The sequence below is a fragment of the Gossypium hirsutum genome, chromosome D01, assembly GCF_007990345.1.
Source record: "Gossypium hirsutum isolate 1008001.06 chromosome D01, Gossypium_hirsutum_v2.1, whole genome shotgun sequence".
Classification (NCBI taxonomy): Eukaryota; Viridiplantae; Streptophyta; class Magnoliopsida; order Malvales; family Malvaceae; genus Gossypium; species Gossypium hirsutum.
Genome location: NC_053437.1, coordinates 59,093,815 through 59,165,433, shown reverse-complemented (window position 1 = coordinate 59,165,433; position 71,619 = coordinate 59,093,815). Strand labels below are relative to the sequence as shown.

Here is a 71,619-nt window from a genome sequence, read left to right as displayed (position 1 = left end):
TTCACATATACTTCACAATATAATTCTCTTCACTTTAATGAATCTAATCTTACTAATTCAAGTTTCAATTCTTTTATTTTTACTCAATTATTTTCTAGTTTAATACACTTAATTCAATAAAATTTTTAAATATTACATTTAAACACTTATATAATTAATTTGCTCATTTCCACTCCTATATTTTTTTTCAAATTTAATAAACAACCCCTGTTTTTCAATATTACAGATTTTACAAAATAGTCCCTAAAATTCTATTTTTTTAATTTTATAATTTAGTCCCTAAAGTCCCAAATTTACACTATTTTGCAATTCAGTCCTTAGAAATCATATTTTCTTTTATTTTTTTATTTTCAATTTAGTCTTAAATCCTAGTTTGCACAATTTTGCGAAACAATCTCTCTCTCTCTCATGTTTTGAAATCTTTACTATTTAATCCCTATAGTTTCAAACTTTACTATTTTATGCTCAACTTTCCAATTTTTATATTTCATAATCATATAATTTAGTACTACGTAAAATTTTTAAACTTCACTACTCAACCTTTAGAATTCAGAATTTTACAAATTTTACAATTCGGTCCTTACTTCAATTTTATCCAATTAATCATTTAATAAATTATTTTTCAATTTACTCATCAAATAGTATTAAAAATAAATATTTACCACATTCAACATGGTAAATACACCATTCCATCATTCAAAATATTAATTTCAAATTGAAATATGCTTAGTAAAAACACCCTTACTTTCTTACTTTCAATTATTCACTTCAAATAATTCACCAAATTATTCATAAAAATCATTCGCCATTCACTTCAAACATAAATTTAATGCAACACCCCCTACCTATATTCGCTACCGGAATAGGGTACGAGGCATTACCGGAGTTTACCGAATTAATTTTCCATTATTACGAGTTAATTACTATTCATTTACCTAAATATATCATGACGTCTTTTAGAGGGGTCTCCAAAGCCCAAAACATACTTCGGGACCAAACCGAGATTAAATTGAAACCATAGGGAATTTTTCGTGAAATCCCAAATTTTTTTATGAACTCAATATAATCCCTTTATAAATATCCAACCTTTACTGAAATTTTAAGACCGAGACCAATCTAAACCAACCAATCCAATTCAATCAATTTGATACCAAATCATACTTCTATTATAATTATACCATTTAGCATATTCATCACTCTTTACATTAATACGTATTCATTAAACAAGTTTTGGCATTTATATAATCATCAAACCATATACATGCCATATAAATCAAAAAGGAAATTTACAAAAGCTATCGGAGATAATCTGGATAGTGTGATCCTCAATGTTGATCCGATCCTCCGTATATTTTCACGTCAATCTACAAGAGACATTGAATACACTCAAGTAAGCTTATAGAAACTTAGTTAGTTCATAGGCATAAAACATAAATCTTACCAAACATTCATACACTTATACATTATAAATCATTACTAAGTGTAACTGTCAACCACAATCATTGGTGAGGCCCCTGGTATAAACTCACTACCACTTATCCATTTACTATAATTCTTTTGGGTCCATTTGTCACCTATTATCCTTAATCAAATTAGGGAACAGTTACCGAAAAATTGAGTACTTCACTTCCACTTTGCCACAGTATAACTATAGTCTTGCGTATGATCACTTATCACTTTCCGAAGCCATAGCCCTTCCACGGTCTTACACGGATCACATTTATTACTTGTCACTTGTCACTGATCAGATAAGTGTAGCTAAAGTTACCACTTATCACTTGTTACTGATCAGAAGTACTCAAATCCGACGTTCCGCTTAATTTGATCATTTATTCGATTTTCGCATTGTTATTTTATTCTCAATTCATCAAAAATATATCTCATCATACATTATATAATTCATGAAATTAAAATTTAATCATTAAATTTCATCCATATGAACTTACCTGGGTCGATTTGCAGAATTTGAGAAAGTTCAGGGACTAATCAGCTACTTTTTGTTTTCCTTGACTTGCTTCGGGTTCTCGATCTATCATTGTAAAATCATTCACTTATCAGTATTGACTTCACCTTCACTCTATTTCACATCCTTAATGTTTATAACCCGCTTATAAGTAACATTATCTATTATTAATTTCACTATTTACTTATGTATATTCAATGCTGTCCATTCGTGTCATAGTCACTCAATTATTTTTCTCTTGAGTTACAGAACTCTAAATTAGGATCCGCTAATTTTCCCTAAAACTAGGCTCATATATCTTTTTATCATAAAATTTTCAGAATTTTTGATTTAGCCAATAAGTACAGTTTATTCTTTAAAATCACCTTTGTTCTGTTGTCTGACAGTTTCAACCCTTCTTCACTAAAAATTAATTATCTCATCGTACGGGATTCAGATGATGTTCTCGTTTGTTTATTTTGAAAATAAACTCATTAAGGATTTTAAATATAAAAATTTAAGCCCCTAATTATTTTTCTTCAATTTTTGATGATTTTTCAAAGCCAGAACAGGGGAACCCGAAATTATTCTGACCTTATCTTACAAAATTTATTATATCTCATGATTTACAATTCTATTGCTTACACCGTTTCTTCTATGAGAAACTAGACTAAATAAGCTTTAATTTCATATTTTATTCATTCTCTAATTCGATTCTCACAATTTTTGGTGATTTATCAAAGTTAGACTACTGCTGCTGTCCAAAACTATTTTAGTGCAAAATGTTGATTTCCATTTTGCCCCAAATTTCACAGTTCATACAATTCAGTCCTTGCTCAATTAACCCCTCAATTAAGCTAATTTTTCTCAATTAGTACTTTACCTAGACATTATAAGTTATTTCACAACTATTGAAATTCAGAATTTCCACATAAAACCCTAACTTCAAACTCTTTTACTATTAGGTCCCAAACATTCACTTTCTATTCAATTCTTTCAATAAAATCGAAATATAAACAATTTAAAGCTCTAATTCCATGCTAAATCATCATATAATTCTAGCACATATTCATAGAAACTTTCAATTTCTTTCATAGAATCAAAAACTAATGAATTCAACAAGTGGACCTAGTTGTAAAAGTCACAAAAATTTCAAGAAATAATCAAGAATTGAACTTACTTGAAATAAAAATATGAAAAAAAATCTTAAGGAAACCCTTCTATGGTGTTTTTGCTAATGAGAATGCGGAAAAATAAAGAGAAAACTAGATAATTCCACTTTAATCCTAGCTTTATTAAGTAAATTTTGCAATATTCCAATTTTTCCCTTAATTCTCCTTATTTTCTTGCTAATTTCATGCCTTTGCCGTCCAGCCCAAATAGACTTTGGGTCTATTTTCCTTTTTAAGCCCTCTTTCTTTTATCATTTAAGTTATTTAATCATTTCTCATAATTTTGCATTTGTTACAATTTAGTCCTTTTTGTTCAATTAACTATCGGAACTTTAAAATTTATTGACAAAATTTTAATACTAATTTTTTAACACTCTAAAAATATTTATGGCTCGGTTTAAAATCTTTGAGGTCTCGATACCTCATTTTTTATTCTAATTATTTTAATATTTATTTCTAGTACACTATTCACTATTTCAAAAATTTTCCTAACTTCACATTTAACTTATACTCACTAAATTATTAATATTTTCTACTCACTTGTCGGATTTAGTGATCTCGAATCACTGTTTCGACACCACTAAAAATTCAGGCCATTACATTTAATACTTCCATCACTTTGAACATAAAAAGATACTTATATACCCTTAATTTTTACAATTTCACATCAAATTATACAATCAAATAAATATAACATAATAATTTAAACAACTTACCTTAATTTCTCCACCTACACATACTCTCTTCCACTTCAAACATCCATCTTCAAGCTTATTTTTTCCTCTTCAAATATGAACTCTAACTAGCTTCACAAGAAACTTATCTTGCCATGGAGTTATTCTCTTGTTTTAACTAAAAATCTATGGAAGAATTTTTGAAGTTTTAGCTTGAAAGGGTTGAAAAATGGTAGAAAATGACCTAAATGAAAGAAAACGAAAGTTGCTAAAAATGGTTTATAAGAAACGTGGGAGAGAGGACGAAATGAAGATAGGTGATTTTTTTTTTGTCTTTTTTACATCTTTCTACACAAATTTCTTCTTAATTTTGTATTTTAAATTAATGATAATATTTAACTAAAATAATCAAATCATCATGCCAAACATGTAAACCACATTGTATTTCAATTTCATCCACATGCTCATGTACTCTCTCGGTCAAATTGCTCTTCAAGTCCTTTCTCTTTTTCCAATATATCTAAACCAATCATTTCTTGTTTTTAATTTTTACACTTTTTCCCAACACTTCTCACATGTTTACAATTTCGTCAAACATTAATTTAATTTCTCTAAATCCAAAAGCCCTTTTAATTTATAATAATCTCGAACTACCTTCTCCACTAATATTAAAAATTATATTTTATCTAATTAAAAAATTCTAACACGTGTAAGATCCGTACTGACACTGTTCTCATCTCGGGGGTGTTAGAGATGTTACATTTAAACTATTCTACTTTATTTAATTTAGTCCATACCATTATTTTCCAATTCCACTTATCAATATTTTTTTTTTCATGTCAAGTTCAGAAAGAAAAATTATTTATTTGTGACTCCACCTTTTCTTCTTAAGGTCTATTTTCACTTTTAGTCCTCTAACTTTCACCAAATTTCAAAATATTTTATTTTACTTACTTCTTTTCCAAACAAAATTTCAATACACTCAATCTATCTTTTTGATAAATTTACCATGTATGTTATTGGAACAATACCATTTGATGTACCGAAATTTTTGGGGTATTACAAATAACCTTGTGAATGATAAATGTAAAGTAGAAATTCAATTACATAGGTTATTGTAAGCCCAAATTATATATGTTCATTCTATCCTTCCAATAGCTCAATATATAACTTTTGAGGTTGAATTTAACATGAACACTTGCATGAAATCGTAAATGATTGAACAAAAAGAAATAGATCACTAGATTTTCTCATTGGAATAATAGGTGTTTATTCAGTTTAATCATTAATTTGATCAATTTTAATTTAATGGAGCTGCATTAAGAGATCATGTTACATAATTATTTGGAATGTAATAAAATAAAATTATACATACGTTTTAATACAATAAAGTTATCATCGCTTGGCAAAAAAAAAGCGTAATAATTTTAATAGCATTAAAATAGGGCTTCTATTAATTATTTAATTACGTAATTAATCCCTAAAATTTTCAGTAACTCAAGTAATTTATAGGAGAGATATAGTTATGTGACTTAAGTGTCCAAAAAAGCATTAGGCGATTGGTCATTATTCAATATCAGACTCTTTATTTTATTTATACAAATTGATTAAACCTTTAGTTGTCTTTTTTATAAATATGTATTGTTGGTTAAACAAAGAGAATTGATGAAACTAGAAAAATCTTCGATTACAAGTTGTTATGGGCTGAAAAATAGAAGTAAATAAAATTATGTGTATCGGTTGTAAGTAAAACGAAGTGTTTTGGTTTTTAATAAAACTACACATTTTGACCTTCGGTAGTAACGATCAATTGGTTATCGGGCTAGCTGTTAATTTGTTTGTTTTATTTTCCTTTATATTATTTCATTGTAAAGAATGAAGTTATGCAGTAGCATACACAAGATTTCTTCCTCTTCGATTTTTCCTCACTATTTTTTTCTCTTTTATTCCTTTCTCTTAACTCTGTAATTTCAATTTTTTGGGTTAGTTCTTATCAGGGTATCAGAGTTACCGATCTCAATGGTAGGGGATAGAGTCACTAAACGTGTTCAAAAAGAGGTCAATGTTCTGCAATAAGAGATGGTGAAGGTTCAAAGGGAGCTCTCGCACCTTGAGACAAGGCTTGATGCTAAACTTGAGGCTCTCTTACTGGGGTTCAATGAAGAGTTTAAGGGAGAGTTCAAAATTGAACTCCTGAATTTGTTCTAATAGTATTTTGGACAACATGGGTCCTAAAAAATGATGCTACTCAAGATAAGAAAAAAAAAGTTATTGGGAGGGCCACCCCCTAGTTTTCCTCCTAAAGAACCAGTAAGAGTTCCTCAATAAGTGTCCCAACCACTTTATGGTAAGAGATCCACCTCATTTTTATTCGAAAGTGCTTCAGGGTCGAACTTATAGACTGGTTTGTCCTTTTTTTAAAGGATCAAATTTCAGGGACTGGTGGTCAAAACTTGAGCAGTATTTTGAAGCTGAAGTGGTGTCTAACTGTGACAAAGTTAGAACAGTGATGCTACATTTGGATGGAAGAGATTTAAATTGGCACTATTTTATTGCTCAAAAGCATAGTGGGATGCAGATGTTAAACTAGATAAACTATGCCCTTAGCTTGAGAGAGAGGTTTGGTTCCAACATGTTCAATGATCCAATGTCAGAGCTAGTTTCTTTAAAGCAGTAAGAGTCAGTTGAAAACTACCACGATTTGTTTGTAAGTCTCCTAAATCAGCTACATTTGCTTGAACTTTATGCTTTAAGCATTTTTGTTAGTAACTTAAGGCATGAGATTAGTCAGTATTTGCAGTTATTTAGACCCCAGAGCTTGGTTGAAGACTTATATCTAGCTAGGCAGGTAGATACTATTTTGAATGGCTCCCCAAAGAACAGTTTCCTTGCTAGTTCTAGTCTTGTAGCTCGATTTGGGTCACCAATGACACAACCTGCTAGGTCAGCTCAATCAGTCATTTCCCCTTAAACTAGAACACATGCTTTTTCAATTTGAGGTTCTTCCAGTGGCTCTAATACATCCAGGGCACCTTCCAAAGGGATTAGTCCAGCATTAATAGATGAAAGGAAGCAAAAAAGGCCTTTTTTTGTGTGGAACCAAATACCATGTAGGCCATAAGTGTGTCAAGGGCCAACTCTACCAAATGCTGATTGATTCTCAATCTGATGGAGAGGGTGATGAGTTCCAAGAATGCTTAGAGCAGTTAAAAGATCCTTCAAATTAAGGGGAGCAACTTCAAGAGCCTTTTTTTGTCCTTACATGCCATGAAAGAGTCTCAGGGCCCTTACATTATGATAATTACAAAAATTGTAGGTACCACTAGAGCCATTGTGTTAATTGACTCAGGTAGCACCCATAATTTCATGGATGCCAAGATGGTAAGTAGTTTGTCCTTGCCTATACATCAATAAGAACAACTTAAGGTTGCAGTAGCTGATGGCATAAATTTAATTACCGAAAGTACTTGCAAAAAGGTTTAGTGGGAAACTCATGGATTTAATTTTGTAACAAATTTCATGTTGCTATTTGTGATGGGCTGTGGCATGGTCCTTGGTGTATAGTGGTTTCTTTCTTTAAGGCCAATAACTTGGAATTTTGAGTCTTTGACTATGAAGTTCCTTGTTGGAAGGAAGAATGTACTTTGAAAGGAATATTACCTGAGAGTATTCAAGTTATGTCTGTAGGGAAGTCCTCCAAGTGTCTTGCTCAGAATGATCAAATTTTAAGTCCCTACACTATGGTCATGACTTTTACTGTTCAATTTTGTTTGCTTACAGCCCCTCCAGTGGCACACCTTGGTCTGCATTACTCATTGAAGAATTTACTGACATTTTCAACACTCTAGCAAGCATGCTACTACAAAAACCACATGATGATAAGATCCCTTCAAAAGATAAGAATGTAGTGGTCAAAATTTGACCTTATAGGTATCCAACTGTCTAGAAAACTGAGATGGAGAAAATTATTCAGGACATGTTAGCTACTGGGATCATAAGGGACAACACTAGTTCTTTTGCTTCCCCTATAATGATGGTTAAAAAGAAATATGACAGCTAAAGGCTTTGTATGGACTACAGGTAACTCAATCAGCTGACCATCAAAGATAGGTTTCCTATTCCCATCATTGAAGAGTTATTGGATGAACTGAGCCATGCTAGGGTCTTTTCCAAGTTAGACCTCAAGTTAGGGTATCACCAAATCAAAATGGATGAGGCTGACATCCATAAGGCAACTTTCAATACTCATGAGGGGCACTATGAATTCTTAGTGATGCCCTTTGGGCTCACTAATGCCCCATTAACTTTCCAAGCTCTCATAAATGTCATCTTCAAACCCTTATTAAGGAAGACAATCCTGGTTTTCCTATGAAATCTTGGTGTTCTCAGTAACTTGGGAAGAACACTTGGCACACCTCAGGTAGCTTTTCAGATTTTGAGACAGCATACGCCCTTTGTTAACTAGAGTAAATGTTATTTTGGTATTAAACAAGTAGAATATTTAGGGCATGTCATATCAAAAGAGACTATGGCCATGGACTAATGCAACATTGATTGTATGGTGAATTGGCCTATGCCAACTTGCATTGAAGATCTAAGAGGTTTTTTGGGATTGATTGGTTACTAGGTACATTTCATAAGGAATTATGGTTTGTTGACTTGACCTCTCACCAACCTTTTAAAGAAAAATGCTTGGAAATGGGATGATCAAGCTGTCATAGCATTTCAACAACCTAAAGAGGCCCTTTATTCATCACCTATACTCACCATTCCTGATTTTTAGTTGGAATTTTGTGTAGATACAAATGCATCAGGTTTTGGTATAGGGCTTGAACAAAAAGATAAGCTAGTGGCATTTATTTTAACAAAGGTCTTTATGCTAGACATCAAACATTGTTAATTTATGAAAAAGATATGCTTGCAGTGTTGTTAGTAGTAAGGAAATGGCATGCTTATTTGGTTGGGAGGCATTTCAAGATTAGAATAGACTATAAAAGTTTGAGGTTCGTGTCAGACCAATTAGCCACTACTCCATTTCAGCAAGAATAGGTGGCCAAAATGTTGGGATACGATTATGAAGTTGTCTACAAAAAGGTCTCAAGCAATGCAACAACTGATTCTCTCTCAAGGAACAAGTCCCTCTTATTTGGTCAGGTATGGAAAATGACTAATTCTATAGTGGTGTCTAATTTGTTGAGTAGGATTCAAGAACTCTATTTCTCTGATGGCAAGCTTTAGAAATCGTGTGAAGAAGTCTAATAATAGGCTTCTCGACACTATAAGTATGCATGGGATGAAAGATTTTTGAGAAGGAAAGGAAAAATTATGGTAGGCAAAGATGTAGAGCTCAGGAGGGAACTATTCGAGCATTTTTATGCCGATGTCACAGGAGGACATTCAGGTGTTCATGCTTCAAGGAACAAAATGACTTCTCTCCTATTTTAAAAGGGATGACTAAGGACATAAAGACTTGTATTAGAGAGTGTTTTATATGTCAAAAATGTAAAAATGAAATAGTGGAAAAACTTGGTCTGTTACAACTATTGCCTATACCAAATAGAATATGGTGTTCTGTTAGCATAAAATTTGTTGAAGGCCTCCCAAAGTCTAAGGGCAAATCTATGATATTGGTGGTGGTGGATCAACTTACCAAGGTGGGTGTCCGTTTTCTCGTTTATAGAATAAATTTAACAAAAAAAAAGAATTAAGAATGGCGGTGTCTGCAAGTACACGAGTCAAATTGTAATATAGTAGTACAACGAAATACTGAAATTATTCCGAAGATTGTACCCAATGGAGGATGGAATAAATAGTGAAAATACTTTTACAATAACAAGCCTAAGTGGTTGTAATTATTTTTCTATATTATGATTAACCATAAAATAGATTATAAGGAATAATGAGAAATAAAAAATAAAAAGAAATAAATAATGAGAAATAAACAAATAAACTAAATCAATAATCCAATCAGGAAGATTAACTCGCTTCAGGGTTTCTAACTAACTTTAGATTAGGGTTTTGAGATGGATTAGTAATCAATCAACTAATTATTACCTCCCAACCTTTAATTAACTAATCGATTGGTTGATACTCGCTTATCTCTCAAACTCACTTTCTCAACAAGGATAATTTACGATTTACTCCGTTCGACTTATCTTCCGACCTCGTCTAGCTTATAATAACTTATTAAGGTTGTCAAGCCTAACAGTTTAATAATACATAATTTATACCAACTAATCCTTATCGGAAAACCCCAAATCCTCCGTTAATCACATCCCCATCCACTCATTAATCTCCCCTAAGGGATTTATCCACTCATGTTAGTCATAATTTCAACTTCGATTAAATAAACCATGTGAGAAACACGATTGATTAGGAGAAGTAAAAAGATTTGAATAATTGTGGATTGGGTGTCGAATGGGGAACAGAGTAGTGAATCTCTTGATTGGAATAAAGAAGTAAAAAAAATGCAAAGGAAAATATAAACTAAATACTTTAACTAAATAAACAAGTTCTTTAATCAAAACTGATTCAAGAAGAAAAACAAGAAAGTTATGAAAATCCAAAAAGAAAATAAACTAAAACTAATTCTAAATTACGAGGGTTTTTGAAGGTGTCTAGGACGACTTAATTACATTCAACCCCTAATGTCTTATTTATAGAAGTGTTGGTAGCCCAAATTGGGTATTCGGAATGTCTTAGGTCTTCGAATAAGTTTGATTGCACGGATAAAAATATCCCTGAAATACTTGGGCAGCACGTCGACCTTATGTCGTGCCACACTACTTGCGTGGCATAACATGAGACCGAATTCTTGCCTTGTGTCGTTCGTTTTGTGCCTGGATGTCTTAGGAAGCTTCTACATCACTCGACATTTGCTTCCACGTCAATTGGGCCTTTATATCTTCATCTTACACACTCAATTAAACCAATTAGCACAACCTTAGGCCCATGTCGGCCTATTAGGTCACAACACCTACAAAATGTGTTTAAAACACTTATTTTTATTACCTTTCTATCCTAACAATTAATTATTGAAAATGTAAATTAAAATCCTAAATTGCCTAGAAAATAAGTTCTTTAAGTACGGAGTTAACCCGAATTAACAACTACATTTGACGGTAGGTCAGTGGGACATTTTTTGGCCTTGTCTCATCCTTATACAGCTTCAACTGTGACTCAAAAATACATGGCTCACATATTTAAGTTACATGGACTGACTGATTTAATAATTTCTAACAAGGACAAAGTTTTGTCAATAATTTTTGGCAATATTTTCCAACGAGTTGGTACAAAGGTGCATTTTTCTATTTTTTATCATTCTGAGTCTGATGGCTAGACTGAGTTATTGAATAGGTGCCTTGAGGGGTACTTCAGATGTATGGCAGGTGAATGCCTTAGTGAGTGGTTGCAATGTCTTCCTATGCTAAAATAGTGGTATAATTCCACTCACCATTCTTCCATTATCACCACACCTTATGAGGCATTATATAGCTAACCTCCTCCCCATTACATACCTTACTTAGCAGGTGCCTCTCTAGTGTTCAATGTTGATAAAAGTCTGTAATAGAGACAAGCTACTAGGAAGATGCTATAATTTCATTTGAAATGAGCTTAGGAACAAATAAAGTAGCATGTAGACAAACATAGGAGTGAGAGGGATTTTAAAGAAGGTGATTTGGCCTACTTGAGGCTACAACCATATGGGCAACATTCAATTAGGAAGTTGTTAAATCATAAGCTATCTCCCATATATTTTGGGTCATTTTTTGTAGAATCTCGAGTAGGGAAGGTAGCCTATAGGTTGCAAATGCCCTTTGGATCCTGAGTGCACCCCACATTTCATGTTTCTCAACTTAAGAAACATGTGGGATCAACTCCAGCCCAGACAACTTTACTTGTGATTGATGCTAATGGTGTCTGGACCAAAGACTTAACTCGTGTGCTGGATCGAAGAATGGTTAAAAAAAGGAATAGTGCAATCACTGAAGTTTTGGTGGAGTGGGCAAATTCGTTTCCTAAAGATGCCACTTGAGAGTCCTTAGAGCAGATTAAGAGCAAGTTTCCTCAATTTGATCCTTGATGCCAAGGATTTTTCAGGGAGTAGTAGTTGTTATGGAATGAAAAATAGAAGTAAATAAAATGGTGTGTAACTATTGTAAGTAAAACGAAGTGTTTTGGTTTTTAATGAAACGACACATTTTGACCTTGGGCAGTAACAGTCAATTGGTTATTGTGTTGACTGTTAATTTGTTTGTTTTATTTTCCTTTATATTGTTTTGTTGTAAGGAAGGAAGTTATGCGATACAATACACAAGATTTCTTCCTCTCATTCTTTTTTGTGAAAAATTGAATGTCGATAATGACAAAGAATCGTAAAGAAAGAGAGAAAATAGAACACACAGAATTTTACGTGGAAACCCTTTCAGAAAAAAAAACCATGGGTAGAGGAGAAGAAAATTCATTATGTCGAATTTGAATGATACAAGAGGAGAGACGACTACGTCTATTTATAGGTTTAAAAACCTTATTCTAAACAAAGTCTAATAGAAGCAATGTAGTAAGGTTGAAACACCTTATTTAAAGCAATATCAAATAGAAAAAGTGTACTTCTATACATATTCCACTTGTGCAGCTTGTACCATACCGCGGGGGCCATTCCCTGTCAATATTTTGCTTATTGGGGATCTACGATGGGTGTAGCCTTCGCCCTCGTAGATTTCCCTATCTTGCCACTTGTATTTTATTTTAATAGGAATTTGGGTCACACAATTCTAACACTTTTTTTCTCTTATTGCTTTCTCTCAACTTTGTAATTTCAATTTTCTAAGTTAGTTCTTATGAGAGGTTTTGTCTAATATATGGAATCTTTTCATCAAATCCAAACTTTGTTCAAGGTAAAAAAAAAAAACTAGAACCAACTTCCAAGTTTAGATCTCTTTTACCGACTTTAGTAAGATAAAATTAAAATAAATTAATTAAAAATCATAATTAATTATTTAATTAAATTAATCTAGACATGAAATATTAAATAAATAAAAATTTCTTGCAAATTTTTGCATTTTGCGGTCTAAGACCTTCGATGAAAAATCATGAAAGGGGGATATTATCTATGATACAAACGAACTATTACTTGTCTTGATATCGTATTATAAGGTGTCTCTATATAGCAAGAAATATTTTCTTATTTTTATAACTCCAATAATTTAAATAACATATTAGTATAAATATTATTTTGCCCCTTATCAATTTTAAAAATGAGTAAATTAGTTTCTCTCAATAATAAAAGTTACAAAAAATTTAAAATATTTATAAAAATTTCAAAATTTATATTTTAAAAAAATTAAAAAAAAATTCTAAAGAAACTATATAAAGAAAGTTAAAATTTTAAAAATTTTCTAAAATAATAATTTATATTTTTTATTTAGTTTTGAAATTTTTTTAAAAATATATATGATTCAAATTTATGTGCTCAAATATGAAATTAATTATACTGTAACAAAATTTTAATTTAACATGTTTAATTTTTAAATTTAATTAGAACAATTTCACGCAATCTAACTTAACTTGAATTTCATTTCACTCGACTCGAGTTAGAAAAAATTAAAATAAAGATAGAATGATAAAATAAAAGTGGTTAAGTAGAAATTTTTTATTTAATTTAACTAAATTCAATTCAACACTTACGTGCACTAATTTTGTTAAGATAATACATTATCATGATTACACTAGTCGTATACCTCGGATTTTATCTCACTGATGACTCTATATAGAAACAACATTTTATCAACATTTATTATTAGCCTCAATTAAACTTAGGTTTGCGTAGTCATTGTCGGATAATCATTTTAATTGTTGAAAGCCAAGTTAAGGCTATATTTTATTTCATTTAAATGATATATATATATATAATATGTGGAAGGGGGAAAACCCTGGAGAAACTCCCTTCATTTTTCTAATTTCTCCGTGGTTATTGGGAAATATAATTACTAGCAATAAAGGCGATGAGAGTCGTTGGGACATTGTAATTGTCAAAGAACCGAATTTGACTGTTTCCACTCCTTTTTTTCTATCTTTAAACCAAAAATTATGACACTAAAGTCTAAATTAACAATACATATAATTGTTCCAAAAAATGGATGTGACTCCACTTTTGATGGTATGAGTTGTCACTTCTCTCCATAATTTCCTTGAGTTGACTACACACCATTACAATTTCTTCTCTTCCTATCATTCAGTTAAGCCTTGGAAGGGGTCAAGGTGCAATCAATTTGATTTCCTCGTAGAAATTGAATAAATTATTTTTATATATGAAATGATAATATCCAGATAAGACTAATATACACTAACAATAGCAGTAATACTACAGAGTAATCTCTTTATTGTTAATCACTTCAATAATGCTTGATTTCTGATACAAGTATTGATTCCCCCCTGCCACTGGTTATATAGATCTAAGCTGCCATATGTCATCCATGTTCCATAAATCATCACTCATCTCATTACACATCCAGTTGCCTTCAGATGGGGTTCCTTCATAGAAGCCTACACCTGATATAGATGCAAAGCTGATACCCTCCATGCCATAATCATTGCTGTCGATATTGTAACATTGGTCAAGAGTTGTATGGCCATATACGTTGGAACCTGTTAGGTGTTGGGGAATTTCAGTTTGGTCTGAAATATTGTTGATGGAATCTGTGGGACAAATGTTCTGGGTGGTGACTGAACTTGAATTTGAAATGTCTGTGGTTTTGTTTGCAAGTGGGGAAACTGTTGGGAATGAAGGGACTGTGCAGCAGCTAGATAATTGAGAAGGAACTGAGCTTTGGGTGCACATTTCTTTCAAGTAAGAAGAAGAGGAGGAGGAGGAGGAGGAGGAAGAAGGTGAGGCCTGCTCCACTTTTTGAACCAATCTTGGCATCCAAAAACATCGAACCGCATCAAGGAATCTCTGGCTGTTGGACTCGATATTCAGTTGGCGTGCCTGTTTTTGCACCCTTGTTCTCCAGTAGTTCTTGATCTCATTGTCAGTTCTTCCAGGAAGATGCTGTGCAATTTTCGACCACCTGAAGTGACAAATAGATACCAGGTCATTATTAAACATTGATAAACACAAAAATGAACCTCTACAAGTACCTGTTTCCCCATTTGGAATGAAGTTCAAGAATCAAGAGCTGTTCTTGGGGAGTCAGGTTTCCACGCTTAATGTCTGGTTTTAAATAATTCAGCCACCTTAGCCTGCAACTTTTACCAGTTCTCTTGAGACCTGGGTGAGGAAGGATGAACAAGAACATAGGGTATAAGTATAACAAGCTTATAACTTGTACATGAGTTGATGGATGTGTTTGGTACCTGCACATTTTGCCAACATATTCCAACGCCCTTCTCCATGACGAGCAATGTAATGTGTTAGGAGAGTATCCTCTTCAAGGGTCCATGGTCCTCTTCTCAGCTCACTCTCCTCTTCTAGAGGAGTAGACATGTTCTTTGTATTAATAGGAGGCATAGCTGCTCTCATATTTTTGTGTTTGTTAAAAAGGCTCAAAGCTATTGTTATTATGGGCAAATTTTGAAGGTGAAGCTACATAGTGAACTCAAATTTATAGGCTTCAAAGGGGTCTAAAACAATGTTCCAAACAACACCTAGAAAGTAGAAAACGAGAAAAAAGCATACAACACCAATTGGAGTTTCTGCACATGTGACCCCCTTAGAAAAATTCTTTTAGATGGGGTTGGCATCAAATTGTACAATCAGTCTATGAATTATAGGCTGCAGAGGTGGCGAGTAGCAAAGCTAAGAACAGTTCCACAAATGGGTCCTTTCCCTGTTCATATAAAAACACCAAAATAGTGAAAGACTTGAAATTGGAACATTCAAAGTATTATGATCATCAATCAATTGAAGAAAAAGAACCAAATCAAGAGTGTTAATGATCATTTAAATCAAGTACAAAGTGGGGTCATGCTCCTTTATATCACAGTCTTAACTGTATGGACCTTAAAAGAGCAGATAAGTTCCCCATTCAACCGTGCAAACATACACTTTGCCAGAAAACCTAAAATCGAATTACAAATTAAATAATATATATAAAAGCCTACAAAAAAGGAGAAAAGGTGGCCTGGAATTGAAATCTATGGAATTTCTTATGCACAATCATTTCCTCCATTTTCTTTTTTTTATTCATAATATAGGGAAGGTTTCGAGTTTAAATGCTATAATCAAACAACTTTATTTTCGTTTAAAAATCCCATTCAATTCAAGGTGTAATATAATTATTAAATAATTTCTTCCAATTTATTGGGTTTTTCTAGAGTCACTTCAGAAGAAACGTGGTTGACTGAACAAAATATATCATATAAATTATACAGCTAAACTAAACGTGGAATGATGGGGTTTTCCCTCATCAGAGGTAGGCCGCATACTGAAAGCATGTTAGAAAGTCTTGCAACAAGTAATAAATAATGCTAAATATATAATAAAAAAGTGCTTTTTTTTAATTAATTTTCTCTTAAATCTTTATTTTTATTACTAAAAATCTTTTATTTTCTAAACATATAACATTAAATATCTAAATTTGTAACCATTTTAATTAAATTTTATTATAGAAATAATAATAATGAGACTATTGGTGCACTGTGCAGGCAAAAACCAGTGTTCTTTTCTTTCATTTTTATACCAATAAGTAACTTAAAGTCAGTGCAGCTAAATTTGACCACATTCAACAGTTCATATTTCTAATTTGCTAGATTCCTAAGACTAAAAAGGGAAATTTGAACCGAAAAAGTGTGGGGAAACAAATGGTGGTGTACATTTTCATTTAAGTTCGGATACTAGAATTTTTATTATTTGAAAATAAAATTAATATTTAAGATAACATATTTAAATAACTACTTATATTTAAAATGTTTAGTATTTTTTGAAAAAACTTAAATTTAAAATAATTAAATTACTATATTTAAAATTTATCAAAAACAATTCAATATAACATAAAATATTATATTCATAAGATAAAATCTATTAAATTTCAATTTGTAGTTTAAAAAAAATCAAATTTGAGGGTTAGGTTGAGTTTTTATTAAAAACAATTTTAAATTAAATTTACTAAAATGCTTGTGTTTTGATTTTATATATAAGTTTATATATTTTATTTATAATTATTTATTATTTTATAAGACTTCACAATACGTGGTTGATTTATTTATGAGAAACTAGTATAATATAAAGGGTGTGATTGTTTCATTAAAAGTGATCTATAAATTTTTTTTGTGTTTATTTCATCAAAAGTAGGTTGGTACATGGAAAATTATTTACTAGTCAATGAAAATTAAGCCTCTTTTCTCGTAAATTGAGTTACCATTTTAAAAAGCGTAAGTAATTTTTAGAAAAATAACTCATTTACGAATAATTTTAATTTTATATAAAAATTAGTTTGAATCAAGTCTAATATTACTATTATTAATAATTTTTATGTTATAGTTAAAAATATTAAAATATTAATATCAAATATGATAATATTTAATATTTTAAACACATATTTGATTATTTATATTTAATAATATAATAAATTATTACTAACTATCTATATTAATATTTTAATAATATATATTATAATTTATAAATATTACTAATTAATGTTTTATAGTGTTAGGCCCAAAAATATCAAAAGAGGGTTGAATTGGTATTTTAGAAATTTCTACAATTTTTTTCTAAATGATAAGGAAAGGGAAGAAAAACTTGAACAATTCGATTTATAGTAGTTTGGCCCCAATTGCCTACCTCCATTACCTTGATATACCTCAACCAAGGATTTCCTAATTCACTATACTTGAACTATTACATTTCAAGGAAAATGTATAACATTTACAATCCTTATCTTTCTCACAAGGCTAAGATAAAACATTTCTCCTAGTTTTGTATGACTTAACTAAAACCCTATAACTTTTGTAACTCAACTAGAAACCTTTTACAATCTATTTAAGGTTTTATACTTCAAAAACCTTAAGTATGCTCTTTACTACAAAGAGAAGATAAGCAAACTAACAATGAACCTCTAATAGGTGTGTGTTTGCAAATTGAAGCTCTAAATACAAATCTTTGTGAGTGAGAAAAGATATTACAATACGCTCTCAATGAATATGTACAAGAGAAAATAAAGAATTGAAGACTTTTCTCTTGATTTCTATGCTTGAATGTTTATCTCTCGTATCTTGAAGTGTTCTTGAAGTGTAAATATAACAAGGGAAAATTTTGTATCTGTAAAAGTCTAGAAGAATGTTTGGGGGTGCTCTCTGACTTACTTATTTTGGTAGAACTTTCTCCAAGTATCAATACAATTTCTCAGACTTGTATAAATTGAGTTTAAAACACTTAAAAACATTTTAGATTGATTCAAAAACATTTAGATAAATTAAAACACATTTAAAACATGTTTTTGAGTACTTTTACAAATCTTCAAAATGCTTTGAAAATGTTTAACAAAATCTCCAATAATTATTTTCACCAAATGACTTAGGAAATATAAATAAAAATTTATCTTAAATGTTGTTATATCAAAAGTTTGGGAAGTCAAAGCTAACTATCTTTTCCTTTTTGATATAACAAAAATCTATGAAAAATTTGCATTTTGAAAGACTCCTCATAAATCATTTAGACATTTTCAAAACACAACACCCCCATTAATAAATTATTCCTTGAAAAAAATTAAGCCCAAATACTAAAACAAGAGCATAGAATTTCAAAAAGAGATATGACAAATAAGCATATATAAGAAATTCAATGTAGAATCCGAATGCTTTATAAATCTCATGCATTTAAGCAATGCATCAAATAAGCATATATGTATGGACATTAATTGATTTACATAAGCATCTACAAGATAAACATATCTAAAACCTATGCACATGCAAATTTCATCTCTTTTTTCCCCCCTTTTTAGTATATCAAAAAGCAATCAATTTAAAGAATTTTTTAAAAAAAATTGAGGCTTAAGGAAAATAAAGATTGATACAAGAACACAATGAGTCATAATATATTCGTATAAAGATCACGTCAATTGTATTCTCACAAGTAAACAATGAACTTCAAGAAGCAATGATATGACAAATAAGCATACTTGAAATCCATTTATAAAGAACATTTTATGCAAGGAATTCTAAGGATCATACAAATAAGTCATAATTGCATAAAAGTTCATCTAAATTCATGCCTAATGAAATATAACATTGATACTTAAACAAAAATACCAATTGTTAACAAGAAATGTCAACAAGGCATGAATCAAGAATCAAAGAATTGCATGTCAAGGATAATTCAATAAGTTCTCATGCAATTTTTGTTTCTAGTACTTCCCCTTGCTAGATGCATATCCTAATGATTTTATCCTCCTTTCTAGATATCAATTATTAATGAATGAAATAAGGCATGAAAAGTACCATGGTGTCAAAAATGGATATCAAAAGCTCATCAAAGCTACAATGATACTAATTATGAAGAACATAAGAAGAAATTCATACAAGGTAGACTTCATTGAATGAGAAAAACTACATGAGCAAATAAGGTTCAGTTCATTCAACAACTATACTAATCATCACATAATATCATCATGCTTAAATGACAATTCTATAAAGCATGAGGGATGACAATGGTATCTAATCAATAATAAAGCAAAGTGAGCAAACGATGGATACCAATGTGAGTGTGATATGAGGGTGGTGATTATGACATTAGTACAAACCATATTTTTAATTTAAAGAACAAAATATGTCATTGCAAAGGTATCTAAGGATATATCAAGTAATAGCGAGATACCAATGAGGAGTCTTAAATCCTAAGTCCTAAGTTTAATCTGTTCCTAAGTCTAGTTCTAAAACTAGTTCTAAAGGTTAATTCTAAGCCTAATCATGTTCCTAAAGCATGTTCAAGTACCTTATATATAACTTAAGGCAATGGAGTAATCATAACTTAAATGAAGAGTTTAAGAACTTTATATTTTGTAAAATGGCCATCAAAGGTTCAAAACAAGATAAAAATATTTTTTTTTATCATCTTGAACATTTTCAACAAAGTTTAGTAGATAAAGCAAAGTTGTTCAAAAGATCTTCCGACCTTAATTTCAAGAAATCAAATATATATATTTAAGCATCATATTTTCTTGAAAAGTCTAATGATTTTCAATAAAGATCAATGAGGTACAAAGTAATTTTATTTTTATTGAAAATTTCAAACTAAGATATTCCCCCTAAGTATATGCATAAGTATCATACACCCTTATATGCTCATAGGAATCTAAAAATGCACTTAGAAACTGCTCAAGGCTAGATGCCTTAAGACATTTCCCTCAACTCTTGAGACTTCAAGAACAAAATTACCAAATGGTCAGTTTTTAGACAGATGTCTCGTGACTTTAAGAACATGTCTTGAGACAAAATAGTAGAAATACAGAAAATGCAATATGAACATGTCAAAAGTCCTATACAAGCATACTTAAAGCCTATACTGCAACGACTCAGTTTCCAGGGGTGTCAAAAATTACGATTCCGAAATGTCATTTTCGTAAACCATGTTCGTCAATATTAAATATTAATATTTATGAGGCTAGTATAAAAATATATTAAAATTTGGTCTAGTAATTTTTGCTTAACTGATAGTTAATTAAGGTACAAGTGTAATGATCCTAAAGCCAGTGGTATTAAAAAATTTGGTTCTGGAACCCCATTTTCAATGTTCAAGAATCTAAATATTATTATTTAATATTTACAAGGTTAGTATAAAATTTAATTAGATTTTGGTCCCTTAATTTTGTCAGTCGGATAGTTAATTAAGGTACAATGACTAAATTGTAAAAAATAGTAAAAATTAACGTTATAGATTGTTATTTGTTAAAAGACTTATTTAATAATTAAACAAAGGCCTAAAAGGACAATTACACCAAATTTGTTTTGATAGCCGACGGTAGGTGTGAATTGTTTATAATTTATAATAAAATTTTAATGAAAATAAAGTAAACAAAATAATAAAACAAATGAAAGGAAAAAAAAGAAAAAAGAAAAAGAAAGAGGTGGTTCGTCATTTTTGCTTCTTCCACCGAAACCAAAAACAAAGAACATAAGAAGCCATTGTTCTAAGCTTCTAAGGTTCGGCCAAGTGCATGGTAAGGGTTTTGGAGCCCGTTTCTTGTAAATTTTATATTTTTGAGATCGTTGTAGCTCAATTTAGTTAACCTGTATATTATTTTTTAAAACTATTAAAGTTTAAAAATATTGTAATTGATGAATGCTTCAAGTTTTGGTGTTAAAATGTTAGCTTTAAAGCTCAGAAATGAAAAATAACTAGTTTGTAAAGTTTAATTGTTAGTTTTTGAATATAGGTACTAAAGTGTGAAAATTTTAAAATTAATGTTTAATTTATAAAATTATAGATAATAGAGGGCTGTATAAGGATGTAATTGAAATTAGATTAAAAATCGGAGCTTAGATTTGTATGTTATGGTTGTTTAAGTTTTAGGAACTAAATTAAATAAAATGCAAAACTTTAGGAGACATCTGAAACATTAAATTGAATTAATATATGATTACAATAGTCTGTTTTAAGATGTTTGAAATTGATAAATATAAATAAATTGTTAAAAGATCGAGCTTTAAGCTAATAAAAAGATAATTGAGAAAAAGGAAAATTTGCACATTAGTCCCTAACACCTTAATTGCTTGTTATTTTTCCAGGTAAGTTCATATGTGACTTACTTTATTAATTGATGATATATTTGTATTATAATTTTTTGCTTTATAGTTTAATTGTTATTATATAATGTTTTTGGCATCAAAAGGGTTAAATTGAAAATTATTAAATATATAATAGACATAGACAAATATGTAGTATCAAATGGCTATGTTGTGAGACAATATTAGTACAAGTTATACTTGTAGCCTTTAATATGGTAATGTGTGATGCTATGGAATATCTATATGTGAAACAGATATTGACTAGGTAGCAATTGACTAATGGTATGAAGGAAATACAATGGAATTGAATGAATTGTAAATGGTTGAATGTTATATAATATAGGTTAGATTTGTACAAATTGAATTGGTATAATTTGGGTACCACATTGAGGTACAATGGTTTAGTTGATTGGAAATTAGTTGATGTTGAGCTTGATTATGAAATTGATATGTATATAGTGATATTACATAGTTTAAATGTATATATATATGTTGAGCTTGATGTTCATCTCTTGTATCTTGAAGTGTTCTTGATGTGTAAATATGATAAGGGGAAATTTTGTGATCGTTTATAGCTGTTGGGGATAGTTTCTAGCCATTGGAAACATTGCAGACAGACTTGTGTCAATACAACTCACAAAATGTAGGGGTAAAAGTGGGCTTGTATAGGTAGAAATGTACTTGCATGGGTATAAGTGACTTGAATCAGTAGAAGTCTAAAGGAATGCTTGGGGTGCTCTTTGACTTGCTTCTATCAGTAGAACTTTCTCTCAGTATTGATACAACTTCCCAAACTTGTATAAAATGAGTTTAAAACACTTGAAAACATTTTGGATTGACTCAAAAACATTTAGATAAATTAAATTAAAACATATTTAAAAGATGTTTTTGAGTATTTTTACAAGTCTTTGAAATGTATTGAAAATGTTTAATTAACAAAATTTTCAATATTATTTTCACCAAATGGCTTAGGAAATATAGATAAAAATTTATCTTAAATGTTGTTATATCAAAAGCTTGATACATCAAAGCAAACATATAATATAAAATAAGAATATTTTAATTATATAAATATGAGTATTCATTTAAACCATGTTTAGCTTCATTTATCACTTCCAACTCAAATGTGTCACTGTCAACTCTCGTATATGTAATTTAAATTAAGTTTTAATTAGACATTGTATATTATTAAGTTTATATATGATGTTAATTATTATAGAATATTATCTTATTATAAAAAAAATTTTGATTGTCAAAAGAAAATGTAAATATAATATTTTGTAATAAATATATTTATATTGTGTCTGTGTCACTAGGAGCAAATTTAGAAAATGATTTCAAGAAAATTTATAAGAATAGGAATGATATTTTTATACAAAATTATTTTCTCAGTGAAATAAAGTGACGAAGGTAAAAAAAAAAACTGTTCCTTGCCATCTTTAAAATTACCTATGAATTTAGGAGGTTGATGATAGGACCTCAAAATTGTCCATAGTAATTGAGCTATAGGGGTCAAGGCTATGAATAGATTGAAAAGAACTTGAGAAAAGAATAGGATCCAAAAGAAGAGCATGAGAATCAATAATTGATGGAGTAGAGCTTTTGTAGTTTGTAATTTCAGAGAGATGGGAATTCATGCTTTAAGATACATAGTGTGTTGTTTATCTTTTACAATTTGAGTTGATTGATATGATCTGTTAATGGTGCATATGCCCAAAACACTCAAAACCCCACCGACTAGTAAGTAGTGGTACCATGTTAAGTATGGAGGACCCCAAAATTTATGGGATACTTTAGAAAAAAGAAATAATAAAAAGCCATAAGACCTGGTAATTTGGTATAAGAAAAAGAGTTTGGATTTATTATTGAGGATACCATATGATATTAGTGGCCAGGGTTGAAGATGAAAATGGAGAATGACAAAAATGTGACCTTATCTGCGGGCGCACGCGTGTTATTAAGGCGGTGGGGGACCCTCCCCGAAGACAAGCCATGACTGAAGCTGATTAATATGATAAAAGCACAGTGAGGGAAGTGATAAGGATAAACCCTAAACATCTGATCATGATTCGAGGACCTTAGGATCTATGATTTTAACTTAAAAGTACATGCATGATGTATGGTTTTTTCGTTTTTATTATTTTACAACATTTTGAGGTTATAGAATCCTGGTACTTATGACACGATTGATATGAAAATTCCCAAAGCTGAAATTCATTCTGTGAAGCACCCACAGAGAGAGAGCAAGTTGGTTAGTTGATGCTTTGACTAGTATACTCGAATAATGATTTAGCAGGTGAAATTCTGCGCTTGTCAGATCCATGTATTTGGATCTTAGCCTCATTATCATCACCTTTTACGTACGGAGAGAGACAATTGGATGAAAGAGTTTTTCTATTGCACATTAAGCGATGGAAATGGGAGGACTTTTGAGCGTCTTGGGTGATAACATTACGATGACATATTTACTTGCATCAACCAACAATTAGATATTAAATTTAACTGCATTTTTAAAGCACAAAATTGGTAGAAATATTATAGAGTTTCTTGTATAAAAAGTTAAATTATATTTTATTTTTTTTATTTAAAAAGTGAACAAAATATTCTATAAATGTTAGTTCTAAGAGTATATTGATCTTTTTTATGTGGCTGACAGAATAATTAAACAATGATATGTTGCATGTTACATGTACATCATGTTGGCACACAAGAACCAATTTTTAATAGTAAAAATCGATAGAATTTTTAATAAAAATATCAGTTTGCTATTTAATTTAATGTACATAAACTAATTTATCTATTTTTTTGAGTAAAATAAATGAAATACAATCTAACAGTTAATATAAACACTTCCATAAAAACCCTTTAATTCATTTAAGGACACTTGGTGTCATCTAAACATTGCTAAATTATGCCAATTGCAGCTGAACTTTCATTCAGTTTGCGAATGTGGCTGACACCTAAAATTTCTTTGACAAATAAAAGCCAAGTCCCCAAGGTTTCTCAGTTCCTCCCGGTCAAACAATATTAGAAAAGAACAAGAGAAATCAGAGGAAACGTGATCAGTAAAAACCAAAGAGGATGAAACTTATGGTACCAAAGAGCAACAATTTGGTGAGCTAAAAAATAGTTTATACACAAATCATAACATTTTTGAGATATCATATTCCAATTTAATATATTGGAAAGATTATTAACAGGTAATTGCAATGAAAATTTAGTATGAGAAGTGTACTCAGATATTCATTCATTGAATAATATTGAAATATTGGCAGTGTTCATCAAGAACTCTGGGTGTTTTCTTCACCAGTGTTCAATATATGAAGAACGCATTTGATAAGAATGACACAGGTCGTTTGGTAAATTTAAAGGATTGTTGCTTCTATTAAAGAGATTGATTTTTTTTCAATAAAACAGCACTGATAATAAGTGTTAGTTAAAATGATTACTCAGGCATCAATCTTTTTTTTTCTTTTTTTTTTTTGTGAAAAATAGATAAGTACATATAATTAAGGGATTGATCTTTTCTTTTTCTTTCCATAAAATATATATGCAATGTAACACCCTATACCTGACCTGATTGTTGGGTCCGAGTTACAAGGTGTCGCATTCGTTGCCGAAACAACTACGATCAAAATAAAGTTAATTCAAACCATTTAACATCCAAATGCAAACATTATAAACAAACAATATGATAAGTAAACATTCCTGGATTTTATACGAGCATACGAAAGCTCTAATACTAGTTTGAGATCGAATTAAGACCAAATTGTAACACATTCAAATTTCAGGATTGATTTCGAGACGTCGCCAAATAATTTGTCACGTCATGATGTCAGGCCACTCAATGTCGCGACGTCACTTATTGTTTTGGCCTGGTCGAGACGATGAGATTCCTCATCTAGCCATGATATTTCTCGTCGCGACATTGTAATATCATTGCAAGATAATATTTGGCAATCATTATAATAATGTTACCTAAAAGATTTAGCGTATAAATTTAGTGAAAAAAATTTCTTCCAATCATTATAATAGAGGGGAAAAATAATAGGGAATATCAAGTAAGCAGTTGCTTTTGATGTATCAAAATTTAGTAAAAAGTATCGTGGAGGTTCTTATTCTAATAGTCAGATTACATTTTGTTCTTTTATTTAAAAAATGAGCAAATTAATTTTTGTATGTTAGACTAAAGAGTCAACTATTAAAAATTGGTCTCTTATACGTCAGCATAAGGTATATCGGTCAGTTACATAAGTTTTTAACAGTACGAATGGATGAATTTTTTTTAATAAAAATAACTAATTTGCTCTTTAATTTAACATATAGGGACTACTTACTTATTTTTTAAATAGAAAAAACAAAATATAATCTAATTTTTAGTAGAATATACTTTTACCCTCAAGTTTATTGAACTGGACAAGTATTAGAGAAACTCAAATTTTATATCATTCTCACTCTAAAAAATAATGTCGAATTTTTTTTGTGAATTAATTATAAACTGGTTTAGTATGAAGCCCAAAGAACAAGAAATGGGTTTTGAGAATTTTATGAGTTTAGAAATGACTTTCGAGGTTTTAGATTCAAAGAAGGTTCTCGAATTTTTAATATTTTATTTTATTTTTAGATAAATAAGTAATTACTTGGATTTAAAAGTGTTCATAATCAGGATGGGTCGGGCTAGATCGAACCTATGCGAGATATTTGGTTCAAATTTTCAAGTTTAGGCTCGGCCCAATCTAGTCAGTTCATATTTAAATTTTTTTAGATTAATTTTATTTATATTTTTGAAAAAAATACAATACACTAAATGCATTAAAGAACATTAAAATAAAAGTTTTTTGACACATTAAAAAGTACTACTATAAATATAATAAATGGTTTATTATATTAAAAAACACAAATAAATATAATAAATATTTTATTGTATTAAATATAGTTATTTTAAAGTTTATATTTTGAGTTGGGTTATTTAGTTGGATAATTTTTTTTTTAGGTTTTGGGTTTAATTGTTATTTGGTTAGTGATTTAATATAAATATAAATATATAAAATTATTATTTAACATATAATTAATATAATATTTTTATAACATAATATATTCGGGTTGGGCCAAGCCAAACTCAGGCCAAAAAAATCTTGCCCAAGGTGCAACCTATATAGAAAACGAATCTTAAATTTTATTCAAGCCCATCTTTCGGGCCTCATATTTTTATTCAAACTTTCTCATTTTTCGAGCGAGCTTGGGCAGGTGGCCTGACCCCTGACCAGGTCTATTTGGACCTTATTTTATTATATTTTATTTTCTATAGTTATTTTAGTATCAATAAAAGTACGACAAAATCTCTTTACTATACTTTAGATTGCATTTTACTTTTTTACTGAAAAAATTAAGTAAATTGGTCATTGTACATTAGATGAGTGAGCAATACAACTCCTTCATTAAAAATGTGCTATTAAATGTTTATTTTAGCGTTTTATATATAATAGATAATAATAAATTTAGTCCTCAACTTTTACATTTTTATTCAATTTGACCCCTATTAGAAGAAAATACTATAAAGGCCTTAGACCAAAAAATTATAAACAAATTAAACATTTAAAAAGGCCTTAGTAACTAATTAAAAGAAATCAATCAAGTCCCTTTAAACATTTAAAAATTATTTTTTAAAAGATAAAAATTATAAACAAAATTTATAAAAAAATATAAAATACTAAAATTATAATTTTTATTAAAAATAACAATACGGATCATTAAAATTGATTTTTTTTAAAGAAAAAATTGAGATTAGATTTGAAAGAAGACAAAAAAAAAATCATTCGAAAACAAAAATGATTGTAGGGGCATTTTACTTTATTGGGGTGAAATAGAAAGGGAAAACAAGAGTTGATATTGATGGAAAAAATCCAAATCCACTTTCAGACTATGAATTACCATGTCAAACAGAGAGCAGCACATAGTATAGGAGCAGAATTAGCACACCTTTTTTATTTATCCTTTACTTGTATCTTTCGTCTCCTGCACAGTTATCTATATTCACTCCACTCACTTTTTTCCACACGCAATATAAAATAAACTGCATCATCAAATTTAAAAACTTTTGCTGCCTTTCACTTTCACTTCTAACTTATCTGCTGCTATCTCGAGCTTCTCTGTTGGCTTGGTCTCACTTGTAAGGTCTTCTCTCCCTCAAATATCTGTTGTTTTACTTACTATTATATTCTGTTTCACTGTTTTATTTGATTAATAATACCTATTGCTTTATAATAGTATAGAAAACAAAATGAAAGAGATGTCACTCTTTTGCCCCATAATGCTTACTAATATCTTACGTATATTGAATACAAAATTACGATTTGAATGGATGTTTATATGTTGTGATTTGTAGTTACTCATTTATATTTTTATAATTGTATACTTGTGTTTGTATTTTTCTTTCTCAATAAATGACAATAAAACCCGCCAGCGTCAGGTGGTGTTTGTTTCCATATTGCAGAGAAGAACTTGAAAAAGAAAGAGTATGGCCTTTACGACCCTTAGACTCCCTCCTTATCCAAAGCTTGTTACCAACAACAGGTTTAGCGGCATCTTTGCTTCTCAATTTCATTCTTCCGCTTTACCATCAAGATTGGTCCTTGGGAGTTCCTCTTCCTGTGTGGGAACTCTTAGCTTAAGCATCAATCATCATAGCTCACCATGGTCCTCTACTGCCTTCACATGCTTTTCTCAGACATCAGAGCTCTCCGTTTCAGTTGATACATATGGCAGTAACAGTATGACTCTGCAACACCCCCTTTTCGTTTATTTTTCTATTTTTATGATTACCCTTTCCTCCATTTTCTCTATTATTCTTTCATCTTTTTTTTCCTTGTTTATTTTCATGGTAAGCCAAAGAAAAAGATGGGACTCTCGTGTGATATTTCTTGGGGTTGTCTCGACTGATTTGATTATCTATCCGATTTCAAAAACATTGGATGACACCGTTAATTTGACCGTTATGATGTATTATCAATTTAACTCTATTTTTTAAATGGGAGTGACTGGAGGCAAAATTAAACCGTCATTTAAACAATAGGACCGAAAGGATTGATATGAAATGAGTTATGAATATTCAACTATATGTTGTCTTTGGCTACTGCAGCGGAGAGAGTGGTGGTTCTAGTTATTGGTGGAGGCGGAAGAGAACACGCTCTTTGCTATGCATTGCAGCGGTCGCCGTCTTGCGATGCTGTCTTCTGTGCACCAGGCAACGCGGGGATTTCCACCTCGGGAAATGCAACCTGCATTCCTGACCTTGACATCTTTGATAGCTCAGCTGTGATTTCTTTTTGCCGCAAATGGGGTGTTGGTTTGGTGGTTGTTGAACCCGAAGCTCCCCTTGTTTCAGGTCTTGCCAATGATTTGGTAACGGCTGGAATTCCTACTTTTGGCCCTTCAGCTGAGGCAGCTGCTTTGGCAGGTTCTAAGGACTTCATGAAGACTATATGTCATAAATATGGGATTCCTACTGCTAAGGTTTCTTTCATTTGTTTGCAAAAATCATTTTACTATTATTGCTTTTGGTTACTTATTTCTTTTAAATGTTTGGTTTAGTATCAAACATTTTCAGATGCATCAGCTGCAAAGCAATATATTAAAGAGCAAGGAGCACCTATTGTTATCAAAGCAGATGGACTCGCTGCTGGAAAAGGAGTTGCTGTTGCTTCAACATTGGAGGAGGCCTACAAAGCCGTTGATTCAATGCTTGTAGAGGGCATTTTTGGTTCCGCAGGCTACCAGGTCATTGTCGAGGAATTTGTTGAAGGAGAAGAAGCATCATTCTTTGCCCTGGTTGATGGGGAGAATGCCATACCACTAGAGTCTGCACAAGACTATAAACGGGTTGGAGATGGTGACACAGATCCAAATACTGGGGGAATGGGGGCATACTCCCCTGCACCAGTCTTTAACTAAAGAACTTCAAAATGTGGTCATGGAATCCATTATTCTCCCTACAGTTAAGGGCATGTCAATGGAAGGATGCAAATTCGTTGGGGTTTTATATGCCGGACTACTGATCGACAAGAAGTCTGGCTTACCTAAACTAATTGAGTACAATGTCCGCTTTGGAGACTCTGAGTGTCAGGTCACAGGCTGGTTTATATGCATCTTTTAAGCTTCAATGAGGCATTTGAGGATAACTTACATTTTGATTTGCTGTGATACAGGTTCTGATGGTACGTTTGGAGTCGGATCTTGCAAAAGTTATGCTAGCAACGTCTAGAGGAGAACTAAAAGGGGTCTCACTGAAGTGGTCTCCTGGGTCGGCCATGGTGGTAGTAATGGCAAGCAAGGGTTACCCTGGCTCCTATGAGAAAGAGACTGTGATTCGGAACCTTGAAGAAGCAGAGTGTGTTGCTCCTGCCGTCAAGGTGTTCCATGCTGGAACTGCATTTGATTCAGATGGCAACTTGATTGGTACTGGTGGCCGTGTTCTTGGGATTACAGCTAAAGGAAGAGATCTTGAAGAAGCAAGGGATAAAGCTTACCTAGCAGTTGAAGAAATCAACTGGCCTGAAGGGTTCTACCGGCAAGATATTGGATGGAGAGCATTTCCTCAGAAGCAATTTTCTAGAAATGCTTAGGTCAACATTAAAATCATGCGCACTACTTTTGACTAAACATCTTACAATAATTAGCTCTTACACCCATTGAGAAATGAAATCACCTCTATGAAAGACTTGAAGAATTTGTAACTCTGAAAGTTCTACATTCCTGAAAATCCATTGCCCTGTTTCTGTATATTTTTATAGATTCTTGCGTTCAAAATTCTACCTAAATCACCTCAATTAAATGGGAAGAAATTAAATTAACTAATCCACCATAGGACAGTGATATGATAGCAACAAAAATTGCCTCTTTATTCCACATGCCGGCATAAAGATTTTCTTGAGACTTTGGGACTGGAACAAAACATTTTCTCCAAAGAACTTTAAAAAGTAGAGAGAATATGGAAATTCATTCTTTCAACTGTCATTTCTGTAGATATATGTACATAATTTCTTCACAAGATATTATCTATAAATCTTGTTCAGTACTTCAACTTGGCAATTTACATAAACCAAGTTTTTCAAAAAGAAAAATGTAAGGTTTAAAGGAAAAAGAAAACGAAAACTCACACCAGCTAATGTATTAGAGAAATGAAGTAAATAAAAGAACCTTCTATATCGTCTACACTCTTTTGGATGAGCAAATTACCTATCAACAAATAGAAAAAGAAAATGGAAAAGAACAAAAAATGAAAATTTATGTACCTATCTTTCAGTTCTTCAATCCGATGATCAGTATACTATATTATTCCAGCATATGGTTCCTGGGACAGGGACTATCATGCTTACCAAGCCTTCCACTTGTTGAAAGGCTGCCTCTCCTATTAGCACCTCCACTTGCATAAACCAAGCACTCATCGCAGCAGCCAGTATACATGGGGTATCCATTCCCCAAATTTTGTCTTCCTACTGAATAGACCCGGTTTACTGGAACATGACTGTGCCCCATAGCTCCCCTCACAAAATCGTATGGCCCTGGGGCCTTTTCGGTCCGATAATCTGGGGATGTTCTTGGAGATTGACCGCTGTAGGGGTGTTGTTGCTGGTGGTTTTGGTGGGAATGATGATGCGGCTGGTAAACTTGGTGATTACTATGGTTGTTGTTACTTTGGGGATGAAGCGTGCTGAGGCTGTAAAGGCTAGGAGAACTCCGGACTTTAGGCATAGGGGGTTTATTATGTTGGTTTCCATTTGAAACCAAAGGCTCCATGGGCAAAGAGGCATCGGGAGAAGCTGATGTAGGAGAAGTGCAAGCAGAGATGCTGAAGTTGGGGCGGTTTGGATTCACAGGGGTAAGCCTTCCACTGGTGTGATTAGAACTTGGACGAACTATGCCATTGACAGCTTCTATATACCGCTGCTCAATGGCGTAAGGATCAACAAAGTTCATTTGGTTCTCTGCTACAAGTGGACTCGACGGGAACAAGAAAGCACGTAGTTTTGGAGTTCCTTCACTTTCAAGGCGACGATACTCATCAACCATATGTCTGACATCCTCATCGGATTTTACAGTTACCAAAGCATCAAGTTCATCAGGGATAATCAGGAATTTCAGAATCATGTCCCCTTCAACCATATCGTTCACCTTCTTCATTATTTCTGTCACGTATACGGAAAATGTCAAGCTTTATAAAATTTGGTGATTTCTTCAGCTTTAAGATATTTACATATTGCTTTAATTCTTCTTCCTTCCAAAGTATTCTCTTTCTTTATTTTTTTCTTTTTCCTTTTAAGTTCAGAAATGCAAATCCAAAATGAGATCTAAAACACTTGAAAATCATTAGCTAACCAATTTTAGAATTTTAAAGTTCATCCAAGTTTTATTATTACTTATTAAATTACAGTATCAAAAAGCAAATACTATACCAGTAGTTACCAAAAAAAAAATGTAAACAAGAATGAAAAGGTGAAGAAAATATGTGGCAAAACTATCAAAGAAAATGACCAATTTACCTTTGGGAATAAATCCAATTAACACAAATCAAGGATGAAAGGAAGGCAAACCTGAAAATTTGATATCCCCCGGGACCGCCAACATACGAGTCTCTCCTCCAACGTACTTGAGTTTACCGTCCCCAGGTCTGGGCAATATTTTCCCGCCATAGCTGCAGAGAAACTTCATCCTATTCCTCGGCGATGAAGACAGACCTTCATCGCCACCACCGGTATCGCTCGCCGTCATTTGACTCGCAACGTGCTTCTCGATCACGTAAGCGGACGCCAAAGCTACCCGTGTTAGCGTTTTCCTCCCCCAAACTGCGATTTATAATGAAAAATTAAATTTAATGCAACAAATTTAAATATCATCCAATATATAATACAAGACAATGACACACACAAAAATAAAGTAATAAAACCTTATTAAATATTAATTAAGTAAGTTACAATCGCATAACCTCGAGCTTTCGGAATAATAGGAAATTCAGGTTTTTAAAATGAATCTGAAATTGAAATAACTAGATGATTTAAGTTGATATGAGAAAAAGAGAAATATTCCATAATTTCGATACAGAGAATAATCACGAACTAAACAAATATTCTTAATTAAATGCATTCTATTCAAAATTACAAAAGCTTCACGGCTAATCATTCTAAAAGTTCATTGATTCAAAACTTACCGATTCAACTCCAGGTCGCTTCGAGGTAACGATTTATTTAGTTATTCCAATAGCCTCCTTCGAAATCCATTGGAATAAATTGCATTGAATTAAAAATATATACCAAAGAAAAAGGGAGAAACCAGAGAATCTTCTCTATATTTCCAGAAAACAAAGAAAATATTTATAAAACTGAAATCAAATTAAACTATATTTAGCAAATCTAAATAAATAAACTATAGAAGTAAATAAAATTACTAGTTGTTTGGACGGTGAGAAGTGAGTCTGAATTGTTGCAGAGCAAAAATTCTCTTTTTTCTTTTTGAGAAAATCTGGAAATTATTAGAGAAAAAGAATTAAAACAGAATTCTGTTTTAATTTTTAATTTATAATGAGTTTGTCAAAAATTGAACGTACAAAAAAATAGGTTGGAGATAAACTGAAAATAGTAAAAAAAAAAAAAAAAAAAGCATATGCTTACCGCAAATTTCTCTTCCCGATTTATAAAATATAATTAAAATCATATGTTTGAGTTGAATTTTAAATTGCCGTTGGTATTTATCTCTCACCTGATCTGCCGCTTTGTTGCGCTGCTGCGGCTGATATACCCCCGAGAATAACACGCGTAAACATTGATTATAAACATATTCCAAGACTCCATTGTATATCAACATTGCTTCACTGCTTTTGTATTTGAATTCTTTTAATATTATTACTATAAAATATATAGACTTAAATTATAATAAAAGTAATTAATATTATTATATATGAAATATATAAACTTAAATTATAATAAAGGCTTATATCTTATTTTTTGTGTTATTAATACAAATATAATAAATAATTTAGAATATTGTAATATATGAAATATAAAATATAAATAAAGAGTAAAATTTAATTTAAATATATAATGGGTAAATTAATGAGTTGAAAAGAAACTGTTTTGAAATTCAAAAAGCAATTTTCCATGGCTTAAAAAGGTTGTGTAAAAGTCTTATTAACCCAAACTTGGTTTGTCTTGTTTAAAGAAAAGTTGGTTTGTAGGTTTTGATAGTACTGCTTATAACAGTAGTAACAACAAAAATACATGAAAAGTTCCACAACAGCTTTTAAACTGAATCCAGATTTATCATCCTAAGATTCCCGAGCATTTATTTCTATTTCTTGTCCCTTGCTAAACTTACAAGTCAAAAAAAATATAAAGTTGAATATCGAGATTGTTTACGTTCAACTTCAGTCTATATCTGTATCTTTCTCTCGTATAATTAATGATTTAAGTCTTCAATTTAGTAGCCTCATTGTACTAGATTACTCTCCCACTAATTTTTCCTTTGAAAGCTTAGTTTTGCAATACAAGAGATACTTTTGATTGCTTAAAAAAACCAATGCACACATAAAACGTTCCTAACTTGAATAGATTTGTGTTTTCTCAATCTCTCGGTTACCCTTTAATCTAAACAAAACTCAAGTAAGCCAAACATCAGCATAAGATAATAATTCCGTTAAAGTCTTGGTGTAATTTAATATCTTCAATAATACCTAAAGTTGTGGGCACTATTTCAACTGCAAAAACAACCATACAAATTTTCCTTCCCTTCAAATGGGACAAAGAATTGCAGACACAACTCCAACCATTGCATCTTGAGACAGAAACTCTTAGGAAGAGATTTAAAAGAAAAAAAGAACAAAGTTAAATAACTTCAACTAAACTAATGGCCAAGATGCATTACTTGCTCTTCTTGACTGGTTTCAACGATATCCATAGCTCTCCTAGTTGCAAGATACTTTTCAGAATCATTTAGAGCATCCAACTCAATACACATTTTGATTGTTTAAGTAATGAAAAGTTCTTGATTCTCCCGTTTCTATTTCTCAACATCTTGGTAAATATGTATCAGGAGTAAAACCGGAAAGGACTTGGATTCTTCGTAGGTAATAAGCAAAGGTGATGACTTGATGTTAAAATAATGGAGTTGACACTTTAATCACAAAAGCCCAAACAGTTCTACATACTAGGTGAACCATAGGTAAAAATGATGCCCTTTATGCAAAATGATGACCTGCGTAATAAGTTATTGTCCCTAATTGAGTTTAGATGCTTAAATAAGAAGAGATACATTCATCTTGATGGTGTCAAGTTTATTGTGCTTTCAAGATTTTCATGACTATGATCAAATATATAGCTTCAATAAATAAATAAATCAACGACCCAATTTTAGAACCGAATTTCTTAAAGTTGAGTTAGCTAAAATTTGGGATTGATTAATTATGTGTTTGAGTATGGGATTGTAGAGTCGAATTATTAAGTATAAATAAACTAAATTGGCTATTAAAAATAATGCATGGACTGTATTATAAAAATGTAATCATTAACAAATTTTAATTTAGAAAACGCAAAAGACCTAGTAGAAATTAAACTAGGGACTATAAAATAAATAAACCAAAATAAAGTAAGATAGTGGAATGAAATGATTAAAACCCCGTATCGATGTTAATTTGGTTTAAATGATAAAATAGTTTTATGATAATAGGTTAATTAAAATTAATTAAACTTTAATCTAACACTAATCTAAGTCTATAAACAAAGATAATGGAAAGAGAAAGTAAAAATCAACATCAAAACTTTATTCTATCTCCTTCGTCACCGTCCATTAAGAAAGAAAGAAAAGAAAACTCCATGTTCTTCTCCTCCCCATTGCCGTGACATTCCATAGCTAATTTAGTATGTTTTTTCTTCTTCTAAATTTTAGTTGGATTTCTAATGAATAATGTTAGATAATAAAAGCTAATATGATAAATTTAAGAATTAATAAGACTTTAGTTTGGGTTTCATTGTTGAAAAGCTTTTAAATTTTGTGTGTAGGAAGCTTAAGATTCATGCATGAAATGGGTTAAATAAATTAAGTGAAATTATGTTATGAATGTAATAGATGGTAGTGCATTAATTTAAAAATCATGTTTAGATTATTTGGTTAATTATGTAATTAGGGATTTATTTGTAAAGAATAAAAACTTTGAGTGTTAATAATAAATAATGGTTGTAGGATGTCTCTATAATATATTTATAAAGTCGGGTTTAACTTTAATCAAGTAAATTGTAAGAAACAAGCGCTTACGACATTAGGGTGTATAGGGACTAAATTGAATAAAATGCATTTATGCATATAATGTGTTGATTTGTGCTTGAATTGTGTAATTAATAAATTTTCCGTATTCAAATTTAATTTTGTGACAAAAGACGACGCAGGACAATCTCGAGACAAAAGGAATCCAAAGTCATTGACAAATAGATTTTTTGGTTTGTGCTCTCATAACTTGAGTTCACTAAATAATTAAATATATATATGTTTGAATCGATATCTTCTCGGGAATGGTTAACTATCAATAAGAATTTTTTCGACAAGTATGTATATACTTGATTAGGTAATTTGTGATCAATTGGTTGAATGAATATACATATATATGCTTGAAGATATTATACGATTAATAATGATGATATTTTCCCTATTAACCTTGTCGGGTAGGGTCACGAGTATAGTTGCCATGCCTAGGGTCTGTATTGATAGGTGGGAGATTCAGTGCTATGCATGCACATATTGTAATAGTTCTCTAATACCCTGGGGGTCAAGAATGTATCACTAGCTCAGATACCCTGGGGGTATGAGCGTATCCTTGTGTGGTTCGTGGGATTAATGTATTTATGCCCAATTAGCACTTTGGTGCATATTTGGTGTAATGGTGGATTGATCCATATACTTGTTTGTATCCAATTTGGTTAATAGGGATTAAAATGTAAAAATAGTATGTTGATCATATATTGAAATGAGATATTGATATTAATATTTGACATAGTTTTGATATGTTAAACTAGATGCAAATACCTTAGGGTTGCATCAGAAATTATACTAAGAAGTTGAACTAAACATTGGTAGGCATAAGATAAAATGATAAATAATTTATTGGTATATATGTATCCTTAATGTTAATGTGAAATGGTTAGATGGATAATTTGAGTTATTATATTACTTATGTTTATTAGCTTTTGTTGTGTTTATAATTGAATTCGAGTTATGTTTGTAATACCTCATAATCGGCCTAGACGACAAGACCAAGTTTGGAGGGCCACATCAATTATTTCTCAAAAGATAATTTCTAAAACTTGGTTTCAAAATCTTCCAAACCCAAAAGGATTTTAACAAACATAACATTTACTTCGGAAATTATCATTTAGAAAGTCGAATATCTGAAAACTACTAAACTTAAATAATAATAATAGTTGATAAAAAAGTATGATCGAGTTCCCGATTCGCTGACCCAATCAAGTCCGTGGATTACCTGTAATTTAGTCAGCAGACAAAATGAATGAATAACTCAATAAGGAAACAATTATGTGTTAAAAAGTGTTAAAGTTATACCAATAAGGTCCCGAATTCAGATTTGAAATCAGATACAGAAGATAATCTTTATAATTTAACAGACCAGAACATATCAGTCAGATAACAAGTCAGCTCATTCCCAGACATAGAACAAGTCAAAATAGACGAAATTTCCTACCCTCATTTGTTACACACCATCTCCGACCAACCCAACACACCAAATTTTGTATTTAATACTCATCCAGCCCTACACACCACATAGTGTTGGTATGACACGTTTTCAATAACTGCAGAGTAGTTGGAAGATCAGGTTATAGATACCAGTGGCTTGGCCACTGATTAAGAACATAACATTTCCTCCTTTACACAATTCCCACCCAATGTAGATGCAGATTTCAGACGACAATTGATAAGGATGCTTATATAGTCATTCAGATACAATTTATACTCATATATAACATATCAAAGTTATTAATGATGGTCGCATTCAACATGCATATAGATATCCAGTCCTCAGTCTCATATCACAAAATAACAGTTTATACAGTCTGTTTCAGTTTATACGGACCCTATGGAAGATCGACATTCGTTTCAAATGACACACGCAGCCTGAGGATGAAGTCCAGTTCCTAATCCACACGTCCGTGTGGTTCTATATGACCTAGATAGCTGGCCCGTGTGGCTTCAAACGGCCTAACAGACGCCTGTATTCCTGCCTATGTGTCACACTCGGCCTGTCACACGTCCGTGTAACTTGCCCGTGTTGTCCTATTATACAAATAGTAAGTCACATGACCTGGACACCCGCCCGTGTCCCTGGCTCGTGTGAACCCTGTACCAAACATTCCTACACACGGCTTGAACATACGCCCTTGTGTCTCTAATTCATGACCAATGGGTTACACGATTTGCCACATGGCCGTGTGGTGTTGACAACTATGTTTTTCGGTGTCTAAAATTCATAGAAGTCGGGTTTTCAGTATGCACCTATTAGCGATTTGAAGTAGGGACAATGCAGCAAACTTTCGAAGCCTAAAACGACCATTCAATAACGCCATTAACAACTTAATTGAACTAAAACGCTAATTCACAATCAAAATTATACTATGTCGAAACTTTGACACAAAACCATGAACACAAAACATTCACTTACCACAGATCGCTCAGCCCCTAAACAAAATTTAAATTTTCGAAGGAATACTCCTCTCAGAATCTCCATTTAAACGGAAAAAAATGAACAATTAAGGAGAACTTAAGGCACACTAACAGTAATTTCCAACTCACAGAGTAATGTCAAAAACAAACTGTAATAGGCCTATTTTGCCTAAACACAATTAAAATACAAAAACTAATAAATAACCCCAAACCCAAAACAAAACAGCCCAATACCCAATAACAAACCCTAGCCCAACAACAAAATAAAACAAAGAAACCCTAAAAAAATCAACACCCGCCACCCTAACTCCAGCCGCCGCATGTCTCAGAACTCACCTCCGCGCGCGCCACCTTCTTCGCCTGCAAAAGGACTAGGAGAGTCCAACAATAACACAAACCGTGTAAAAAATAGAAGAAATAGGAAATTTTGGGGCTATATAAAGACTCGAATCTATGTATATTGGAAAAAAACAGGAATGAATGAAAAGAAAGTAGAGAAAAATCGATTCAATTGCAAACCGTTTTTAAAGGTAGTAGTGCCTTTTTATTTTTTTTATTTTATTTTGTTTTTTTCATTTATTTTTTTAAACGAAAGTGGAAATAAAAAGGTAAAAATCGTACCTTTATCATAGAGGAGGTGCCGATTCCGATGAAAATCGGTGTTTTTTAAAGCTGGGAGTTGAAAAAACAAAAAAAATATTTTTAAAATTTTTCGACCACTGCAGGCCACGGTGGTCCGGCGCCGGAGCCATGGCCGGATTCTGGAAAAAGTTGAAAGGTTGAGAGAGAGTTGAGAGAAAAGAGAGTTTTTTTTTAAAATGGGGTTGCAAATGTTTTTTTTTTTGAAGTTTTTTTTACTTATATAAACACCCAAAACGACGTCGTTTTGGGTTTGGCTTCTGATGCCCAAAACGGCGTCGTTTTAGCCCTGCGATCCGCGCACGGCCCGACCCGCTCCAAGGGATCCGCGTGTTTTCCTTAAATGGGTTATTTACAACCTTGGTCCTTCCGCATTTATTCGTTTTTAATTTACTCCCTCCTTATTCTTTTTTTATTTTTTTTTAAATTTGGCCCCAGAATTTCGTTTGGTTCTCGATCAGATCCCTCTGCGAAATGGTGCTCATGGGTGATGGGAATAATTTTCTCTTCAGTCCCCGCACTTTTGCGCGTGATTTGTTTTAATCCCCCAATCGATCCTATCATTTCCCCCCCCTTAAATTGGCCCCAAGGCATTATTTAAATTGCAATTGAATCCAAGGCATTTTTTTTATTTATCTATTATTTTATTCGTTTAACTATAATTATTTTCATTTATTATTATTCCTTCAATCTTTGTATTAAAAAATAAACCTTAAAAACATTTTTTATATACTCATGGTGCGATTTTATTTTTTCTTCCCTTATGTCATCTTGTTTATTTATTGATTTAAGTATTATTAATACATTTATTATTGCACTTTTTTATTTTTTTATATTATTTAATATATATATTTAAAGCTTTGAAATGTTCGCTGTTATTATTATCATTCTTATCTTCATTATTACTATTTCTATTATCAATATTATTATTATTATTACTATTGTTATTATATTTTTATAACAATTTATCTAACCTTTTTGCATGCATAATTTTATTTTATCTATATCACTGTCATATATTATTATTTTATCTTATAATGTATTATTTTATTTCTTTTTAAAATCCAGTATAATGCATATATTTTGATGTTTTTTTTATTTTTTTGTAGTATATGTTTTTTTTTAATTCATTTTATATTTTTTTGTGTTTTAAAGATTTATATGAAAGTATTTTTATTAATATTGTTTTATATATACATGTACAATTTATATTAAAATACTTTTATTCTTTAGATATATTATTGATTTATTTAAACTACTGAAATTGTTTTATCCGCAAGTTTTCAAAATATTCGGCGTTCAAGATTCTCGAGGGGATTGTGCCCTAACTTACTGGGCTTCAATTTTTTGTTCTGAATTTAAATAGTCGAGTATCCTTTTTTAAATAAAATCGTAAACATTTCAAGATTATAACTTACTCTTGGGAATTCAAAGGGTTGTGTCCTAACTCACAGGATACGACATTTTGTTATCTCGAGACATGATTTTTTTAAAACAAAAGCAAATTAGTGTGTGGTCGTTAAAATTTCAAAGAATCGTACCTTAACTTACGAGGTTTCGATTTCTTCATAGAAATAAGATGACCAAAATTTTTTAGTTTTCAAATTAATAAATTTCAACAAAGATTTTAAAAGGAGAATCGTTTTTTTAATTTTCTTCATTCGACCTTAAGACATTCAATAATTAATTCGGTACCAATTTTGGGCGTTACGAGGGTGCTAATCCTTCCTCGTACGTAACTGACTCCCGAACCCATTTTTTCTAAAACTCGTAGACCAAAATCGTTTTTAGGTGATCCAATCACACCTCAATAAAAGATTGGTGGCGACTCCCAATTTTCATTTTTAAGTCGACAACTAAAATTTTTGTTTTAAAAAAATGGTTTCGACAGCTTGGCGACTCCACTGGGGACTGGTTAAAGAGTTGAGCCTTAAATTAATTAATTTTTGTCTTATGGTCGAAAATTAAAATTTATTTTAAAATTCGTATTTTCTCATTTGCATTCAATCTCATTTGCATTATAATATGCTTGCTTGGTTTAAGTCTGTGAATTTGCATTTTGCATTACATAAGTTGGTCAAATTTACCCCTTTAAGTGGGAGTGGGAAGCTAGTCCTTCGTGAGGTTTTCACCTCCGTGCAGGATAGTGGACCGCTTTCGGAATACATCCGTACCTATGTCTTCGTGAGATTTTCATCTCCGTGCAGTCATAGGGAAATGTATTCCCCTGAACTGAACTCGGTCCATATGAGCCTATAATGGGTGAGGATCGAGGAATCTACTGGTTCAGGTACCTTTGCTCTAGAAGCTAAAACCTCATATAGTGAACCTTAGGAGCTTGGCTTAGGTAGAACTATACTAAACCCTAGTAGATTCCTGAATAGGTACTTTGTTATTGCCTGTTTGTGTTGAATTCTGTTTTTATACATGATACTAACTTTTGTGTGTTTTGCTCTGATTGCATGGCATTTTGACTACATAACATTTCATCATAAAAGGCGTCGGTTCATATTCGGTTACTAGATAGAGAGCTTATCATGGAAAATGAATTTCTTGATAAAGTGGAGGATAATGCGGCTGTCCAAACCTGGTCTGAGGCAACACAACGGGGAAAAGGTGATAGTTTAGCTGAAGGATATGTATTAGAGTTGTGGGACTTCACTCGTATTAGTGTAACCCAAGATAGTTTGTAGGAATTAAAAGAAATTTGGGATCAGTGGAATGATGAGGTCAAGCAGGTTTTTTATTCTAGCTATGGAAATTTGCCTTATTTGCTTAACATAAAGGTGGACAAACACTTGTTTCGTGCCCTCACCCAGTTTTGGAATCCTGCTTACAGTTGTTTCACTTTTGGGGGAGGTGATTTGGTACCTACAGTGGAGGAGTACATGGCTTTACTTCGTTGCTCGAAAATTTAAGCAGATAGAGTTTACTTGAGAGCTGTCAATGTCCCAACCTTTGTGAAGAAATTGGTAAATATCACCGGGATGAGCGAGCAATAGGTTGTAGCGCGGATCAAGCAGAAGGGGGGTAGCAAGTGTATTCCTTGGAAGAATTTGAGGGATCTAATTCTAGCATACCCAATTGTGAAGAGGAAATGTGATGTCTTTGCCTTGAGTGTTTACAACCTAGTTGTATTTCCCAAGGCCTTGGAGCACGTTGATGAAGCAGTCACCGATCTTTTTGACCGACTTGATAAGAAGGTTACACCAATCCCTGCAATTTTGGCAGAAACCTTCAGATCGTTGAACGAATGCCGGAGAGCAAGTGAGGGTAGATTCATCGTATGTGCTCAGCTCCTTTTAGCATGGTTCTACAGTCACTTTTGGAAAGTTGATAAGGTTTCTTATCGGGTTTTCTCTGAAAATTATTCACCTTTGAAGGAGATAGTGGCTATACCGAGGCGGGATGATATCTCGGAGGAAAAATGGATGGAAATTCTTCAGAATCTTCGAAAGGAAGATATTGAATAGAGAGCTCCTTGGATGCTGCCAGATGAGATCTTATATAGATTTGGTAATTTTGATTGGGTCCCCCTACTTGGGATTTGGGGAGCTGTTGGCTATGCACCGTTGCTAGTGTTAAGACAGTATAGGTCAAGGCAGTTCGTACCTGCAACTCAAGGACTAGCTCAGTGTGAATTTTCATATAAAGGTGATGGTTACAAGAAGAAGATTCGGGAGATGTCCAATGCTTGGAATCAGACTCGACGGATGAAGAGATTGGTAGTAGGTTCGATAATGACCCTGGAATATATCGAGTGGTGGGGTAGAAGGATTAATGATAACATCTCTAGGCCAAGTCAGGGAGACAGTCAGCCGGTAACAAAACATCCGCAAGTTGTCCCATTCGAGTTAAAAATTATAAAGCATGATTTTAAAAGAAAGAATGCAGAGTTAAAAAAGAAGATAAAACAAATGGAAGAAGAAAAAATGAATTTGAAACTAGGCATGGATGTTCAGAAGCTAGAAACCGAGAAATTAATAAAAGCGAAGAATAAGGCTGAGGGAGATTTGGATAATTTGAAAACAGACTATAAGAGGTTGCGTTGTTCGATGAAAGCTACCAGGTTGGGAAAAACTTCAGAGCAATGGTATCAATAAATTCAAGAGGAAAAGAGCAAAGCTGATAGATGGGAAAGGAAGTTCCAGGAGTCCCAGATGCGAAACGAGACCCTAGAGATGAGTTTGTTAGAAAGTCAAAATGAAAAGGGTGAGCTAAAAGGTAGAGTGGCTGAACTCGAGAAAACTCTTTATCAGTATCGAAACCGTAATTCTATGATGGAGCTAAGAGCGAGCTTAGACAAGATTGAGCAAATGAAAAGAAGAGTGGAAGAATTAGAAGTGGCATTACAAAGCAGTGAAATGCGGATTGAATTCCTTGAAGCCAGTGAAGAGCGACAAAAAGAACAGCTCCTTTGTTGTCAGAACCAAGTCAGAAGCAGTGATCACATTATGGAAGAGGTTGTAACTCAGATTCAAGAGGTAGCGGATTACTTACAGACTTTAGCAGTACAAGCTGATATGCTAAGTATAAAGTATGAGCTGGAATCAGACCGGGGGCAAAAGTTAGCTTCGCTGCTTAGGAAAATTAAGGCCTTAAGTGTTAGGGCTAAGCCATATATGTAATTTGTTTTATGTAAAGAATTTTTGTTTTCTGATAAAGTTTTCTAAATGGAATTGAATTTAAATTGACGTCTTTTTTGCATTCACTTCATGCATTTACATTACATTACATTATATGCATTAAAAAGTCCACCAAAAGGTCCTAATTAGTTAAAATTGTTTCAGTTTGTCTGGCAACCGGTAAAAAACCTACCAACCAAACATCATTACGGTACCCGAGCTAAGACAAAAGACATGGACCAAAGATTAGAAAAACTCGAACAACTGTAAAAGGAGATGCAAGACCAGCTACAAGCACAAATGCAAGAGCGGTTGGATAGGATCCAACAAGAAATGACGGACAAAATAATAGAATCTCAAAAAAACATGATGATCGAGTTGACCCAATTATTGACTAGGGAAAAAGATAAAGGGAAAGGCTCTATGACCAACCCTAATGAGGATAAGGATGAGCCACTATATCCTCCAGGTTTTACTCCGTCTAAGGTACAAGTCCAAGCTGAGATGTACCCGCAGAGACCATCCGTCACAATTAGGCCTTAGGCTGGTGCTTCAATGCCTGTAAACTTTCAAACTGGGTCAGGTTCAAATCTAGGAAATAACCCGTCTAATCCAGTGATCCCCGATTTTGATGAAGTGGCAGAAAAGGAAAAAGCTAAGGCGGAACTGTCGAAACAGCTAGAGGACCGGTGTAGATGGTTGGAGGAAAAATTCAAAGCGATGGAAAGTGTTGAATGTCATCAGGGAATTGACACTAAGGATCTGAGCTTGGTTCCAGATTTAGTTCTTCCGTACAAGTTCAAATGCCAGAATTTGAAAAATACAACAGGACCAGTTGTCCTGAAGCTCACATCACCATGTTTTGCAGATGAATGGCTGGATATGTTAACAATGACCAGCTACTAATACACTGCTTCCAGGAGAGCTTGGTGGGGGCAGCGTCCAAGTGGTATAACCAATTGAGCTGTACCAGGATTAGTTCATGGAGGGACCTAGCACAAGCGTTCATGAAGCAATATAGTCATGTCACAGATATGACTCCTGATAGAATTACATTACAAAACATGGAGAAGAAGCCTAGTGAGAGTTTTAGGCAATATGCACAGAGATGGAGGGAGGTTGCCATCCAAGTTCAGCCACCGCTCTTAGAAAAGGAAACCACGATGCTCTTTATTAACACGTTAAAAGCTCCATTCATCACACACATGCTGGGGAGTGCCACAAAGAGTTTTACAGATATGGTCATGAATGGCGAGATGATTGAGAACGCCATAAGATGTGGAAAGATAGATGCCAGAGAAAGTAATAAAAGGTCAGCCTCAAGGAAAAAAGAAAACGAGGTGAACAACACGAGTACATACAACAAAGGTTTCTCGAAGTCGATTACGGTAAATCAACCAGGAAAGGGGTCGCCAATCAGTAGGGCTCATCAAGGCAAGAATCGGGTACAAGACAAAATAATGAGAGGACCTAGTTCACGCCGATTCCAATATCGTATAAGGAGCTATAACAAAGGTTGTTCGATGCGCACGTCGTTTCCCCTTACTATTTAAAGGCCTTGCAGCCTTCGTACCCTAAATGGTATGATGCAAATGCACAATGCGATTATCATGTAGGAATTTCAGGGCATTCCACAGAAAATTGCACTGCTTTTAAGAAGCTGGTTGAAAGGTTTATCAGCATGGGTATTGTCAAATTTGACGATTCATCTAGTATAGAGAATCCGCTACCCAATTATGATGTTAATGGGATAAACATGATGAGTGAGGCTATGGGGAGAAGAATCAAGGCGGACGTTGAAAAAATAAAAACTCCTCTGAGAAGGGTTTGGAAGGAGTTTGCCAAAAGGGGGTTAATTGTTTCGGATTTAGGGGAAAGATGTGAAGAGACGATGAATTACTGTGAGTTCCACCACAAAGAGGGGCACGAAATTCAGGAGTGCAAAGAGTTTAGAGCCCTAGTTCAATGCATGATGGATGACAAGGAAGTGGAATTCTATGAAGAAATCCAAGAGGAGGGAAGTATATGTGCGTCCGAGTCTTCAATGAAGGCTTCAAAGGTGAATCATCCTGTGGTTATCATTTCAAAACCAAAAAACAATGACGCTGGGGTACTAGTAGCACCTAAAATCACAATTCAGAAACCTGTAGCCTTTTCTTACAAGGAAAGCAAGAAGGTCCCGTGGAACTATGAGTGCAATGTAACCATCCCAGGAAGGGACACTTCAGTCAGTACATCAAAAGAAGATCAAGGTACACGTAGTGGGAGATGTTACGATGTAGTAAGTCCCTAAGTAGAGCCCATAAAAGGACGGAAGATGACAGAATAAAAGAAAGAGAATACAGTGTGGTAGAACAGTTGCATAAACAACCAGCTCGCATATCTGTGCTAGCTTTGCTATTAAGTTCGGAAGTACATCAAAGCGAGTTAATGAAAGTGTTGAATGAAACCTACGTGGCCAATGATAACTCTGTCAACAAATTAGATCAGTTGGTTAGCAATATAAGTGCCGATAACTTCATCTTTTTCAATGACGATGAAATACCACCTGGAAGTATGGGGTCTACTAAAGCTTTGCACATTACTACCCGATGCAAAGGGTACACTTTACCTGGGGAGAGCAAATGGATCAACATTAAATGTACTACCATTGTCCACACTTAACAAGTTGCCAGTGGATAGCTCACATATAAAGTCGTGCCAGAATATAGAGAGAGCATTTGATGGCACTGAGAGGAAGGTTATGGAGAGAATTGAAATACCTTTATTAATTGGTCCAACTATCTATGAGGTAGATTTTCTTGTGATGGACATCAAACTTTCTACAATTGTTTGTTAGGAAGGCCATGGATACATTTGGCAGAGGCTGTACCTTCGTCATTACATCAGAAGCTGAAGTTGATATCAGAGGGTCGATTGGTGATGATAAATGCCGAAGAGGATATTATTGTGACCGTAACCAATAATGCGCCGTACTTGGAGACAAATGAGGAGGCAGTCAAATGTTCTTTCTGGTATTTGGAGTTTGTGAACGCCACATTTATTATCGAGGGGAGTAGGATGTCGATGCCAAAAATGTCCAAAGCTACAAGAATGGGTTTACAGTTGATGGTAGGAAGAGGAGCCCTGCCGGGAAAAGGACTGGGGAGATATCTTCAGGGAAGAGTTGAGGCTTCAATGTTGAAGGACAAGTATGACCGTTTTGGCTTAGGGTACAAGCCAAATACAAGACAAAGAATGAATGAGATAGAGAGGAGGCGAGAAAGAAGAAGGGCACACACAAGTGGAGAGGAAACCAAGTGGGAACCGATGATATTCCCTCACATATCTGAAAGTTTTGTGTCAAGTGGGATTATCCAGCCCAAGCGAAAGATACCAATGAGAGAAAATATTAAAGAAGTGTTGGAAGGCCTTCATATCAATGCCATATAGACGGTTGAAAGGGGGACCTTGTTAGAAATACGCCTTTACGAACCTGGGAGCGAGCTAAATAATTGGACTGCGAAAGAAATCCTTGTAGTCTTTAGAGCTTATTCAGAGTAATGTTCAGAACATTCTTGTTGTTTTTAGCCTAAAAATGATAGGAATTCCTTTCTGAAATAGGCTCATGTCTGAACGTTATTATTCTAATAAAATACATTTTTTGCATTCACTTTAAACAAAATATTCTTTTATTATTTCATTTGTTTGAGATTGTCTTCCAAATCATTCTTTCATTACATCTGTAATCATATCATACAAATGATTATTCATGAATTCATATATTCTTTGTATATTCTTTGGCACCCACCGTAGGTCCCCAGATATCAATGACATGAGTGACACTGCTACAAACTTAGAATTTCCTTTTGAACGAGACATGTGTTTAGAGGGATCGCATGACTTCGAAGATGACGTAGACTGTGGCTTATCTTCGGACTTGTTGAGAATGGTAGAACAGGAAGAGAGACAAATCCGACCTTATAAGGAGTCAATAGAAATGGTGAGCTTAGAAGAGAGAAAAGAGGTGAATATTGGAACTGATATTACCATAGAGACAAGGCGAGATCTCATTGAATTACTCCAAGAACTCAAAGACGTATTTGCATGGTAATATCGAGATATGTCGGGATTAAGCACTGACATCGTAGTACATCGCCTTCCTATAAGAGAGGATTGCAAGCCAGTACAGCAGAAACTTCGAAGGATGAGGCCTGATATTGTGCTAAAAATAAAGGAGGAGGTCAAAAAGCAGCTTGACGCTGGGTTCTTACAGGTGATCAAGTACTCTGAATGGGTAGTCAATATTGTCCCAGTCCCTAAGAAAGATGGGAAAGTAAGAATGTGCGTAGATTACAGGGACCTGAACAAGGCCAGCCCAAAAGATAATTTCTCATTGCTTCATGTTAACACTCTAGTAGATAATACAGCGGGCAAATTTCTGTTTTCCTTTATGGACGGTTTCTCTGGATATAATCAGATAAAAATGCATCCCGAAGATATGGGAAAGACCACATTCATCACCTTATGGAGAATGTTTTGCTATACGGTAATGTCGTTTGGTTTAAAGAATGCTGGGGCAACATATCAAAGAGCCATGGTAACCTTGTTCCATGACATGATGCACAAAAAAATTGATGTTTACGTTGACGATATGATTACAAAATCCAGGACGGAAGAAGAACATGTGCAGGTCCTAAGAAAGTTGTTCTTAAGACTGAGAAAGTTCCAGCTCAAGCTTAACCCAACAAAATGTACTTTTGGAGCTAGGTTAGGAAAACTGTTGGGTTTTATAGCCAGTGAAAAATTAATCGAGATCGATCCAGATAAGGTCAAGGCGATACGAGATTTACCTCCACCACGTACTTAGAAGGAAGTTCAAGGTTTCTTAGGGAGATTGAATTACATTGCTCGGTTCATTTCACAACTAACTGAGAAATGTGACCCCATATTTCGTCTTTTGAAGAAACATAATCCAGGTGAATGGGATGAGGAATACCAGGAAGCTTTTGACAGGGTAAAACAGTAATTGACCAATACTCCAGTACTATCACCACCTAGCCCCGATAGGCCACTGATACTGTATTTAACAGTGTTTGATAATTTCATGGGATGTGTGCTAGGCCAATATGGTGAGACAGGAAAGAAAGAAATGGCGATATACTATCTCAGTAAAAAAATCACTGATTGTGAAATGAGATACTAGCCTGTTGAGAAATTGTGTTGCATTTTGATCTGGACGACTCGGAGACTAAGACAGTACATGTTGTACCATACGACTTGGCTAATTTCAAAATTAGATCCTTTAAAGTATATGATAGAAGTGACTGCTTTGAATGGGAGGATGGCCAGATGGCAGATTTAGCTTTCCGAATTCGATATAGTCTATGTGAGTCAGAAGGCCGTGAAAGGGAGTGCAATAGCTAACTTTCTAGCTAGTAGAGTCCTGGAGAATTACGAGCCCTTGAATTTTAATTTCCCGAATGAGAGCTTGATGTATGTGGCAGCCACTGAAGAAAATTCCTAAGTGGGTCACATTTGGAAGCTAAACTTTGATGGAGCCTTGAATGCTGTGGGCAATGGAATTGGGGCTGTCTTGGTATCCCCGGACGGGGATCATTATCCTTTTACTTGGAAATTAGATTTTGATTACACAAACAACATGGCAGAATATGAAGCGTGCATCATGGGCATTAGTGCGACTATAGAGCGTGAAATCAAAGTACTAGAGGTATATGGAGATTCTGCATTGGTGGTATATCAACTCAAAGGTGAATGGGAAACGAGAGATCCCAAATTAATCAGTTATCGAAAGCTGGTCCTCGGATTGATCGAAGAGTTTGATGATATTACTTTTTGCTATCTTTCACGAGAGGAAAACCAGATGGCTGACGCTTTGGCTACTCTAGCCTCCATGATTAAAGTGAACAGACAAGAGGACATAAAGCCTATCCAGATGAGCATCTATGAAACCCTAGCTTAGTGTTACAATATCGAAGAACGAGAAAAGGATGATAGCCCTTGTTATCAAGACATATTGCGATATGTGAAGAATCGTGAGTATCCTAATCAGACAGTTGAGAATGATAAGAGGACTCTAAGAAGACTAGCCATTGATTATGTCCTAAATGGGGAAATCTTATATAAAAAGGGAAAGGATCAGGTACTATTAAGATGTGTGGATGCTGTGGAGGCGAAGAAAATCTTAGAGGAGGTCCATGAGGGTATTTGTAGAACGCATGCCAGTAGGTTTACCATGGCTAGACAGATTATGAGATTTGGGTACTACTGGTCCACCATAGAAGGAGATTGCATCCATTATGCTAAGAAGTGCCATAAATGCCAAATTTACGGTGATAAAGTGCGTGCACCTCATTTTCCTCTTCATGTTATGACTTCTCCATGGCCTTTTTTCATATGGGGTATGGATGTCATTGGGCCAATATCAACAAAAGGCTTCAAATGGGCATCGTTTCATCTTTGTGGTTATCGATTACTTTACCAAATGGGTAGAAGCTGCTTCGTATGCTAATGTCACAAAGTCAGCAGTCATCAAGTTCTTGAAAAAGGAGATCATATATCGATATGGAATGCCCGAGAGAATTATATCTGGCAATGCTTTGAACTTGAACAACAATTCAATAACGAAGGTCTACAGTTAATTTAAGAATAAGCACCATAATTCGTCACCGTATCGCCCAAAAGTGAATGGTGCAGTGGAAGTTGCCAATGAATATCAAGAAAATTATGGGGAAAATGGTTGAGACTTACAAGGACTGGTATGAGAAACTACCATTTTCCCTCATTGCTTATCGAACATCAATTAGGACTTCCACCGGGGCAACGCCTTTCTCCTTGGTTTATGGTATGGAGGCAGTTTTACCCATTGAAGTTGAAATTCATTCTCTCCGGGTGTTGGCTGAGCTAAAGTTGGATGAGGCAGAATGGGTCCAGTCTCGATACGATCAGTTGAACTTAATAGAGGGAAAAAGGCTAAAAGCTATCCAACATGGTCAGATGTATCAAAGGCGAATGATGCGGGCCTACAAAAAAAAGGTTCATCTAAGAGAATTCCAAAAGGGGGACTTAGTATTGAAAAAGATCCTTTCTATACAAAAGGATTTTAGAGGGAAATGGATGCCAAATTGGGAAGACCCATATGTTGTAAAGAAGGCATTTTCCGGAGGAGCTTTAATCTTGGGTGAGATGGATAGTAAAAACTTGCCAAACCCTGTAAACTCAGATGCAGTCAAGAGGTACTTTACCTGAAAGGAGAAGGGATCAAGGTGAAAACTCGCAAAGGGCGCTTTGAGTCCTTAAAAAAAAGACCAAAGGAGAGGCCAAGATGAAAACCTGCAAATGGCGCTTTGAGGCCAAAGGGGATTTGAGTTGAAAACCTGAAAAGGGCGGCTAAAATTTTGATCAGAAGGGGACATGAGGTGATTAGAGCAACACAAAATTTTGATTGGGGCATGTGGTGATCTTGCTATACCTAAATTAACAGGAAAGGGGTATGCGACGTTTAGGGCATCGATAGAGTACTGTAGATCTTCTAAACACATGTCTTCAGAAAGTTTGTACAGAGAAGCTCAAGCTGCGATATCTAGGGTACCTAGTCTTAATACTATTTATATTGAACTTGTTATCCCTGGAATACTGTATTATTTGCTATTCTTGGAATGCTTTATTCTTTTCAAGAAATTTACTTTCAATCAGTTTTTTTTATATATATACATACTTCTTGATAATTTATTCACTCGAGCTATCCTATTCTTATCCAATGTTATAATCTTTTGCAAGCATGTTGCATTAGAATAATGATTAATAGACTAATCAAACTTTCACAATGGAAGTTTTGCATATTACTCTGGAAGTTTCTAAATAATACAGTAATCTAAAACATGACTATTGTTTAGAATACACCAAGAAAAGTCTAAATCGAGACTATCCCTTCAGATTTTGTTGTCAAAGGTATTGATTGAACAAAATGACAAGATGTCATAAAGCTTCAATCACCAAGCAATAAAAAGGGGTTTCTTTGGAGAAGAGAATCATTCATTTGTGTATAGGCATCTGGTTTGACACCCTGGGAATTGTGTAAAGGGGTTAAAGAGTTTCACATTCCATATCCTTGGATTGCGATAGGAGGAGATTGAAAAACCAGATTTTTTTTCTACCCTTGGGTTACAGCGGGAGAAAGATTGTACAAATTTTATTTTCCAGTGGATTGAACCCTGAAGTTTATAATGGGGCAATCTGTACGTTTTTAGATGCTAGCTGAGCAAGAAGGCGTTATAGCATGTCAGTGATAAGACCTTAATAAACTTTGAGTAATGGCAACATAAGCGATAAAGAATGATCATTCTCAGAAAAAAAAAGATGACATTTTGCATTCATGCAAACATCACTCATACATGGCTAGTCAGGAGCATTTGATTCATTTTGATCATGGCATCCCAATCATTAGGCATAATTAGGTTCATAAAATGGATCATACAGGTCATGTTCCCCAGAGAACAAATCAGTGAAGATAACAAGTCCTATTTCCCTGAGCAGCAGTGGAGTAGGTTGAATATTATAGATCCTGTCTCTCTAAGCAGTAGCGGAGCAGATCGAAGAAGTTGAGTCTTATCTTCCCAAAGTAGTAGGGAAGCAGATTTAAGCCACCATTCCTATTTCCCTGAGCAGTAGTGGAGAAGGTTGAAGAATGTGGATCTGGTCTCCCTAAGTAGTAACGGAGCAGATCGAAGACGGTGAATCTTATCTTCCCAAAGTAGTAGGGAAGCAGATTTAAGCCACTAATCCTATCTCCCTGAGCAGCAGTGGAGTAGGTTGAAGAATGTAGATCTGGTCTCCCTAAACAGTAGTGGAGCAGATCGAACACGGTGAATCTTATCTTCCTAAGGTAGTAGGGAAGCAGATTTAGGCTACTAATCACATCTGCCTGAACACTAATGGAGTAGGTTGAAGAATGTAGATCTTATGTCCCTAAGCAGTAGTGGAGTAGATAAAAAAAATGGTGAATTTTATCTTTCCAAGGTAGTAGAGAAGCAGATTTAAGCCACCAATCCTATCTCCCTAAGCAGTAGTAGAGTAGGTTGAAGATTGCAGATCACATCTCCTTGAGCAGTAGTAGAGCGGATCGAAGACAGCGAATTTTATTTCCCTGGCGTTGCAGTGGAACGGATTAAAGCTGAAGGCAGTAAATCTTATTTCCCTGGCGTTGTAACGGAACAGATTAAAGTTGAAGGCAACGAATCTCATCTCCCTAGCATTTAAAATTGACCAAAGCCAAGTCTTATCTCCCTGAAGTTACAGTGGAGTAGGTTGAAAGAAGTGAGTCTTAAGTCAGAAAGAAGCTACTTGAAGAAGCACAAAAAAGTCAAGAGTCAGCTAGACCAGACAAAATTGGCCTTCCCTTCTTTGCTTTGTTCCCGATACACGGCAAAGAGCAAAGAGGGGCAGCTGTAATAGGCCTATTTTGCCTAAACCCAATTAAAATACAAAAACTAATAAATAACCCCAAACCCAAAACAAAACAGTCCAATACCCAATAACAAACCCTAGCCCAACAACAAAATAAAACAAAGAAACCCTAAAAAAATCAACAGCCGCCGCCCCAACTCCAGTCGCCGCACATCTCGGAACTCGCCTCCGCGCGTGCCGCCTTCTTCGCCTGCAAAAGGACTAGGAGAGTCCAACAATAACACAAAACGTGTAAAAAATAGAAAAAAATAGGAAATTTTGGGGCTATATAAAGACCCGAATCAATGTATATTGGAAAAAAACAGGAATGAATAAAAAGAAAGTACAGAAAAATCAATTCAAGTGCAAACCGTTTTTAAAGGTAGTAGTGCCTTTTTATTTTTTTATTTTATTCTGTTTTTTTTCATTTATTTTTTTAAATGAAAGTGGAAATAAAAAAGGTAAAAATCGTACCTTTATCATGGAGGAGGTGCCAATTCCGATGAAAATCTGTGTTTTTTAAAGCCGGGAGTTGAAAAAACAAAAAAAATATTTTTAAAATTTTTCGACCACCGCAGACGGTGGCGCCGTCGCTGGCGACTGGCGGTTGCCACGATGGTTCGGCATCGAAGCCATGGCCGAATTCTGGAAAAAGTTGAAAGGTTGAGAGAGTTGAGAGAAAATAGAGAGTTTTTTTTTAAATGGGGTTGTAAATGTGTTTTTTTTAAAAGTTTTTTTACTTATATAAACACCCAAAACGACGTCGTTTTAGGTTTGGCTTCTGATGCCCAAAACGGCATCGTTTCAGCCCTGCGATCCGCGTGTGGCCCGACCCGCTCTAGGGGATCCGCGCGTTTTCCTTAAATGGGTTATTTACAACCTTGGTCCTTCCGCATTTATTCATTTTTAATTTACTCCCTCCTTATTCTTTTTTAATTTTTTTTAAATTTGGCCGCAGAATTTCGTTTGGTTCTCGATCAAATCCCTCTATGAAACGGTGCTCATGGGTGATGGGAATAATTTTCTCTTCAGTCCCCGCACTTTTGCGCGTGATTTGTTTTAATCCCCCAATCGATCCTATCATTTTCCCCCCTAAATTGGCCCCAAAGCATTATTTAAATTGCAATTTAATCCAAGGCATTTTTTTATTTATCTATTATTTTATTCGTTTACCTATAATTATTTTCATTTATTATTATTCCTTCAATCTTTGTATTAAAAAATAAACCTTAAAAACATTTTTTATATACTCATGGTGCGATTTTATTTTTTCTTCCCTTATGTCATCTTGTTTATTTATTGATTTAAGTATTATTAATACATTTATTATTGTACTTTTTTATTTGTTTATATTATTTAATATATATATATTTAAAGCTTTGAAATGTTCGCTGTTATTATTATCATTCTTATCTTCATTATTACTATTTCTATTATCAATATTATTATTATTACTATTGTTATTATATTTTTATAACAATTTATCTAACCTTTTTGCATGCATAATTTTATTCTATCTATATTACTGTCATATATTATTATTTTATCTTATAATGTATTATTTTATTTCTTTTTAAAATCCAGTATAATGCATATATTTTGATGTTTTTTTTTTATTTTTTTTGTAGTATATGTTTTTTTTAATTCATTTTATATTTTTTGTGTTTTAAAGATTTATATGAAGGTATTTTTATTAATATTGTTTTATATATACATGTACAATTTATATTAAAATACTTTTATTCTTTAGATATATTATTGATTTATTTAAACTACTGAAATTGTTTTATCCGCAAGTTTTCAAAATATTCGGCGTTCAAGATTCTCGAGGGGATTGTGCCCTAACTTACTGGGCTTCAATTTTTTGTTCTGAATTTAAATAGTCGAGTATCCTTTTTTAAATAAAATCGTAAACATTTCAAGATTATAACTTACTCTTGGGAATTCAAAGGGTTGTGTCCTAACTCACAGGATACGACATTTTGTTATCTCGAGACATGATTTTTTTAAAACAAAAGCAAATTAGTGTGTGGTCGTTAAAATTTCAAAGAATCGTACCTTAACTTACGAGGTTTCGATTTCTTCATAGAAATAAGATGACCAAAATTTTTTAGTTTTCAAATTAATAAATTTCAACAAAGATTTTAAAAGGAGAATCGTTTTTTTAATTTTCTTCATTCGACCTTAAGACATTCAATAATTAATTCGGTACCAATTTTGGGCATTACGAGGGTGCTAATCCTTCCTCGTACGTAACTGACTCCCGAACCCATTTTTTCTAAAACTCGTAGACCAAAATCATTTTTAGGTGATCCAATCACACCTCAATAAAAGATTGGTGGCGACTCCCAATTTTCATTTTTAAGTCGACAACTAAAATTTTTGTTTTAAAAAAATGGTTTCGACAGCTTGGCGACTCCACTGGGGACTGGTTAAAGAGTTGAGCCTTAAATTAATTAATTTTTGTCTTATGGTCGAAAATTAAAATTTATTTTAAAATTCGTATTTTCTCATTTGCATTCAATCTCATTTGCATTATAATATGCTTGCTTGGTTTAAGTCTGTGAATTTGCATTTTGCATTACATAAGTTGGTCAAATTTACCCCTTTAAGTGGGAGTGGGAAGCTAGTCCTTCGTGAGGTTTTCACCTCCGTGCAGGATAGTGGACCGCTTTCGGAATACATCCGTACCTATGTCTTCGTGAGATTTTCATCTCCGTGCAGTCATAGGGAAATGTATTCCCCTGAACTGAACTCGGTCCATATGAGCCTATAATGGGTGAGGATCGAGGAATCTACTGGTTCAGGTACCTTTGCTCTAGAAGCTAAAACCTCATATAGTGAACCTTAGGAGCTTGGCTTAGGTAGAACTATACTAAACCCTAGTAGATTCCTGAATAGGTACTTTGTTATTGCCTGTTTGTGTTGAATTCTGTTTTTATACATGATACTAACTTTTGTGTGTTTTGCTCTGATTGCATGGCATTTTGACTACATAACATTTCATCATAAAAGGCGTCGGTTCATATTCGGTTACTAGATAGAGAGCTTATCATGGAAAATGAATTTCTTGATAAAGTGGAGGATAATGCGGCTGTCCAAACCTGGTCTGAGGCAACACAACAGGGAAAAGGTGATAGTTTAGCTGAAGGATATGTATTAGAGTTGTGGGACTTCACTCGTATTAGTGTAACCCAAGATAGTTTGTAGGAATTAAAAGAAATTTGGGATCAGTGGAATGATGAGGTCAAGCAGGTTTTTTATTCTAGCTATGGAAATTTGCCTTATTTGCTTAACATAAAGGTGGACAAACACTTGTTTCGTGCCCTCGCCCAGTTTTGGAATCCTGCTTACAGTTGTTTCACTTTTGGGGGAGGTGATTTGGTACCTACAGTGGAGGAGTACATGGCTTTACTTCGTTGCTCGAAAATTTAAGCAGATAGAGTTTACTTGAGAGCTGTCAACGTCCCAACCTTTGTGAAGAAATTGGTAAATATCACCGGGATGAGCGAGCAATAGGTTGTAGCGCGGATCAAGCAGAAGGGGGGTAGCAAGTGTATTCCTTGGAAGAATTTGAGGGATCTAATTCTAGCATACCCAATTGTGAAGAGGAAATGTGATGTCTTTGCCTTGAGTGTTTACAACCTAGTTGTATTTCCCAAGGCCTTGGAGCACGTTGATGAAGCAGTCACCGATCTTTTTGACCGACTTGATAAGAAGGTTACACCAATCCCTGCAATTTTGGCAGAAACCTTCAGATCGTTGAACGAATGCCGGAGAGCAAGTGAGGGTAGATTCATCGAATGTGCTCAGCTCCTTTTAGCATGGTTCCACAGTCACTTTTGGAAAGTTGATAAGGTTTCTTATCGGGTTTTCTCTGAAAATTATTCACCTTTGAAGGAGATAGTGGCTATACCGAGGCGGGATGATATCTCGGAGGAAAAATGGATGGAAATTCTTCAGAATCTTCGAAAGGAAGATATCGAATAGAGAGCTCCTTGGATGCTGCCAGATGAGATCTTATATAGATTTGGTAATTTTGATTGGGTCCCCCTACTTGGGATTTGGGGAGCTGTTGGCTATGCACCGTTGCTAGTGTTAAGACAGTATAGGTCAAGGCAGTTCGTACCTGCAACTCAAGGACTAGCTCAGTGTGAATTTTCATATAAAGGTGATGGTTACAAGAAGAAGATTCGGGAGATGTCCAATGCTTGGAATCAGACTCGACGGATGAAGAGATTGGTAGTAGGTTCGATAATGACCCTGGAATATATCGAGTGGTGGGGTAGAAGGATTAATGATAACATCTCTAGGCCAAGTCAGGGAGACAGTCAGCCGGTAACAAAACATCCGCAAGTTGTCCCATTCGAGTTAAAAATTATAAAGCATGATTTTAAAAGAAAGAATGCAGAGTTAAAAAAGAAGATAAAACAAATGGAAGAAGAAAAAATGAATTTGAAACTAGGCATGGATGTTCAGAAGCTAGAAACCGAGAAATTAATAAAAGTGAAGAATAAGGCTGAGGGAGATTTGGATAATTTGAAAACAGACTATAAGAGGTTGCGTTGTTCGATGAAAGCTACCAGGTTGGGAAAAACTTCAGAGCAATGGTATCAATAAATTCAAGAGGAAAAGAGCAAGGCTGATAGATGGGAAAGGAAGTTCCAGGAGTCCCAGATGCGAAACGAGACCCTAGAGATGAGTTTGTTAGAAAGTCAAAATGAAAAGGGTGAGCTAAAAGGTAGAGTGGCTGAACTCGAGAAAACTCTTTATCAGTATCGAAACCGTAATTCTATGATGGAGCTAAGAGTGAGCTTAGACAAGATTGAGCAAATGAAAAGAAGAGTGGAAGAATTAGAAGTGGCATTACAAAGCAGTGAAATGCGGATTGAATTCCTTGAAGCCAGTGAAGAGCGACAAAAAGAACAGCTCCTTTGTTGTCAGAACCAAGTCAGAAGCAGTGATCACATTATGGGAGAGGTTGTAACTCAGATTCAAGAGGTAGCGGATTACTTACAGACTTTAGCAGTACAAGCTGATATGCTAAGTATAAAGTATGAGCTGGAATCAGACCGGGGGCAAAAGTTAGCTTCGCTGCTTAGGAAAATTAAGGCCTTAAGTGTTAGGGCTAAGCCATATATGTAATTTGTTTTATGTAAAGAATTTTTGTTTTCTGATAAAGTTTTCTAAATGGAATTGAATTTAAATTGACGTCTTTTTTGCATTCACTTCATGCATTTACATTACATTACATTATATGCATTAAAAAGTCCACCAAAAGGTCCTAATTAGTTAAAATCGTTTCAGTTTGTCTGGCAACCGGCAAAAAACCTACCAACCAAACATCATTACGGTACCCGAGCTAAGACAAAAGACATGGACCAAAGATTAGAAAAACTCAAACAACTGCAAAAGGAGATGCAAGACCAGCTACAAGCACAAATGCAAGAGCGGTTGGATAGGATCCAACAAGAAATGACGGACAAAATAATAGAATCTCAAAAAAACATGATGATCGAGTTGACCCAATTATTGACTAGGGAAAAAGATAAAGGGAAAGGCTCTATGACCAACCCTAATGAGGATAAGGATGAGCCACTATATCCTCCAGGTTTTACTCCGTCTAAGGTACAAGTCCAAGCTGAGATGTACCCGCAGAGACCATCCGTCACAATTAGGCCTTAGGCTGGTGCTTCAATGCCTGTAAACTTTCAAACTGGGTCAGGTTCAAATCTAGGAAATAACCCGTCTAATCCAGTGATCCCCGATTTTGATGAAGTGGCAGAAAAGGAAAAAGCTAAGGCGGAACTGTCGAAACAGCTAGAGGACCGGTGTAGATGGTTGGAGGAAAAATTCAAAGCGATGGAAAGTGTTGAATGTCATCAGGGAATTGACACTAAGGATCTGAGCTTGGTTCCAGATTTAGTTCTTCCGTACAAGTTCAAATGCCAGAATTTGAAAAATACAACAGGACCAGTTGTCCTGAAGCTCACATCACCATGTTTTGCAGACGAATGGCTGGATATGTTAACAATGACCAGCTACTAATACACTGCTTCCAGGAGAGCTTGGTGGGGGCAGCGTCCAAGTGGTATAACCAATTGAGCTGTACCAGGATTAGTTCATGGAGGGACCTAGCACAAGCGTTCATGAAGCAATATAGTCATGTCACAGATATGACTCCTGATAGAATTACATTACAAAACATGGAGAAGAAGCCTAGTGAGAGTTTTAGGCAATATGCACAGAGATGGAGGGAGGTTGCCATCCAAGTTCAGCCACCGCTCTTAGAAAAGGAAACCACGATGCTCTTTATTAATACGTTAAAAGCTCCATTCATCACACACATGCTGGGGAGTGCCACAAAGAGTTTTACAGATATGGTCATGAATGGCGAGATGATTGAGAACGCCATAAGATATGGAAAGATAGATGCCAGAGAAAGTAATAAAAGGTCAGCCTCAAGGAAAAAAGAAAACGAGGTGAACAACACGAGTACATACAACAAAGGTTTCTCGAAGTCGATTACGGTAAATCAACCAGGAAAGGGGTCGCCAATCAGTAGGGCTCATCAAGGCAAGAATTGGGTACAAGACAAAATAATGAGAGGACCTAGTTCACGCCGATTTCAATATCGTATAAGGAGCTATAACAAAGGTTGTTCGATGCGCACGTCGTTTCCCCTTACTATTTAAAGGCCTTGCAGCCTTCGTACCCTAAATGGTATGATGCAAATGCACAATGCGATTATCATGTAGGAATTTCAGGGCATTCCACAGAAAATTGCACTGCTTTTAAGAAGCTGGTTGAAAGGTTTATCAGCATGGGTATTGTCAAATTTGACGATTCATCTAGTATAGAGAATCCGCTACCCAATTATGATGTTAATGGGATAAACATGATGAGTGAGGCTATAGGGAGAAGAATCAAGGCGGACGTTGAAAAAATAAAAACTCCTCTGAGAAGGGTTTGGAAGGAGTTTGCCAAAAGGGGGTTAATTGTTTCAGATTTAGGGGAAAGATGTGAAGAGACGATGAATTACTGTGAGTTCCACCACAAAGAGGGGCACGAAATTCAGGAGTGCAAAGAGTTTAGAGCCCTAGTTCAATGCATGATGGATGACAAGGAAGTGGAATTCTATGAAAAAATCCAAGAGGAGGGAAGTATATGTGCGTCCGAGTCTTCAATGAAGGCTTCAAAGGTGAATCATCCTGTGGTTATCATTTCAAAACCAAAAAACAATGACGCTGGGGTACTAGTAGCACCTAAAATCACAATTCAGAAACCTGTAGCCTTTTCTTACAAGGAAAGCAAGAAGGTCCCGTGGAACTATGAGTGCAATGTAACCATCCCAGGAAGGGACACTTCAGTCAGTACATCAAAAGAAGATCAAGGTACACGTAGTGGGAGATGTTACGATGTAGTAAGTCCCTAAGTAGAGCCCATAAAAGGACGGAAGATGATAGAATAAAAGAAAGAGAATACAGTGTGGTAGAACAGTTGCATAAACAACCAGCTTGCATATCTGTGCTAGCTTTGCTATTAAGTTCGGAAGTACATCAAAGCGAGTTAATGAAAGTGTTGAATGAAACCTACGTGGCCAATGATAACTCTGTCAACAAATTAGATCAGTTGGTTAGCAATATAAGTGCCGATAACTTCATCTTTTTCAATGACGATGAAATACCACCTGGAAGTATGGGGTCTACTAAAGCTTTGCACATTACTACCCGATGCAAAGGGTACACTTTACCTGGGGAGAGCAAATGGATCAACATTAAATGTACTACCATTGTCCACACTTAACAAGTTGCCAGTGGATAGCTCACATATAAAGTCGTGCCAGAATATAGAGAGAGCATTTGATGGCACTGAGAGGAAGGTTATGGAGAGAATTGAAATACCTTTATTAATTGGTCCAACTATTTATGAGGTAGATTTTCTTGTGATGGACATCAAACTTTCTACAATTGTTTGTTAGGAAGGCCATGGATACATTTGGCAGAGGCTGTACCTTCGGCATTACATCAGAAGCTGAAGTTGATATCAGAGGGTCGATTGGTGATGATAAATGCCGAAGAGGATATTATTGTGACCGTAACCAATAATGCGCCGTACTTGGAGACAAATGAGGAGGCAGTCAAATGTTCTTTCTGGTATTTAGAGTTTGTGAACGCCACATTTATTATCGAGGGGAGTAGGATGTCGATGCCAAAAATGTCCAAAGCTACAAGAATGGGTTTACAGTTGATGGTAGGAAGAGGAGCCCTGCCGGGAAAAGGACTGGGGAGATATCTTCAGGGAAGAGTTGAGGCTTCAATGTTGAAGGACAAGTATGACCGTTTTGGCTTAGGGTACAAGCCAAATACAAGACAAAGAATGAATGAGATAGAGAGGAGGCGAGAAAGAAGAAGGGCACACACAAGTGGAGAGGAAACCAAGTGGGAACCGATGATATTCCCTCACATATCTGAAAGTTTTGTGTCAAGTGGGATTATCCAGCCCAAGCGAAAGATACCAATGAGAGAAAATATTAAAGAAGTGTTGGAAGGCCTTCATATCAATGCCATATAGACGGTTGAAAGGGGGACCTTGTTAGAAATACGCCTTTACGAACCTGGGAGCGAGCTAAATAATTGGACTGCGAAAGAAATCCTTGTAGTCTTTAGAGCTTATTCAGAGTAATGTTCAGAACATTCTTGTTGTTTTTAGCCTAAAAATGATAGGAATTCCTTTCTGAAATAGGCTCATGTCTGAACGTTATTATTCTAATAAAATACATTTTTTGCATTCACTTTAAACAAAATATTCTTTTATTATTTCATTTGTTTGAGATTGTCTTCCAAATCATTCTTTCATTACATCTGTAATCATATCATACAAATGATTATTCATGAATTCATATATTCTTTGTATATTCTTTGGCACCCACCGTAGGTCCCCAGATATCAATGACATGAGTGACACTGCTACAAACTTAGAATTTCCTTTTGAACGAGACATGTGTTTAGAGGGATCGCATGACTTCGAAGATGACGTAGACTGTGGCTTATCTTCGGACTTGTTGAGAATGGTAGAACAGGAAGAGAGACAAATCCGACCTTATAAGGAGTCAATAGAAATGGTGAGCTTAGAAGAGAGAAAAGAGGTGAATATTGGAACTGATATTACCATAGAGACAAGGCGAGATCTCATTGAGTTACTCCAAGAACTCAAAGACGTATTTGCATGGTAATATCGAGATATGTCGGGATTAAGCACTGACATCGTAGTACATCGCCTTCCTATAAGAGAGGATTGCAAGCCAGTACAGCAGAAACTTCGAAGGATGAGGCCTGATATTGTGCTAAAAATAAAGGAGGAGGTCAAAAAGCAGCTTGACGCTGGGTTCTTACAGGTGATCAAGTACTCTGAATGGGTAGTCAATATTGTCTCAGTCCCTAAGAAAGATGGGAAAGTAAGAATGTGCGTAGATTACAGGGACCTGAACAAGGCCAGCCCAAAAGATAATTTCTCATTGCTTCATGTTAACACTCTAGTAGATAATACAGCGGGCTACTTTCTATTTTCCTTTATGGACGGTTTCTCTGGATATAATCAGATAAAAATGCATCCCGAAGATATGGGAAAGACCATATTCATCACCTTATGGAGAACGTTTTGCTATACGGTAATGTCGTTTGGTTTAAAGAATGCTGGGGCAACATATCAAAGAGCCATGGTAACCTTGTTCCATGACATGATGCACAAAAAAATTGATGTTTACGTTGACGATATGATTACAAAATCCAGGACGGAAGAAGAACATGTGCAGGTCCTAAGAAAGTTGTTCTTAAGACTGAGAAAGTTCCAGCTCAAGCTTAACCCAACAAAATGTACTTTTGGAGCTAGGTTAGGAAAACTGTTGGGTTTTATAGCCAGTGAAAAATGAATCGAGATCGATCCAGATAAGGTCAAGGCGATACGAGATTTACCTCCACCACGTACTTAGAAGGAAGTTCAAGGTTTCTTAGGGAGATTGAATTACATTGCTCGGTTCATTTCACAACTAACTGAGAAATGTGACCCCATATTTCGTCTTTTGAAGAAACATAATCCAGGTGAATGGGATGAGGAATACCAGGAAGCTTTTGACAGGGTAAAACAGTAATTGACCAATACTCCAGTACTATCACCACCTAGCCCCGATAGGCCACTGATACTGTATTTAACAGTGTTTGATAATTTCATGGGATGTGTGCTAGGCCAATATGGTGAGACAGGAAAGAAAGAAATGGCGATATACTATCTCAGTAAAAAAATCACTGATTGTGAAATGAGATACTAGCCTGTTGAGAAATTGTGTTGCATTTTGATCTGGACGACTCGGAGACTAAGACAGTACATGTTGTACCATACGACTTGGTTAATTTCAAAATTAGATCCTTTAAAGTATATGATAGAGGTGACTGCTTTGAATGGGAGGATGGCCAGATGGCAGATTTAGCTTTCCGAATTCGATATAGTCTATGTGAGTCAGAAGGCCGTGAAAGGGAGTGCAATAGCTAACTTTCTAGCTAGTAGAGCCCTGGAGAATTACGAGCCCTTGAATTTTGATTTCCCGAATGAGAGCTTGATGTATGTGGCAGCCACTGAAGAAAATTCCTAAGTGGGTCACATTTGGAAGCTAAACTTTGATGGAGCCTTGAATGCTGTGGGCAATGGAATTGGGGCTGTCTTGGTATCCCCGGACGGGGATCATTATCCTTTTACTTGGAAATTAGATTTTGATTACACAAACAACATGGCAGAATATGAAGCGTGCATCATGGGCATTAGTGCGACTATAGAGCGTGAAATCAAAGTACTAGAGGTATATGGAGATTCTGCATTGGTGGTATATCAACTCAAAGGTGAATGGGAAACGAGAGATCCCAAATTAATCAGTTATCGAAAGCTGGTCCTCGGATTGATCGAAGAGTTTGATGATATTACTTTTTGCTATCTTTCACGAGAGGAAAACCAGATGGCTGACGCTTTGGCTACTCTAGCCTCCATGATTAAAGTGAACAGACAAGAGGACATAAAGCCTATCCAGATGAGCATCTATGAAACCGTAGCTTAATGTTACAATATCGAAGAACGAGAAAAGGATGATAGCCCTTGTTATCAAGACATATTGCGATATGTGAAGAATCGTGAGTATCCTAATCAGACAGTTGAGAATGATAAGAGGACTCTAAGAAGACTAGCCATTGATTATGTCCTAAATGGGGAAATCTTATATAAAAAGGGAAAGGATCAGGTACTATTAAGATGTGTGGATGCTGTGGAGGCGAAGAAAATCTTAGAGGAGGTCCATGAGGGTATTTGTAGAACGCATGCCAGTAGGTTTACCATGGCTAGACAGATTATGAGATTTGGGTACTACTGGTCCACCATAGAAGGAGATTGCATCCATTATGCTAAGAAGTGCCATAAATGCCAAATTTACGGTGATAAAGTGCGTGCACCTCATTTGCCTCTTCATGTTATGACTTCTCCATGGCCTTTTTTCATATGGGGTATGGATGTCATTGGGCCAATATCAACAAAAGGCTTCAAATGGGCATCGTTTCATCTTTGTGGTTATCGATTACTTTACCAAATGGGTAGAAGCTGCTTCGTATGCTAATGTCACAAAGTCAGCAGTCATCAAGTTCTTGAAAAAGGAGATCATATATCGATATTGAATGCCCGAGAGAATTATATCTGGCAATGCTTTGAACTTGAACAACAGTTCAATAACGAAGGTCTACAGTTAATTTAAGAATAAGCACCATAATTCGTCACCGTATCGCCCAAAAGTGAATGGTGCAGTGGAAGTTGCCAATGAATATCAAGAAAATTATGGGGAAAATGGTTGAGACTTACAAGGACTGGTATGAGAAACTACCATTTTCCCTCATTGCTTATCGAACATCAATTAGGACTTCCACCGGGGCAACGCCTTTCTCCTTGGTTTATGGTATGGAGGCAGTTTTACCCATTGAAGTTGAAATTCATTCTCTCCGGGTGTTGGCTGAGCTAAAGTTGGATGAGGCAGAATGGGTCCAGTCTCGATACGATCAGTTGAACTTAATAGAGGGAAAAAGGCTAAAAGCTATCCAACATGGTCAGATGTATCAAAGGCGAATGATGCGGGCCTACAAAAAAAAGGTTCATCTAAGAGAATTCCAAAAGGGGGACTTAGTATTGAAAAAGATCCTTTCTATACAAAAGGATTTTAGAGGGAAATGGATGCCAAATTGGGAAGACCCATATGTTGTAAAGAAGGCATTTTCCGGAGGAGCTTTAATCTTGGGTGAGATGGATAGTAAAAACTTGCCAAACCCTGTAAACTCAGATGCAGTCAAGAGGTACTTTACCTGAAAGGAGAAGGGATCAAGGTGAAAACTCGCAAAGGGCGCTTTGAGTCCTTAAAAAAAAGACCAAAGGAGAGGCCAAGATGAAAACCTGCAAATGGCGCTTTGAGGCCAAAGGGGATTTGAGTTGAAAACCTGAAAAGGGCGGCTAAAATTTTGATCAGAAGGGGACATGAGGTGATTAGAGCAACACAAAATTTTGATTGGGGCATGTGGTGATCTTGCTATACCTAAATTAACAGGAAAGGGGTATGCGACGTTTAGGGCATCGATAGAGTACTGTAGATCTTCTAAACACATGTCTTCAGAAAGTTTGTACAGAGAAGCTCAAGCTGCGATATCTAGGGTACCTAGTCTTAATACTATTTATATTGAACTTGTTATCCCTGGAATACTGTATTATTTGCTATTCTTGGAATGCTTTATTCTTTTCAAGAAATTTACTTTCAATCAGTTTTTTTTATATATATACATACTTCTTGATAATTTATTCACTCGAGCTATCCTATTCTTATCCAATGTTATAATCTTTTGCAAGCATGTTGCATTAGAATAATGATTAATAGACTAATCAAACTTTCACAATGGAAGTTTTGCATATTACTCTGGAAGTTTCTAAATAATACAGTAATCTAAAACATGACTATTGTTTAGAATACACCAAGAAAAGTCTAAATCGAGACTATCCCTTCAGATTTTGTTGTCAAAGGTATTGATTGAACAAAATGACAAGATGTCATAAAGCTTCAATCACCAAGCAATAAAAAGGGGTTTCTTTGGAGAAGAGAATCATTCATTTGTGTATAGGCATCTGGTTTGACACCCTGGGAATTGTGTAAAGGGGTTAAAGAGTTTCACATTCCATATCCTTGGATTGCGATAGGAGGAGATTGAAAAACCAGATTTTTTTTCTACCCTTGGGTTACAGCGGGAGAAAGATTGTACAAATTTTATTTTCCAGTGGATTGAACCCTGAAGTTTATAATGGGGCAATCTGTACGTTTTTAGATGCTAGCTGAGCAAGAAGGCGTTATAGCATGTCAGTGATAAGACCTTAATAAACTTTGAGTAATGGCAACATAAGCGATAAAGAATGATCATTCTCAGAAAAAAAAAAGATGACATTTTGCATTCATGCAAACATCACTCATACATGGCTAGTCAGGAGCATTTGATTCATTTTGATCATGGCATCCCAATCATTAGGCATAATTAGGTTCATAAAATGGATCATACAGGTCATGTTCCCCAGAGAACAGATCAGTGAAGATAACAAGTCCTATTTCCCTGAGCAGCAGTGGAGTAGGTTGAATATTATAGATCCTGTCTCTCTAAGCAGTAGCGGAGCAGATCGAAGAAGTTGAGTCTTATCTTCCCAAAGTAGTAGGGAAGCAGATTTAAGCCACCATTCCTATTTCCCTGAGCAGTAGTGGAGAAGGTTGAAGAATGTGGATCTGGTCTCCCTAAGTAGTAACGGAGCAGATCGAAGACGGTGAATCTTATCTTCCCAAAGTAGTAGGGAAGCAGATTTAAGCCACTAATCCTATCTCCCTGAGCAGCAGTGGAGTAGGTTGAAGAATGTAGATCTGGTCTCCCTAAACAGTAGCGGAGCAGATCGAACACGGTGAATCTTATCTTCCTAAGGTAGTAGGGAAGCAGATTTAGGCTACTAATCACATCTGCCTGAACACTAATGGAGTAGGTTGAAGAATGTAGATCTTATGTCCCTAAGCAGTAGTGGAGTAGATAAAAAAAATGGCGAATTTTATCTTTCCAAGGTAGTAGAGAAGCAGATTTAAGCCACCAATCCTATCTCCCTAAGCAGTAGTAGAGTAGGTTGAAGATTGCAGATCACATCTCCTTGAGCAGTAGTAGAGCGGATCGAAGACAGCGAATTTTATTTCCCTGGCGTTGCAGTGGAACGGATTAAAGCTGAAGGCAGTAAATCTTATTTCCCTGGCGTTGTAACGGAACAGATTAAAGTTGAAGGCAACGAATCTCATCTCCCTAGCATTTAAAATTGACCAAAGCCAAGTCTTATCTCCCTGAAGTTACAGTGGAGTAGGTTGAAAGAAGTGAGTCTTAAGTCAGAAAGAAGCTACTTGAAGAAGCACAAAAAAGTCAAGAGTCAGCTAGACCAGACAAAATTGGCCTTCCCTTCTTTGCTTTGTTCCCGATACACGGCAAAGAGCAAAGAGGGGCAGCTGTAATAGGCCTATTTTGCCTAAACCCAATTAAAATACAAAAACTAATAAATAACCCCAAACCCAAAACAAAACAGTCCAATACCCAATAACAAACCCTAGCCCAACAACAAAATAAAACAAAGAAACCTTAAAAAAATCAACAGCCGCCGCCCCAACTCCAGCCGCCGCACATCTCGGAACTCGCCTCCGCGCGTGCCGCCTTCTTCGCCTGCAAAAGGACTAGGAGAGTCCAACAATAACACAAACCGTGTAAAAAATAGAAAAAAATAGGAAATTTTGGGGCTATATAAAGACCCGAATCAATGTATATTGGAAAAAAACAGGAATGAATAAAAGAAAGTACAGAAAAATCAATTCAAGTGCAAACCGTTTTTAAAGGTAGTAGTGCCTTTTTATTTTTTTATTTTATTCTGTTTTTTTTCATTTATTTTTTTAAATGAAAGTGGAAATAAAAAAGGTAAAAATCGTACCTTTATCATGGAGGAGGTGCCAATTCCGATGAAAATCTGTGTTTTTTAAAGCCGGGAGTTGAAAAAACAAAAAAAATATTTTTAAAATTTTTCGACCACCGCAGACGGTGGCGCCGTCGCTGGCGACTGGCGGTTGCCACGATGGTTCGGCATCGAAGCCATGGCCGAATTCTGGAAAAAGTTGAAAGGTTGAGAGAGTTGAGAGAAAATAGAGAGTTTTTTTTTAAATGGGGTTGTAAATGTGTTTTTTTTTAAAAGTTTTTTTACTTATATAAACACCCAAAACGACGTCGTTTTAGGTTTGGCTTCTGATGCCCAAAACGGCATCGTTTCAGCCCTGCGATCCGCGTGTGGCCCGACCCGCTCTAGGGGATCCGCGCGTTTTCCTTAAATGGGTTATTTACAACCTTGGTCCTTCCGCATTTATTCGTTTTTAATTTACTGCCTACTTATTCTTTTTTAATTTTTTTTAAATTTGGCCGCAGAATTTCGTTTGGTTCTCGATCAAATCCCTCTGTGAAACGGTGCTCATGGGTGATGGGAATAATTTTCTCTTCAGTCCCCGCACTTTTGCGCGTGATTTGTTTTAATCCCCCAATCGATCCTATCATTTTCCCCCCTAAATTGGCCCCAAAGCATTATTTAAATTGCAATTTAATCCAAGGCATTTTTTTATTTATCTATTATTTTATTCGTTTACCTATAATTATTTTCATTTATTATTATTCCTTCAATCTTTGTATTAAAAATAAACCTTAAAAACATTTTTTATATACTCATGGTGCGATTTTATTTTTTCTTCCCTTATGTCATCTTGTTTATTTATTGATTTAAGTATTATTAATACATTTATTATTGTACTTTTTTATTTGTTTATATTATTTAATATATATATATTTAAAGCTTTGAAATGTTCGCTGTTATTATTATCATTCTTATCTTCATTATTACTATTTCTATTATCAATATTATTATTATTATTACTATTGTTATTATATTTTTATAACAATTTATCTAACCTTTTTGCATGCATAATTTTATTTTATCTATATCACTGTCATATATTATTATTTTATCTTATAATGTATTATTTTATTTCTTTTTAAAATCCAGTATAATGCATATATTTTGATGTTTTTTTTTTATTTTTTTTGTAGTATATATATATTTTAATTCATTTTATATATTTTTGTGTTTTAAAGATTTATATGAAAGTATTTTTATATAATATTATTTTATATATACATGTACAATTTATATTAAAATACTTTTATTCTTTAGATATATTATTGATTTGTTTAAACTACTGAAATTGTTTTATCCGCAAGTTTTCAAAATATTCGGCGTTCAAGATTCTCGAGGAGATTGTGCCCTAACTTACTGGGCTTCAATTTTTTGTTCTGAATTTAAATAGTCGAGTATCCTTTTTTAAATAAAATCGTAAACATTTCAAGATTATAACTTACTTTCGGGAATTCAAAGGGTTGTGTCCTAACTCACAGGATACGACATTTTGTTATCTCGAGACATGATTTTTTTAAAACAAAAGCAAATTAGTGTGTGGTCGTTAAAATTTCAAAGAATCGTACCTTAACTTACGAGGTTTCGATTTCTTCATAGAAATAAGATGACCAAAATTTTTTAGTTTTCAAATTAATAAATTTCAACAAAGATTTTAAAAGGAGAATCGTTTTTTTAATTTTCTTCATTCGACCTTATGACATTCAATAATTAATTCGGTACCAATTTTGGGCGTTACGAGGGTGCTAATCCTTCCTCGTACGTAACTGACTCCCGAACCCATTTTTTCTAAAACTCGTAGACTAAAATCGTTTTTAGGTGATCCAATCACACCTCAATAAAAGATTGGTGGCGACTCCCAATTTTCATTTTTAAGTCGACAACTAAAATTTTTGTTTTAAAAAAATAGTTTCGACACAAACGAAACAAAATTACAACAACAAGAAACTTACGCAGAACTTTTTTATCGAAATAATGCACGACACAGTATCCTCGATTTAACCCGCTAGCACAGTTACCAAAGTAATCGAACAAAAGAAAGAAAAGAGAAAGGAAGTAGAAAACAAAAACAAAAAGAAAGAAAAAGAAAAGGGGTTACAGGAAGGAAAAACGTTAAATAAAAAGAAATAAACTAACCAAAAACGTTACACAAAATGAATGTTTCTTTATTGTCTGAGCAGAGATTCGAACACTGGACCAGGAAGTAAACAAAAGCATAACCATTGAACCAGCAAGTTCATTCTTAACATAGATTCGCACAAAATTAAACTTAATTCAATGGTTCAAGATTATAGGTTAGTCTAAAATAAAGTAGTAAAAATACTTAAAAGCACTACTCAAACCCCTAACCTCAAACACATACGCAAAGCACATAGCCACAGATACAAAGACTTAATTACGATGAAATTCGAAGGGAAGACATTCAAATTTTGGGGCGTTACAATGTTAGCACCATTAAGTATATTTTACTTAGCATATGTATTTATTTGTTTCTATGTGTAGGTTTGGATAAAAGCTATAAAAGTTTCACGGTCAAGCATCCAACTCTCGAGCTTAGTTCGAAAGTCCTTACAACCCTATTTAATATGTATGTATGTATGTATATATGTATGTATGTATGTATGTATGTATGTATGTATGTATGTATGTATGTATGTATGTATGTATGTATGTTTTGAAGTTATATAGCATGTACCTAGGTTGTTTGACTTGTTGCTTAAGTTAGTTTTGGAACTTTTAGTAAGTGACCTATAATGTTATATTGGTTGAATTTTATCTTTTGGTTACTAGTTAATTATGCTTGGTTATGTGAGTTTGAATGTACAAATTGGTTGGTTTAGTAATGATGTATTGAAGGCTATGATTTGAAAATGTTTGAACATATTTAGAAAGGTTAATTGGATGAATATATTTTGTGGTACATTTTAGGTATGTTTAGGTTCATTTGGTTAAGGCTTTGGACACTTAAACGTACAAGATTTTGACCATTTGGTTATTAAGTCTCGAGATAGAAAGAACATGTCTCGAGACTGTTAGAACAAATTTCATTTAAATTTTGCATACAAGAGCCTGAGGTCTCGAGACATATTTGTATAGTCTCGAGACAATTGTTCCTAGGTCTTGAGACAAGTGACAGTTTTTTGAGACATTCAAACATCGAAGCAGATAGAGGAAAACATGGAAGGTTGGTCTCAAGACTAGAGGACTTTGCCTCGAGACACAACATGTAATGTCTTGAGAAATGTTAACTTTGAAGCTGAAAATCCCAAAATTACTTATGAACTGTCTTGAGGCATGGAGACCCCTATCTCGAGACATAAATTTGAAATTTGACATTTGAGTTTTGATTCGAGCCCTAACTCTAAAATTAACCCATATAATCCCATAAATTGATCAATAAGTGTATAAATGCATGCTGATGATTGAATTGAACATATTTATGTTATATTAGCTTGAGTTACTTCGACAAAGTAATGTGACATCACACACTCAGATTCGATGATCGGGTCAAGAATGGGGGTCACAATTATTTATAATTGTTAGAGGCTTATACTTCTTTTTATGATGCTAATCAATTTAATAATTATTGATAGTTATAGGTTACTCTA

General features: G+C 34.3%; 2 protein-coding genes and 1 pseudogene across 3 annotated transcripts; 1 reads left to right on the top strand and 2 right to left on the bottom strand.

Moving 5' to 3' along the window:
* Positions 1 to 14,077: 14,077 nt before the first annotated feature.
* On the bottom strand, positions 14,078 to 15,466 carry LOC121213975 (MYB-like transcription factor EOBI). The gene is made up of 3 exons (XM_041087521.1): positions 15,144 to 15,466; positions 14,928 to 15,057; positions 14,078 to 14,857 (listed from the first exon to the last, which is right to left on the bottom strand). The coding sequence occupies exons 1-3, from the start codon at positions 15,307 to 15,309 to the stop codon at positions 14,233 to 14,235; spliced, it is 921 nt and encodes a 306-aa protein (XP_040943455.1). The 5' UTR covers positions 15,310 to 15,466; the 3' UTR covers positions 14,078 to 14,232.
* A 12,259-nt stretch (positions 15,467 to 27,725) lies between these two features.
* On the top strand, positions 27,726 to 30,287 carry LOC107920909 (phosphoribosylamine--glycine ligase-like; annotated as a pseudogene).
* A 207-nt stretch (positions 30,288 to 30,494) lies between these two features.
* LOC107920910 (uncharacterized) lies at positions 30,495 to 33,389 on the bottom strand. Of its 2 annotated transcripts, XM_041087520.1 has the most exons (4): positions 33,261 to 33,367; positions 32,950 to 33,023; positions 32,099 to 32,350; positions 30,495 to 31,693 (listed from the first exon to the last, which is right to left on the bottom strand). In XM_041087520.1, exons 1-4 carry the CDS (start codon positions 33,350 to 33,352, stop codon positions 30,840 to 30,842), a joined length of 1,272 nt encoding a protein of 423 aa, XP_040943454.1. In that variant the 5' UTR covers positions 33,353 to 33,367; the 3' UTR covers positions 30,495 to 30,839. The 2 variants fall into 2 exon arrangements, with proteins under 2 accessions (XP_040943454.1, XP_016706226.2); XM_016850737.2 differs by lacking the exon at positions 32,950 to 33,023 and having other exon boundaries at positions 33,261 to 33,389.
* Between the last annotated feature and the right edge of the window lie 38,230 nt (positions 33,390 to 71,619).

Excerpts from the sequence above, each read along its gene's own strand:
- LOC121213975 (XM_041087521.1), bottom strand. The coding sequence starts at position 15,309 with ATGAGAGCAGCTATGCCTCCTATTAATACAAAGAACATGTCTACTCCT. Across the intron at positions 15,058-15,143 it reads TATGTTGGCAAAATGTGCAG|GTCTCAAGAGAACTGGTAAA; the intron begins GTACCAAACACA and ends TTCCTCACCCAG. Across the intron at positions 14,858-14,927 it reads CATTCCAAATGGGGAAACAG|GTGGTCGAAAATTGCACAGC; the intron begins GTACTTGTAGAG and ends TTGTCACTTCAG.
- LOC107920910 (XM_041087520.1), bottom strand. The coding sequence starts at position 33,352 with ATGGAGTCTTGGAATATGTTTATAATCAATGTTTACGCGTGTTATTCT. Across the intron at positions 32,351-32,949 it reads TCTCACCGTCCAAACAACTA|TTTGGGGGAGGAAAACGCTA; the intron begins GTAATTTTATTT and ends TATAAATCGCAG. Across the intron at positions 31,694-32,098 it reads GGGGGATATCAAATTTTCAG|AAATAATGAAGAAGGTGAAC; the intron begins GTTTGCCTTCCT and ends TATACGTGACAG.